Source organism: Moschus berezovskii, chromosome 21, assembly GCF_049115385.1.
Source record: "Moschus berezovskii isolate FMDL1 chromosome 21, NW_MosBer_1.0, whole genome shotgun sequence".
Classification (NCBI taxonomy): domain Eukaryota; kingdom Metazoa; phylum Chordata; class Mammalia; order Artiodactyla; family Moschidae; genus Moschus; species Moschus berezovskii.
In genome coordinates this window covers 70,553,512-70,625,600 of record NC_142480.1, presented here as the reverse complement: position 1 = coordinate 70,625,600, position 72,089 = coordinate 70,553,512, and the positions used below count along the sequence as shown (strand labels likewise).

The following is a 72,089-nucleotide window of genomic DNA, read 5'->3' as shown; positions in this document are numbered from 1 at the left end:
ATACAGTGGAAGTGAGAAATAGATTTAAGGGACTATATCTGATTGATAGAGTGCTTGATGAACTCTGGACGGAGGTTCGTGACATTATACAGGAGAAAGGGACCAAGACCATCCCCATGGAAAATAAATGCAAAAGAGCGAAATGGCTGTCTGAGGAGGCCTTACAAATAGCTGTGAAAAGAAGAGAGGCGAAAAGCAAAGGAGAAAAGGAAAGATATAAGCATCTGAATGCAGAGTTCCAAAGAATATCAAGGAGAGATAAGGAAGCCTTCCTCAGTGATCAATGCAAAGAAATAGAAGAAAAAAACAGAATAGGAAAAACAAGAGACCTCTTCAAGAAAATTAGAGACTCCAAAGGAACATTTCATGCAAAAATGGGGTCAATAAAGGACAGAAATGGTATGGACCTAACAGAAGCAGAAGATATTAAGAAGAGGTGGCAGGAATACACAGAAGAACTGTACAAAAAAGATCTTCACGACCAAGATAGTCACGAAAATGTGATCACTGACCTAGAGCCAGACATCTTGGAATGTGAAGTCAAGTGGGCCTTAGAAAGCATCACTATGAACAAAGCTAGTGGAGGTGATGGAATTCCAGTTGAGCTATTTCAAGTCTTGAAAGATGATGCTGTGAAAGTGCTGCACTCAATATGCCAGCAGATTTGGAAAACTCAGCAGTGGCCACAGGACTGGAAGAGGTCAGTCTTCATTCCCATCCCAAAGAAAGGCAATGCCAAAGAATGCTCAAACTACCCCACAATTGCACTCATCTCACACGCTAGTAAAGTCATTCTCAAAATTCTCCAAGCCAGGCTTCAGCAGTATGTAAACCGTGAACTCCCAGATGTTCAAGCAGGTTTTAGAAAAGGCAGAGGCACCAGAGATCAAATTGTCAACATCCGCTGGATCATGGAGAAAGCAAGAGAGTTTCAGAAAAACATCTATTTCTGCTTCATTGACTATGCCAAAGCCTTTGACTGTGTCGATCACAATAAACTGTGGAACATTCTGAAAGAGATGGGAATCCCAGACCACCTGACCTGCCTCTTGAGAAACCTGTATGCAAGTCAGGAAGCAACTGTTAGAACTGGACATGGAACAACAGACTGGTTCCAAATAGGAAAAGGTGTACGTCAAGGTTGTATATTGTCACCTTGCTTATTTAACTTATATGCAGAGTACATCATGAGGAATGCTGGGCTGGAAGAAGCACAAGCTGGAATCAACAATGCTGGGAGAAATATCAATAACCTCAGATATGCAGATGACACTACCCTTATGGCAGAAAGTGAAGAGGAACTCAAAAGCCTCTTGATGAAAGTGAAAGAGGAGAGTGAAAAAGTTGGCTTGAAGCTCAACATTCAGAAATCAAAGATCATGGCATCTGGTCCCACCACTTCATGGGAAATAGATGGGAAAACAGTGGAAACAGTGTCAGACTTTACTTTTTGGGGCTCCAAAATCACTGCAGATGCTGATTGCAGCCATGAAATTAAAAGACGCTTGCTCCTTGGAAGGAAAGTTATGACCAACCTTGATAGTATATTAAAAAGCAGAGACATTACTTTGCCAAACAAGGTCCGTCTAATCAAGGCAATGATTTTCCCCGTGGTCATGTATGGATGTGAGAGTTGGACTGTGAAGAAAGCTGATGGCCGAAGAATCGATGCTTTTGAACTGTGGTGTTGGAGAAGACTCTTGAGAGTCCCTTATACTGCAAGGAGATCCAACCAGTCCATTCTAAAGGAGATCAACCCTGGATGTTCATCGGAGGGACTGATGCTAAACCTGAAACTGCAATATTTTGGCCACCTCATGCGACGAGTTGACTCACTGGAAAAGACTCTGATGCTGGGAAAGGTTGGGGGTGGGAGGAGAAGGGGACGATGGAGAATGAGATGGCTGTATGGCATCACCGACTCTGTGGACATGAGTTTGAGTGTACTCCGGGAGCTGGTGATGGACAGGGAGGCCTGGCGTGCTGTGATTCATGGGGTCGCGGAGAGTCGGACATGACTGAGCGACTGAACTGAACTGAACTGAACTGATCATCGTATATGATGGTTTCATTGTGATGTTGAATTTGTTTCTCTCATATTTTGTGAAGAATATTCACATCTATATTCAACAGAAATATTGGCATTGAGTTTTCTTTTTTGGTGGTGTCTTAGTCTGGTTTTGGTGTTAGGAAAATAATAGTTTCATAAAAAATTTGGGAGTACTCCATTTTCTCAATTTTTTAAATAGTTTCGGAATGTTGGGTATAAGCTCTTCTGTATATATTTGTAAACCTTCTCCTGTGAAGCTGTGTTCCTGAACTTTATTTTACTAAGTGATTTTTTATTATAAATTCAATTTCACTAATAGTGTTTCAAATACTCAGATTATACATTCCTTCCTGATTCAATTTTGAAAGTTTGTACGGTCCTAGAGATTTGTCAGTTTCTTCTAGGTTGCCCAAATATTTGGCATATAACTATTTGTAGTATCCTCTTATGATTTTTCCCTATTGCTGTGATGTTGGCTCTTATGTCTCCTTTGCATTTGTTTATTTGGGTCATCCATCTTTTATTTTTGATGAACCTGGCTAAAGACTTAATTATTTTGTTTATCTTTTCAAAAAATAACTTTTCACTTAACTGACATTTTTTTTATTTTACTTTAGGAAAAGGGAAGTCTCAATTTTATTAATGTCCTCTCTGATCTTTATTATTGCATTCATTCTGATGATTTGGGGCTTTATTTATTCTTCTTTTTCTATTTCATTTATATAGTAAGTAAAGGTGTTTATTTCAGCTTCTCCCCCCACCTTGAGGGAAGCATCTGTCACTATTCAATTTCCCCTTAACTGCTTTTGCTAAATCAAATAAATTTTGGAAAGTTCGTGTTTTTATTAGTCTCAGAGCATTTACTGATTCCCTTTTTTATTTCTTCCTTAGCTCATTGTTATTTAGTAACATGTTGTTTCGTCTGCATATATTTGCATTTGTCCCATATTCCCCTCTTGTAATTGATTTCTTGTTTTGTACCATTGTGGTCAGAAAAAGTGCATGATATAATTTCTGTCTTCTTAAATGTGTTGAGTCTTATTTTGTGGCCCAGCATTTGATCATCCCTGAAAAAATGTCCTGTGCGCACTTGAAGGTGTGTATTCTGCTATTTTGGGATACAGTATGCCAGGTGGCTCAGAGGTAAAGAATCTGCTTGCAATGCAGAAGATGCAGATTTGATTCCTGTGGCAGCAAGTTCCCCTGGAAAATGAAATGCAATAAACTCCATTGTTCTTGCCTGCGAAATCCCATAGAAAGGGGAGCCTGGAGTGCTACAGCCCATGGGGTTTTAAAACAGTCAGACCATTTAGTAACTGAAGAACAACAGCATATTCTATAGGTATCTATTAAGTTCAACTAATCTAATCTGTAATTTAAGACTACAGAGAGGAGTATACGATGGCAGAGGAATAGGATGGGGCAACCATTTTCTCCTCCATAAAATCAACAAAAGAACACTTGAACGCTGAGTAAATCCCACAAAACAACTTCTGAATACCGGCAGAGAACATCATGCACCCAGAAAAGCAGCCCATAGTCTTCGAAAGGAGGTAGGAAATAATATCAAAGGTAAAAAGTGCGACAAAAGAGGGAGGGATGGAGCTCCAACCAGGGAAGGGAGGCCTGAAAACAAAGAGAAAGAGAGAAGTTTCAAAATACCTGGAAACACTCATGGGCAAGTCTGTGGCGAGCCTTGGAACCTCAGAGGGCCACATAACTGGAAGAAAAAAAAAAGAAATAAATAATTAAAATCCACAGACTAAGTGCCCAGAGGAAACTCTCAGCAGACGCCCGCACCATCCACTAGCAAGTGGGGGCTGGGCAGGGAGGTGCGGCGGCAGCGCTTAGAGAAAGGAACTGGCCTGAACGCCCCAAGGGATATCTGAGGGTGCAAATGGGAGATAGCTAAGCATACTGTGCAGCTAAAAGGCGAAAAGCCTGAGAAAAGGCGAAAAGGCCCGACCTAAGACTCCAACAGCCCTGCTCACAGAACAAAGGATTAAGCAGAGCGAGCTGGCTGCGGTCGGCCCATCCCCCATCCTCCACTGGGACAGGCATGGGAGGGCGGCACGAGCCGGAAAGGTCAAACACAGCCCCAGAGAGGATTCCCATACTAAGCTGCAGTCAGGCTTCCTTGCTAACCAAGACTTCTTGGGTTCAGGCCGGTCAATATTCGCCTGAGAAGGTGAGCTGGTTGTACACCCAGAAAACTGAGTGGCAGGGACCAGAGAGGCGATAAGTCACAGCGACCGCGTTCGCCAAAGGCCTGCTCACCTGAGCTGCTCGAACAGGGGAAGGCACAAAACACAGGCCCAACCAGCTCTGGGCCTTTGTGGAGTATCTGAGTACCTGAACTTGAGCCGCTCAAACCTGGGAAGTGCATGCAACCCAGCGCCAGCTGCAGAGAGCTCTTGGCAGAGCAACCTTGAGCCTGAGAAGCATAAACAAGGAAAGCACACACGACACGAGCAGAAGTAATCCCACTGTAGCCGATACACTGGGAGCACTCCCCACAGATGCCAGTGATATTTGTTAACAGCGTTCCTCCCTCCCCACAGCAGGACTGAACAGGTGAGCTGAAAAGAAAAGTGCCCATCACCGCCCCCTAGTGTCGGGATGGGAATTAGACACTGAAGAGAACAGCAAACAGAAGAGCTTTAACAGAAGGAACGGCCTTGGAAGTAGCAGATGGAGAAGTCTTGAGCTTACTGCAAGAATAAGGCTGAAAGCAGAGGCAGAGGCTTATGTCCAAATCCTGAGAACACCAGAGATCTCCTGTTCTAGGGAACATTAATTGATAGGTATTCATCAAATGCCTCCATACATACACTGAAACCAGGCACCACCGAAGAGTCAACAAGTTTCAGGGAAAGACATACAATGCAAATTCTCCAGCAACACAGGAAAATATCCATGAACTTCAATATACAGGCTACCCAAAGCCACTCCAAACCCACTGACATCTCAAACTCATTACTGGACACTTCATTGAACTCCAGAGAGAAGAAATCCAGCTCCACCCACCAGAACACTGACACAAGCTTCCCTAGCCAGGGAAACTTGACAAGTCACCCATCCAACCCCACAAACAATGAAGTAACTACATAATAAAGAGAACTCCACAAACTTCCAGAAGACAGAAAGGCCACCTCAAGCACAGCAATATAAGCAAGATGAAGAGGCAGAGAAATACCCGGCAAGTAAATGAACAGGATAAATGCCCACCAACACAAACAAAAGAGGAAGATATAGGGAACCTACCTGATAAAGAATTTCGAATTTTAATTGTAATAATGATTCAAAATCTGGAAAACAAAATGGAGTTACAGATAAATAAAATGGAGAAAAGGATGGACAAGATGCAAGAAATGTTTAATAAAGAATTAGAGGAAATAAAAGAGTCAATATACAATGAATAATGCAATAAATGAGATCAGAAACGCACTCGAGGGAACAAACACTAGAATAACGGAGGCAGAACACAGGATAAACTAGCTAGAAGATAGAATTGTAAAACAAATGAAACAGTGACGGAAAAAGAAAAACGAATTAAAAGAAATGAGGACAACATTAGAGACCTCTGGGACAATGTTAAAGGCCCCAACATTCGAATCATAAGAGTCCCAGAAGAAGAAGACAAAAAGAAAGACCGTGAGAGAACACTTGAGGAAATAATAGTTGAAAACTTCCCTAAAATGGGGAAGGAAATAATCACCCAAGTCCAAGAAACACAGAGAGTCTCCAACAGGATAGACCCAAGGCAAAGTACTCCAAGACACATATTAATCAAATTAACAAAGATCAAGCACAAACAACAAATATTAAAAGCAGCAAGGGAAAAGCAACAAATAACACACAAGGGGATTCCCATAAGGATAACAGCTGATCTTTCAACAGAAACTCTTCAGGCCAGGAGGGAATGGCAAGATATACTTAAAGTGATGAAAGAAAGTAAACCTACAGCCCAGATTACTATACCCAGCAAGGATCTCATTCAAATATGAAGGAGAAATCAAAAGCTTTACAGACAAGCAAAAGCTGAGAGAATTTAGCATCACCACACCAGCTCTCCAACAAATATTCATGAGATTCATGTGGTCGCAAAACATTGTACATGACTGCAAACTGAACTAAACTGAACTGATAGCTTTCTGTATATAGTATCAAGTCAACTGCAAGTAGTAAGAGTTTTATTTCTTTCTTCAAATTTGGATGACTTTAATTTATTTTCTTTGAATGATTGCTGTGCCTAGTACTTCCAGTGCTTTAGACGTGGCAAGAGTGGGCATCTGTGTCTTGTTCCTGATTGAGAGGGATAGCATTCAGCTTTCTGCCACTGAATATTATATCAACAGGCAGAACTGTACATGGAAAAACTGACTGGTTCCAAATAGGAAAAGGAGTATGTCAAGGCTGTATATTGTCACCTTGCTTATTTAACTTATATGCAGAGTACATCATGAGGAACACTGGGCCGGAAGAAGCACAAGCTCTAATCAAGAGTGCTGGGCGAAATATCAATAATCTCAGATATGCAGATGACACCACCCTTATGGCAGAAAGTGAAGAGGAACTCAAAAGCCTCTTGTTGAAAGTGAAAGAGGAGAGTGAAAAGGTTGGCTTGAAACTCAACATTCAGTAAACAAAGATCATGGCATCTGGTCCCATCACTTCATGGGAAATAGATGGAAAAACAGTGGAAACAGTGTCAGGCTTTATTTTTGGGGGCTCCAAAATCACTGCGGATGCTGACTGCAGCCATGAAATTAAAAGACGCTTACTTCTTGGAAGGAAAGTTATGACCAACCTTGATGATATATTAAAAAGCAAAGACATTACTTTGCCAACAAAGGTCCGTCTAGTCAAGACTATGGTTTTTCCTGTGGTCATGTATGGATGTGAGAGTTGGACTGTAAAGAAAGCTGATCGCCGAAGAATTGATGCTTTTGAACTGTGGTGTTAGAGAAGACTCTTGAGAATCCCTAGTACCGCAAGGAGATCCAACCAGTCCATTCTAAGGGAGATCAATCCTGGGTGTTCATTGGAAGGACTGAAGCTAAAGCTGAAACTGCAATACTTTGGCCACCTCATGCGACGAGTTGACTCACTGGAAAAGACTCTGATGCTGGGAAAGGTTGGGGGTTGGAGGAGAAGGGGACGACCGAGAATGAGTTGGCTGGATGGCATCACCGACTCTGTCGACATGAGTTTGAGTGAACTCCGGGAGTTGGTGACGGACAGGGAGGCCTGGCGTGCTGTGATTCATGGGGTCGCAGAGAGTCGGACACGAATGAGCGACTGAACTGAACTGATTATATCATGTCTGTTTGTTATAAATCACCTCCATTATGTACAGACGACCACATGGACTCTACAGTCCATGGAATTTTCTATGCCAGAGTACTAGGGTGGGCACAGTGCAACTTACACTTACCATTTCATTATGTTCAGATATATTCCCTCCATATCAAGTATGGTGAGAGTTTTTAAAATCAGATTTTGATTTCACATGCTCATTTAACTTTCGTACGTCATTTTTTTCATTGTATTCCCAGGCATGCCTGTCAACAGTGCTTATCTATATGCCCCTCCAACAGCTGACACATGATCCCATGTGCCGCATATAGTATAGCTAATATATCAAACCCAATAAGAATATGAAGGCCAGCCTACCTTAAGAACTACTTTGACAAACCATAACATCACAGCAATTTTTATTCTAAACACAGTATAACAGAGCAGTATGATGGAAATTCAAAAAGTGTAAAAATGAAATTAGAAGATACCATTAAGTATGTCAATAGAAATATATATACTGTTAATATGTTGTCTTTGTTATTTTACATCAATGTTTATAACATATATATTATATGTGTTATATAATGCTAGAATATATAATACACATATATTTCGAAGAGCATATATACATTGGTGATTTTTTTTTAATTTATAGAAATTGAATCTAACACTATGCACTATTGTAGCCTTCCTTTTCTATACAATATGCTGGAAAAATTTTTCCATTTCAACGAACATGTATCTGCCATTATTTCTAAGGATTACTATAGTGTTCAAATGCTTACTTCTGCCATACTCCATGAGAGTGCTTTGAAGAGAGGAACCATGTGTGCTTTGTTCACTGGTTGCTCCCATATGTTTTTTATTTTAAATAAGGCTGTAATACACATTGGAATTCATGTATCATTTCAAATTAGTGTTCAATGTCTTCTGATATATACCACGGAGTGGAATTGCTGGGTCAATTGGCAGTTCTCTTTTTGGCTTTTTGAGAAACTTTCATGATGTTTTTCATAGCGACTACAGAAATTTACATTCCCACCAATTAATTACAAGAGTCTCACTTTCTCCACATCCTGGTCAACGTTTGTTATTTTCAGACATTTTGATTTGATGATAGCCATTCTGATTAGTGTGAGGTGATATGTCCTTGAGATTTTGCTTTTAATTTCTCTGACATTTAGTGATGTTCAGCATTTTTTCATGTGCTTTCTGTATATCTTTTGGAGAAAATCAGATCTTCCCTTTTTTTTTTGTCGTTGTTGTTTTGTTTGTTTTTTAATATCGAGTTGAATAATCTGTTTAGGTAGTTTTGATATTAACCCCTTATAGTCATATCATTTGCAAATACTTACTACCATTCAGTAGGTTGTTTTTTCATTTTGTCAGTGTTTTCGTTTGCTGCGCAAAAACTTTTAAGTTTAATTAGATCTCATTTTTTTCCTTTTCTTCCTTTTCCTTAGGAGAGAGGTGAAAAAAATATTTCTATGAATTATGTCAGAGTGTTCTGCCTACATTTTTTTCTAAGAGTTTCATAGCTTCCAGTCTTTCAATTAGGGTTTTAATTCACCTTGATTTCATTTGTTTAATCATTTTTTTGTAAGCTGAAACTCCAATATTTTGGCCATCTCATGCATCGAGTTGACTCACCGGAAAACACTGTTATGCTGGGAGGGATTGGGGGCGGGAGGAGAAGGGGACGACAGATAATGACATGGCTGGATGGCATCATTGACTCGATGGACATGAGTCTGAGTGAACTCCAGGAGATGGTGTTGGACAGGGAGACCTGGCATGTTGTGATTAATGGGGGCACAAAGAGTCGGACACACCTGAGCGACTGAACTGAACTGAACTGAACTAAGAGCATTCTGTATATAGTATCATGTCAACTGCAAGTAGTGACAGTTTTACTTCTTCCTTCCAATTTAGATGACTTTTATTTATTTTCTTTGAATGAATGTTGTGCCTAGTACTTCTAGTGTTTTAGAAGTGGCAAGAGTGGGCATTTGTTTCTTGCTCCTGATTTAGAGGGATAGAATTCAGCTTTTTTCCACTGAATATGTTATCATCTCTGTTTGTTATAAATCACCTTTATTATGTTCAGACGACCACATCAACTCTACAGTCCAATGAATTCTCTAGGCAAATGGTCAACAAAGAAATCAGATTGATTATATTCTTTGCAGGCAAAGATGGAGAAGCTGTATACAGTTAGCAAAAACAAGACCAGGAGCTGACTGTGGCTCAGATCATGAACTCCTTATTGCGAAGTTCAGTCTTAAATTGAAGAAAGTAGGGAAATCCCTTGACCATTCATGTATGACCGAAATCATATCCCTTATGATTATACAGTGGAAGTGAGATATAGATTTAAGGGACTAGATCTGATAGATAGAGTGCCTGATGAACTCTGGACGGAGGTTCGTAACATTGTACAGGAGACATGGACCAAGATCATCCCCATGGAAAAGAAATGCGAAAAAGCGAAATGGCTGTGTGAGGAGGCCTTACAAATAGCTGTGAAAAGAAGAGAAGCGAAAAGCAAAGGAGAAAAGGAAAGATATAAATATCTGATTGCAGAGTTCCAAAGAATAGCAAGGAGAGATAAGGAAGCCTTCCTCAGTGATCAATGCAAAGAAATAGAGGAAAACAACAGAATAGGAAAAAACAAGAGACCTCTTCAAGAAAATTAGAGTTTCCAAGGGAACATTTCATGCAAAGATGGGCTTGATAAAGGACAGAAATGTTATGGGCCTAACAGAAGTAGAAGATACTAAGAAGAGTGGTGAGAATACACAGAAGAATTGTACAAAAAAATCTTCACGACCAAGATAGTCATGATAACGTTATCACTGACCTAGAGCCAGACATTTTTGAATGTGAAGTCAAGTGGGCCTTAGAAAGCATCACTACGAACAAAGCTAGTGGAGGTGATGGAATTAGAGTTGAGCTCTTTCAAGTCTTGAAAGGTGATGCTGTGAAAGTGCTGCACTCAATATGCCAGCAGATTTGGAAAACTCAGCAGTGACCACAGGACTGGAAGAGGTCACTCTTCATTCCAATCCCAAAGAAGGGCAATGCAAAGAATGCTTAAACTAACACACAATTGCACTCATCACACACGCTGGTAAAGTCATGCACAAAATTGTCCAAGCCAGGCTTCAGCAATATGTGATCCGTGAACTCCCAGATATTCAAGCAGGTTTTAGAAAAGGAAGAGGCACCAGAGATCAAGTAGCCAACATCCGCTGGATCATGGAGAAAGCAAGAGAGTTCCAGAAAACCATCTACTTCTGCTTCATTGACTATGCCAAAGCCTTTGACTGTATCGATCACAATAAAATGTGGAACATTTTGAAAGAGATGGGAATCCCAGACCACCTGACCTGCCTCTTGAGAAACCTGTATGCATGTCAGGAAGCAACAGTCAGAACTGTTACAGACTGGTTCCAAATAGGAAAACGAGTATGTCAAGGCTGTATATTGTCACCTTGCTTATTTAACTTACATGCAGAGTACATCATGAGGAAAGCTGGGCTGGAAGAAGCGCAAGCTGGAGTCAAGATTGCTGGGAGAAATATCAATAACCTCAGATATGCAGATGACACTACCCTTATGGCAGAAAGTGAAGAGGAACTAAAAGGCCTCTTGGTGAAAGTGAAAGAGGAGAGTGAAAATATTGGCTTGAAGCTCAACATTCAGAACACAAAGATCATGGCATCTGGTCCCATCACTTCATGGGAAATAGATGGAAAAACAGTGGAACCAGTGTCAGACTTTATTGTTTTGGGCTCCAAAATCACAGCAGATGCTGCTTGTAGCCATGAAATTAAAAGACACTTACTCCTTTGAAGAAAGTTATGACCAACCTTGATAATATATTAAAAAGCAGAGACATTACTTTGCCAAGAAAACTCCGTCTAGTCAAGGCTATGTTTTTTCCCGTGGTCATGTTTGGATGTGAGAGTTGGACTTTGAAGAAAGCTGATCACTGAAAAATTGATGCTTTTGAACTGTGGTGGTTGAGAAGCCTCTTGAGAGTCCCTTGTATTGCAAGGAGATCCAACCAGTCCATTCTAAAGATCAATCCTGGGTGTTCTTTGGAAGGACTGATGCTAAAGATGAAACTGCAATACTTTGGCCACCACATGTGACGAGTTGACTCACTGGAAAAGAGTCTGATGCTGGGAAAGGTTGGGGTTCGGAAGAGAAGGGGACGACAGAGAATGAGATGCCTGGATGGCATCACCGACTCTGTGGACATGAGTTTGAGTGAACTCCGGGAGTTGGTGATGAACAGGGAGGCCTGGTGTGCTGTGATTCATGGGGTCGCGGAGAGTCGGACACCACTGAGAAACTGAACTGAACTGAGAGTACTGGAGTGGGAACAGTGTGACTTCCACTTTTATTTTCATTATGTTCAGATATATTCCCTCCATATCAAGTATGGTGAGAGTTTTCGAAATGAACGAATATTGAATTTTGCCAAATGATTTTATAGCATCTGTTGAGATGATCATGAGATTTTTGTCCTTCTCTTTCCTAATGTTGTGTACAATAGTGAATAATTTGCAGATATATACCATCCTTGTGCTCCTGGAATAAGTCCATCTTGATCATGGTATGTGATGTTTTCAATGTGATGTTGAATTTGGTTCTCTCATATTTTGTTAAGAATATTCACATCTAAATTCAACAGAAATTGTGGCTTTAAGTTTTCTTTCTTTGTGGTGTCTTTGTTTGGTTTTGATGTTAGGAAAATAATAGCTTTTTAAAAAATTTGGGCGTACACCATTTTCTCAATTTTTTGGAATAGATTGAGAATGTTGGCTATTAGCTATTCTGTATATGTTTGTAAACATTCTGCTATGAATTGTGTGGTCCTGCACTTTATTTTCTAAAAGATTTTTTTTATTATCAATTGAATTTCACCACTAGTGTTTCAGCTATTCAGATTATACTTTCCTTCCTGATTCAGTTTTGAAAGGTTGTATGGTCCTAGAAATTTTTCAGTTTCTTCTAGGTTGTCTAGTTGTTTGGTATATAACGTGTCCTCTTATGATTTTTCCCTATTGCTGTGATGGCGGCTGCAATGTCTCCTTTGCATTATTTTGTTTCACTCATCTATGTTTTATTTTTCATGAACCCGGCTAAAGACTTAAATATTTTGTTTATCTTTTCAGAAAATATGTTTTTTCTTAACTGATTTTTTTTTTGTTTACTCTAGGGAAGGTGAAATCTCCATTTTATTCGTGTCCTCTCTGATCTTTATTATTGCCTCCATTCTGAGTTTTGGGGACTTTATTTATTCTTCCTTTTCTACTTCATTTTTATAGTAAGATAAGTTGTTTATTTCAGTTTTTCCCCCTGCCTTGAGGGAAGCATCTTTCATTACAATTTTCCCTAAAACTGCTTTTGCTAAATCCAATAGATTTTGGAAAGTTGGTGTCTTTATTAGTCTCAAAGAATTTTCTGATTCCCTTTTTCATTTCTTCATTAGCTCATTGGTATTTAGTAGCATGTTTAATGTCTCCATATGTTTGTGTTTGTCCCATATTCCCCTCGTGTCATTGATTTCTTCTTTTCTACCATTGTGGTCAGAAAAAGTGCTTGATATAATTTCTGTCTTCATAAATGTGTTGAGACTTGTTTTGTGGCCCAGCATTTGATCATCCCTGAAAAAATATCCTGTGCACACTTGAAGGTGTGTATTCTGCTATTTTGGATAGACTATGTCATGTAGCTCAGAGGTAAAGAATCTGCCTGCAACGCAGAAGATGCAGATTTGATCCCTGGGTCCGCAAGATCCCCTGGAAAAGGAAATTCAATAAACTCCAGTGTTCTGGCCTGGGAAATCCCATGGAGGGCTACAGCCCATGGGGTTTCAAAAGAGTCAGACAAGTTCATAACAACTACAAATTTTGTAGGTATCTATTAAGTTCAACTACTCTAATCTGTCATTTAAGACTACAGTTTTATTATTGCTTTTCTATCAGGATGCTCTGTCCATTGATGTAATAGGGCATTTTATATAGTTAGCATTTAATTTGCAATTCAATTTTATTTTAATTTTCATACTAGATTATCTACTTGGTTGATCCACAGCCTTGTCTATGTGTTTGTGTGTACTGGTGGGAGTTTTTCCCTTCTCTGTAGAGTTTTACTTCTTTTTCCACTTAGAAAAGACTCTTTAATATATCTTTCCGAGTTGGTGTAGTATGGATAAACTCTTAGTTTTTGCTTGTCTGAGAATTACTTCTCTTCAATTTTGGATGATAATCTTGCTGGGTAGAGTATTATAGGTTGCAATTTTTTCACTTTCAGCATGTTAAATATACATATTTGACCCCTTTCTCTCTTTTCCTTCTACGCCCCCAATAAAGTGAATGTTAGTATACTTGATGTTGTCTAGAAGTCTCTTAAACTGTTATCCTTTTTAACTTGTTTTCTGTTTTGTTTTTCCTATTGGGCATTTCCATAATTTTACGTACCAGATTAATTTTGCTTCTTGTGTATTGGCAACTCTCCATTGGTGAAAGGTGGGGCTGGAGAAAGAGGGGACAGAACCAGTGCCAGGTATAAACCTGGACTTATCCTGTGCTCACTTGCCACTTGGGGAGTTAGTTTGAGAATCCAGTTGATGGTACAGAAGCCCTGAGTTTCAAGTCAATGCTGATTCTATTTCATGTAAGTGTGTGCTGTATCCCCTTCCAGAATTGGACATTTTTCCCTAAAAGAACGAAGTGCTGGAGCAAGAAGGTGTGCCCATATGCGTTTGGGTGCATAATGGAGAGTCCGAACACACCAGTCAGAGTTACAGATACTCCCACTGTGCCACCTGGCATCAGTTCAGTACAGTTCAGTCCCTCAGTCGTTTCCGAATCTTTGCGAGCCCATGAATCACAGCACACCAGGCCTCCCTGTCCATCACCAACTCTGAGAGTTCACCGAAACTCATGTCCGTCGAGCTGGTGATGCCATTCAGCCAGCCATCTCATTCTCTGTCGTCTCCTTCTCCTCCTGCCCCCAATCCCTCCCAGCATCAGAGTCTTTTCCAGCGAGTCAACTCGTCGCATGAGGTGGCCAAAGTATTGGAGTTTCAGTTTTAGCATCAGTCCTTCCAATGAACACCCAGGATTGATCTCCTCCACGTCCAACAGGCGGTGGCTGCGCGGGCGCAGGAGGGCCGAGAGGAGCTACTCCGCATTCAAGGTCAGGAGGGCCGACCTTGAGGAGATACCCCTCGTCCAAGGTAAGGTACAGCGGCTGCACTTTCCTGGAGCGGCTGTGAAGAGATTTTCCACGACCAAGGTAAGAGAAACCCAAATAAGACGGTAGGTATTGTGAGGGGGCATCAGAGGGCAGACAAACTGAAATCATAATAACAGGAAACTAGCAGATCTGATCACATGGACCACAGACGAATGTGGTCCACTGGAAAAGGGAATGGCAAACCATTTCGATATACTTGCCTTGAAAACCCCATGCACAGTAACAAAGGGCAAAATGATAGGATACTGAATGAGGAATTCCCCAGGTCAGTAGGTGCCCAGTATGCTACTGGAGCTCAGTGGAGAAATAACTATAGAAGGAATAAAGGGATGGAGCAAAAGCAAAACCAATACCCAGTTGTGGATGAGACCAGTGATAGAAGCAAGGTCCGGTGCTGTAAAGAGCAATATTGCATAGGAACCTGTAATGTGAGGTCCATGAATCAAGGCAAATTGGAAGTGGTCAAACAGGAGATGGTAAGAGTGAACATAGGCATTCTAGGATTCAGTGAATTAAAACGGACTGGAATGGGTGAATTTAACTTGCTGCTGCTGCTGCTGCTAAGTCACTTCAGTCGTGTCCGACTCTGTGTGACCCCATAGACGGAAGCCCACCAGGCTCCCCCGTCCCTGGGATTCTCCAGGCAAGAACACTGGAGTGGGTTGCCATTTCCTTCTCCAATGTGTGAAAGTGGAAAGTGAAAAGTGAAAGTGAAGTCGCTCAGTCGTGTCCGACCCTTAGCGACCCCACGGACTGCAGCCTACCAGGCTCCTCCGTCCATGGGATTTTCTAGGCAATAGTACTGGAGTGGCTTGCCATTGCCTATCTACTACTGTGGGCAGGAATCTCTTAGAAGAAATGGAGTAGTCATCATAGTAAACAAAAGAGTCCGAAATGCAGTACTTGGATGCAATCCTAAAAACAACAAAATGATTTCTGTTCGTTTCCAAGGCAAAACAATCAATATTACAGTAATCCAGGCCTATGCCCCAACCAGTAATGCTGAAGAAGCCGAAGTTAATCGGTTCTATGAAGACCTACAAGACCTTTTAGAACTAACACCCCAAAAAGATGTCCTCTTCATTATAGGGGACTGGAATGCAAAAGTAGGAAGTCAAGAAACACCTGGAGTAACAGGCAAATGTGACCTTGGAGCACGGAATGAAGCAGGGCCAAGGCTAATAGAGTTTTGTCAAGAGAAAGCACTTGTCATAGCAAACACCCTCTTCCAACAACACAAGAGAAGACTCTACACATGGACATCACCAGATGGTCAACACCGAAATAAGATTGATTATATTTTTGCAACCAAAGATGGAGAAGCTGTATACAGTTAGCAAAAACAAGACCAGGAGCTGACTGTGGCTCAGATCATGAACTCCTTATTGCGAAATTCAGACTTAAATTGAAGAAAGTAGGGAAAACCACTAGACCATTGAGATATGACCTTAATCAAATCCTTTATGATTATACAGTAGAAGTGAAATATAGATTTAAGGGACTAGATCTGATTTATAGAGTGCCTGATGAACTCTGGAAGGAGGTTCGTGACACTGTACAGGAGACAGGGACCAAGACCATCGCCATGGAAAAGAAATGCAAAAGAGTGAAATGGCTGTCTGAGGAGGCCTTACAAATAGCTGTGAAAAGAAGAGAGGCGAAAAGCAAAAGAGAAAAGGAAAGATATAAGCATCTGAATGCAGAGTTCCAAAGAATAGCAAGGAGAGATAACGAAGCCTTCCTCAGTCATCAATGCAAAGAAATAGAAGAAAACTACAGAATAGGATAAACAAGAGACCTCTTCAAGAAAATTAGAGATTCCAAGGGAACATTTCATGCAAAGATGGGCTCGATAAAGGACAGAAATGGTATGGACTTAACAGAAGCAGAAGATATTAAGAAGAGGTGGCAAGAATACACAGAAGAACTGTACAAAAAAGATCTTCATGACCAAGATAGTCACGATAACGTGATCACTGACCCAGAGCCAGACATTTTGGAATGGGAAGTCAAGTGGGCCTTAGAAAGCATCACTACGGAAAAGCTAGTGGAGGTGATGGAATTCCAGTTGAGCTATTTCAAGTCTTGAAAGATGATGCTGTGAAAGTGCTGCACTCAATATGCCAGCAGATTTGGAAAACTCAGCAGTGGCCACAGGACTGGAAGAGGTCAGTCTTCATTCCCATCCCAAAGAAAGGCAATGCCAAAGAATGCTCAAACTACCCCACAGTTGCACTCATCTCACACGCTAATAAAGTCATGCTCAAAATCCTCCAAGCCAGGCTTCAGCAGTATGTAAAAAGGGAACTCCCAGATGTTCAAGCAGGTTTTAGAAAAGGCAGAGGCACCAGAGATCAAATTGCCAACATCCGCTGGATCATGGAGAAAGCAAGAGAGTTTCAGAAAAACATCTATTTCTGCTTCATTGACTATGCCAAAGCCTTTGACTGTGTCGATCACAATAAACTGTGGAACATTCTGAAAGTGATGGGAATCCCAGACCACCTGACCTGCCTCTTGAGAAACCTGTATGCAAGTCAGGAAGCAACAGTTAGAACTGTACATGGAACAACAGACTGATTCCAAATAGGAAAAGTTGTACGTCAAGGTTGTATATTGTCACCTTGCTTATTTAACTTCTATGCAGAGTACATCATGAGGAAGAAGAACATGCTGGAATCAAGATTGCTGGGAGAAATATCAATAACCTCATATATGCAGATGACACTACCCTTATGGCAGAAAGTGAAGAGGAACTCAAAAGCCTCTTGATGAAAGTGAAAGAGGAGAGTGAAAAAGTTGGCTTGAAGCTCAACATTCAGTAAACGAAGAGCAGTGCATCTGGTCCCATTACTTCATGGGAAATAGATGGAAAAACAATAGAAACAGTGTCAGACTTTATATTTTGGGGCTCCAAAATCACTGCAGATGATGATTGCAGCCATGAAATTAAAAGACGCTTACTCCTTTGAAGGAAAGTTTTGACCAACCTTGATAGTATAAAAATGTCTCTGAAAAGCAGAGACATTACTTTGCCAACCAAGGTCCGTCTAGTCAAGGCAATGGTTTTTCCCGTGGTCATGTATGGATGTGAGAGTTTGACTGTGAAGAAAACTGATGGCCGAAGAATCGATGCTTTTGAACTGTGGTGTTGGAGAAGACTCTTGAGAGTCCCTTATACTGCAAGGAGATCCAACCAGTCCATTCTAAAAGAGATCAACCCTGGATGTACATTGGAGGGACAGATGCTAAAGCTGAAACTGCAATACTTTGGCCACCTCATGCGATGAGTTGACTCACTGGAAAAGACTCTGATGCTGGGAGGGATTGGGGGCAGGAGGAGAAGGGGACGACGGAGAATGAGATGGCTGGATGGCATCACCGACTCTGTGGACATGAGTTTGAGTGAACTCCGGGAGTTGGTGATGGACAGGGAGACCTGGCGTGCTGTGATTCATGGGGTTGCGGAGAGTCGGACCCAACTGAGCGACTTAACTGAACCGAACTGAACTGAGAATGAACTGGTTGGATCTCCTTGCATTCCAAGGGACTCTCAGGAGTCTTCTCCAACACCACTGTTCAAAAGCATCTATTTTTCTGCGATCAGCTTTTTTCACATTCCAACTCTCACATCCATACATGACCACGGGAAAAACCATAGCCTTGACTAGACGGACCTTGGATGGCAAGATAATGTCTCTGCTTTTTAATATGCTGTCTATGTTGGTCATAACTTTCCTTCCAAGGAGTAGCGTCTTTTAACGTCATGGCTGCAATCAGCATCTGCAGTGATTTTGGAGCCCCCAAAAGTAAAGTCTGCCACTGCTTCCACTGTTTCCCCATCTCTTTCCCATGAAGTGATGGGACCAGATGCCATGATCTTTGTTTTCTGAATGTTGAGTTTCACGCCAACCTTTTCACTCTCCTCTTTCACTTTAATCAAGAGGCTTTTGAGTTCCTCTTCACTTTCTGCCATAAGGGTGGTGTCATCTGCATATCTAGGTTTATTGATATTTCTCTCAGCAATCTTGATTCCAGCTTGTGTTTCCTCCAGCCCAGCATTTCTCATGATGTACTCGGCATATAAATTAAATAAGCATGGTGACAATATACAACCTTGACGCACTCCTTTTCCTATTTGGAACCAGTCTGTTGTTCCATGTACAGTTCTAACTGTTGCTTCATGACTTGCATACAGGTTTCTCAAAAAGCAGTTCAGGTGGTCTGGTATCCCCATTTCTTTCAGAATTTTCCACAGTTTATTGTGATCCACACAGTCAAAGGCTTTGGCATAGTCAATTTAGAAGAAATAGATATTTTTCTGGAATTCTCTCTCTTTCTCCATGATCCAGCGGATGTTGGCCATTTGATCTCTGGTGCCTCTGCCTTTTTAAAATCTGCTTGAACATCTGGGAGTTCACGGTTCACATATTGCTGAAGCCTGGCTTGGAGAATTTTGAGCATGACTTTACTAGCGTGTGAGATGAGTGCAATTGTGTTTTAGTTTGAGCATTCTTTGGCATTCCCTTTCTTTGGGATTGGAATGAAGACTGACCTTTTCCAGTCCTGTGGCCACTTCTGAGTTTTCCAAATTTGCTTGCATATTGAGTGCAGCACTTTCACAGCATCATCTTTCAGGATTTAAAGTAGTTCAACTGGAATTCCGTCACCTCTACTAGCTTTGTTCGTAGTGATGCTTCCTAAGGCCCACTTGAGTTCACGTTCCGAGATGTCTGGCTCTAGGTCAGTGATCATGCCATCGTGATTATCTTGTTCATGAAGATCTTATTTGTACAGGTCTTCTGTGTATTCTTGCCACATCTTCTTAATATCTTCTGCTTCTCTTAGGTCCATACCATTCTGTCCTTTATCGAGCCCATCTTTGCGTTAAAGGTTCCCTTGAAAACTCTAATTTTCTTGAAAATATTTCTTGTTTTTCCTATTCTGTTGTTTTCCTTTATTTCTTTGTAGTCATCACTGAGAAAGTCTTTCTTATCTCTCCTAGCTATTCTTTGGAACTCTGCATTCAAATGCTTATATCTTTCCTTTTCTCCTTTCCTTTTCGCTTCTCTTCTTTTCACAGCTATTTGTAAGGCCTCCTCACACAGCCATTTTGCTTTTTTGCATTTCATTTCCATGGGGATGATCTTGTTCGCTGTCTCCTGTACAATGTCATGAACCTTCGTCTAGAGTTCATCAAGCACTCTATCTATCAGATCTAGTCCCTTAAATCTATTTCTTACTTCCATTGTATATTCATAAAGGATTTGATTGAGGTCATATCTGAATGGTCTAGTGGTTTTCCCTACTTTCTTCAATTTAAGTCTGAATTTGGCAATAAGGAGTTCATGATCTGAGCCACAGTCAGATCCTGGTCTTGTTTTTGCTAACTGTATAGTGCTTCTCCATCTTATGACTGCAAAGAATATAATCAATCTGATATAGATGTTGACCATCTGGTGATATCCATGTGTAGAGTCTTCTCTTGTGTTGTTGGAAGAGTGTATTTGCTATGATCAGTGCATTTTCTTGGCAAAACTCTATTAACCTTGGCCCTGCTTCATTCTCTGCTGCAAGGTCAAATTTGCCTGTTACTCCAGGTGTTTCTTGAGTTCCTATTTTTGCATTCCAGTCCCCTATAATAAAAAGGACAACTTTTTTGGGTGTTAGTCCTAAAAGGTCTTAGTAGGTCTTTATAGATCAGTTCAACTTCGGCTTTTTCAGAGTTACTGGTTGGGACATAAGCTTGCATTACTGTGATAATGATTGGTTTGCCTTGGAAACGAACAGAAATCATTTTGTCATTTTTAAGATTGCATCCAAGTACTGCATTTCGGGCTTTTTTGTTGAGCATGGTGGCTAATTCATTTCTTCAAAGGATTCCTGCCCACAGTAGTAGACACAATCATCATCGGAGTTAAATTCACCCATTCCAATCCATTTTAGTTCACTGATTCCTATAACATATACGATCAATCTTGCTGTCTCCTGTTTGATCACTCCATTTTGCCTTGATTCATGGACCTAACATTCCATGTTCCTATGCAATATTGCTCTTTACAGCATCAGACCTTGCTTCTATCACCAGTCACATCCACAACTGGGTATTGGTTTTTCTTTGGCTCCAAACCTTTATTCCTTCTGGAGTTAATTCTCCACTGATCTCCAGTAGCATACTGGGCACCTACCGAGCTAGGGAATTCCTCATTCAGTATCCTATTATTTTGCCTTCATACTGTTCATGGGGTTCTCAAGGCAAGTATACTGAAGTGGTTCACCATTCCCTTCTCCAGTGGACCACAATTGGCTGTGGTTCATGTGATCAGATCGACTAGGTTTCTCTGAAAATGATTTCATAGCAAATATGGTGAGAGAGTTTGAAATGAATGAATATTGAATTTTGCCAAATGCTTTTATAGCATCTGTTGAGATGACCACGTGACTTTTCTCCTTCTCTTTCTTAATGTGGTGTAGCACACTGACTCATGTGCATATATTGAACCATCCTTGTACCCCCGGAATAAGTCCATCTTGACCATGGTATGTGATGGTTTCAATGTGATGTTGAATTTGGTTCTCTCATATTTTTGAAGAATATTCACATGTATATTCAACAGAAATATTGACATTGAGTTTTCTTTCTTGGTGGTGTCTTTGTCTGGTTTAGGTGTTAGGAAAATAACAGCTTCATAAAATTTTGGGAGTACTCCATTTTCTCAATTTTTTTAGAATCGTTTGAGAATGTTGGGTATAAGCTCTTCTGTATATGTTTGTAAACATTCTGCTGTGAAGCTGTGTGGTCCTGAACTTTATTTTACTAAGAGAATTTCTATTTTAAATTAAATTTCACTGCTAGTGTTTCAACTATTCAGATTATACATTCCTTACTGATTCAGTTTTGTAAGCTTGTATAGTCCTAGAGATTTGTCATTTTCTTTTAGGTTGTCCAACTGTTTGGCCTATAACTATTTGTAGTATCCTCTTATGATTGTTCCCTATTGTGGTGATGTTGGCTGTAATGTCTCCTTTGCATATGTTTGTTTGAGTCATCTATCTTTTATTTTTGATGAACCTCGCAAAACACTTAATTATTTTTTCTATCTTTTAAAAAAATATCTTTTCACTTAACTGATATTCATTTACTTTAGGAAAGGGGATGACTCAATTTTATTAATGTCCTCTCTGATCTTTGTTATAGCCTTCATTCTGAGGATTTAGGGCTTTATTTATTCTTCTTTTTTTACTTCATTTATATAGTAAGTTAAGTTGTTTATTTCAGTTTTTCCCCCCGCCTTGAGGGAAGCATCTGTCACTATACAATTTCCCAAGTACTGCTTTTCTAAATCCAATAGATTTTGGAAAGTTGGTGTTTTTATTTGTCTCAAAGTATTTTCTGATTCCCCTTTTGATTTCTTCATTAGCTCACTGGTATTTATTAGCATGTCGTTTCGTCTCCATATATTTGTGTTTGTCCCATATTCCCCTCCTGTAATTGATTTCTTATTTTGTACCATTTTGGTCAGAAAAAGTGTTTTAGATAATATATGTCTTCTTAAATGTGTTGAGCCTTGTTTTGTGGCCCAGCATTTGATCTTCACTGAAAAAATGTCCTGTGCACCATTGAAGGTGTGTATTCTGCTATTTTGGGATAGACTCTGCCATGTGGCTCAGAAGTAAAGAATCTGTCTGAAATGCAGAAGATGCAGATTTGATCCCTCGGTCAGCACGATCCCCTGGAAAGGGAAATGCAATAAACTCCAGTGTTTTTCCTGGGAAATCCCATGGAGAGTGGAGCCTGGAGGGCTACAGCCCATGGGGTTTCAAAAGAGTCATACAACTTAGTAACTGAAGAACTACAACAAATGCTGTAGGTATTTTTCAGTTCAACAACTCTAATCTGTAATTTAGACTACAGATTTCTTATTGCTTTTCTATCAGGATGCTCTGTCCATTGATGTAAAAGGGTGTTTAATGCAATTAGCATTTAATTTGCAATTCAATTTTCTTTTAATTTTCATACTAGGTTATCTAGTTGGTGGATCCACAGCCTTTCCTATGTATTTGTGTATACTGGTGGGAGTTTTTCCCTTCTCTGTAGATTTTTTATTCTTTTTCCACTTCTTGAAGACTCTTTAATATGTCCTTCTGAGTTGGTTTTGTATGGATAAGCTGTTAGTTTTTACTTCACTGATAAGTTGTTCTCTCCAATTCTGGATGAAAATCTTGCTGGCTAGAGTGTTATAGGTTGCAAGTTTTTCCCCTTCAGCACGTTAAATATATATATTTTGACCACTGTCTCTCTCTTTTCCTCTAAGACCCCATTAAAGTGAATATTAGTATACTTGATGTTGTCTAGAAGTCTCTTAAACTGTTCTCCTTTTTAACTTGTTTTTCATTTTGTTTTTCCTAATGGGTTATTTCCATAATTTTATGTTCCAGATGAATTTTGCTTCTTGTGTATTGGCAACTCTCACTTTGGTGAGATGTGAGGCTAGATATAGAGGGGACAGAACCAGTGCCAGGTGTGAGCCCAGACTTCTCCTGTGCTCAGTAGCCTACCCTGCCTATTGGGGAGTTAGGTTAAAGATCCAGTTGATGGGACAGAAGCCCTGAGTTTCAGGTCCATGTTTATTCCATTTCATGTAAGAGTGTGCTGTATCCCCTTCAAGCATTCTATATTTTGCCTTCAAAGTACGAAGTGCTGAAGCAAGAAGGGTTGCTGAATATGTGGTTGGGTGCATACTGGGAGAGTCCCAGCACACCAATCAGAGTTCTGGATACTCCCACTGTGCCACCTCCATAAGCACTGGTAAATGCTGCTCTCAATTTGTTCAGATTTAGGTCAGATCTGAGTTGACTCCTCTCCTGGCACGTGTTCATTCTTCTCAGGCATGGAAACCTTTGCCATAGTTGTGGGAAGGGGTGTTGTATGAAATAAGAGGGGTTAGGTTAGGCATTCAGAGTGTGTTAGGTCATGACTGGCATTATTATGGGGAAACAGCCAGCATGCTGTGTAATTTCAACATGTTTCCTCTGCCTTGCTTTGTGAGTGGTTGCCTCCGTAAACTCTTCACAGAGATAAATAAATAAATGCCCACCAACACAAACAAAAGAGGAAGAGATAGCATATCTACCAGATAAAGAATTCCAAATAATGATAGGGAAAATGATCCAAAATCTTGAGAAAATAATGGAGTTACAGATAAAGAGCCTGGAGACAAGGATCGAGTGATGCAAGAAAGGTTTAACAAGCACCTAGAAGAAATAAAAAAGATTCAATTCATAGGGAATAATGCAGTAGATGAGATCCAAAACACTCTGGAGGGAACCAACAGTAGATAACAGATGCAGAAGTTAGGATAAGTGAGACAGAAGATAGACTGGTAGAAATAAATGAAACAGGAAAAAAAAAACGAATTAAAAGAAATGAGGACAATCTAAGAGACCTTTGGGAAAATGTTAAACACCCAAACATTCGAATCATAGGAGTCCCAGAAGAGGAAGACAAAAAGAAAAACCATGGTAAAATACTTGAGGAGATGATAGTTGAAAATTTCCCTAAATGGGGAAGGAAATAATCACCCAAGTCCAAGAAAACCAGAAAGTCCAAAACAGGAAAAATCCAAGGCAAAACACCCCATGACACATACTAGTAAAATTAAGAAAGGTCAAAGACAATAAAGAAATATTAAAAGCAGCAAGGGAAAAACAGCAAATAACACACAAGTTGATTGCCACAAGGATCACAGCTGATCTTTAAATAGAAACTCTTCAGGCCAGGAGGCAATGGCAGGGCATTCTTACAGTGATGAAAAAAAAAAAAATAGCCTTCAACCCAGGTTATGCATCCAGCAAGGATCTCATTCAAATATAAAGGAGAAATTAAAAGCTTTACCCACAAGCAAAAGCTGAGAAAATTCAGCATCAACAAACCAGCCCTCCAACAAATACTAAAGGACATTCTCTAGACAGGAAGCAGAGAAATGGGGTATAAACCCGAACCCAAAACAATAAAGTAAATGGCAACGGGATCATTCTTATCAATAATAACCTTAAATGTAAATGGGTTGAATTCCCCAACCAAAAGACAAAGCCTGGCTGAATGGATAAAAAAACAATACCCCCTCTATATATTTTCTACAAGAGACACACCTCAAAACGAGGGACACATACAGACTGAAAGGGAAGGGCTGGAAAAACATCTTCCACGCAAATTGTGACCAAGAGATACCAGGAGTTGCAATACTTATATCAGCTAAAATAAACTTTAAAACAAATGCTGTGAAAAGAGACAAAGAAGGACACTATATGATGAGCAAAGAATCAAAGAAAAAAGAAGAAAAAACAATTATAATTATATATGCACCCAACACAGGAGCACCGCAATATGTAAGACAAATGTCAATAATTATGAAAGGGGAAATTAACAATAACACAATAAGAGTGGGAGACTTTAGTACTCCACTCACACCTAAGGATAGATTGACTAAACAGAAAATTAACAAGGAAACACAATCGTTTTCAATCCCTGGTCAGGGAACTAAGATCCCATAAACTGCATGGTGCCCCCCACCCCAAAAAATTATCTGTCTGTGGTGATCCTGCTTGTCATATGCACAGGGATTGGGACACATCCACTTCCCTGCCCATGGGAACACTGCTCCCACCAATTTCTTAAGGTAACTGTGGTCTAATTGATATTTGGTCTGTTCACTCTAAACATTATTTTAATCTTTGGGAGTGATAGCTGTGGGTTTTAGTTGTATCAGCATTTTGTACCTCCTGAGCAACTTTAGCTGACAGCATAGGTGAGTGATGCAACAAAGCTCTTTATGTCATAGGTGGCCAGGAGGTGATTTCTGCCTGCGTTTCTCAGGGAATTATGATATTCACCATGCAAATGTTGAACCGTCTTCCCATCTGGGTTCTGGCAATCTACACCCAATGTCATTCCACACCCCAAACTAAGGCAGTAACACCACAGCACTAATATATCCGCTGAGATCAGCTGTTAAGTAGGGTTATCCAACTTCAATGCAGATTCCTGACCCAGTCCAGACCTCTATTCTCTTGGTAACTGGGGGCCTGAGGGTCTCTTCCCCAATATCCTGGGACTCCACACCCCTCCCCACTCAGATGTCCAACTCTTCTCTCCCTCCCCTCCCTTTCCATCAGAAAATTCACACACACACGCGCGCACAAACACACACACACACAAATATCATCTTTTCACAATTTGATGTTTACTTTAATGGTAGCCATCAGTTTACTCTGTCTCTGTGAGGGTCTGTCATTTCCTGGTTGGCCATTTGTAAGGAAGCAGACCTCTGGAGAAACAATTCTAAACTGTCTGACCTTTGGAATTCAGTTCCTGGCTGCTCAGGCTGTAGTTCCCCGCATCTCTCATTCTGGGGCGGCTGAGCTTATCTTCTCTTTCAATTCTGCCTCCATCTTGGACTCTGCCTCATATTTTGGTACCTTTTTCGGTGTTTGTTCAGTGTCTTACGTGCACAGGAACAGAAAAACAAGTTTGGTTTTCTTGTTTTCTTCACCTTCTTCGACTGAGTGGCATCTGATCGGATTTTCTTTCTCAAAGTCCCTTGTAGAGGTCTTCTGACCCTCATCATCATATTTCATGGCTGGAAAGAAAAGAGAAGTGTACTAGTTTTGAGGAAAGAGTATAACAGCTGAGTTGGAAGAGAGATTTCATGAAAAAAGGATGGGGGCTGATGAGGGCTTTTCTCCAGGTAAGGGCAGTGTAGAGGTCTTAGGCAGCAAAGTCCATGGAGAACATGGGGAGCATAGATGGAGTCGTCTTACCTTCACACTGTCTGTATCTCCGTTGACAACGGGTCATCTTTCTTCCTTTCATCCTTGAAGCAAACCGCGTTGCAACACTTCTTGGCTTCTGAGGTTTCCTGGTTCCCTTAGTCATGATGATCCCAAAAAGTGGCCTAACCCAGAATATCTGCCTCTGACCCCCCCCCATATATACCTTCTCAAGACATTGAGGAGCCACACATTTCAATTTGATTGGTCAGCTAGTCACTCCGCAGCCAATGGTGTCCTTGGGGTCTCAGACATCACAATGAACCACTTTGCCCATCAACATGGGCTAGTGGAGCCTGAGGGATTCTATGATACAACTTACCCACTACTGACACCTCTGTGTGTCTGATTCTGGGTAGTGGTGATTCAGGGGCATGGTGTTTCAGCTCTTGACCTTCAGACTTTCCTTCCATGCTGTAGAGCTTGGCGTAGATGCAGCTGAAAAAGGGACACGGACAGCCTTCTAGGAGACTGACAATTTGCTTTATGTTACAAGCGCTATTATATAGTTTTATGAGGGAGGAAGCCTTTAACAGCTATATCAGCATGACAAAAACCAGGACACCTGTGGAGTGTTGATAAACGTTGATTTACATAGCTTTACCAGACATGCTGGCTACACTTCTAAACATTAATCAGGTTCCTAAGTGCCAAGGCCTTTGACTGTGTGGATCACAATAAACTGTGGAAAGTTCTGAAAGAGATGGGAATACAAGACCACCTGACCTGCCTCTTGAGAAACCTGTATGCAGGTCAGGAAGCAACAGTTATAAATGTACCTGTAACAACAGAATGGTTCCAAATAGGAAAAGGAGTACGTCAACATTGTATATTGTCACCCTGCTTATTTAACTTCAATGCAGAGTACATCATGAAGAACGCTGGGCTGGAGGAAGCACAAGCTGGAATCAAGATTGCTGGGAGAAATATCAATAACCTCAGATATGCAGATGACACCACTCTTATGGCAGAAAGTGAAGAGGAACTCAAAGGCCTCTTGATGAAAGTGAAAGAGGAGAGTGAAAAGGTTGGCTTGAAACTCAACATTCAGAAAACGAAGATCATGGCATCTGGTCCCATCACTTCATGGGAAATAGATGGAAAAACAATAGAAACAGTGTCAGACTTTATTTTTTGGGCTCCAAAATCACTGCAGATGCTGATTGCAGACATGAAAAAAGACGCTTACTCCTTGGAAGGAAAGTTATGACCAACCTAGATAGCATATTAAAAATCAGAGACATTACTTTGCCAACCAAGGTCCATCTAGTCAAGGCTGTAGTTTTTCCCGTGGTCATGTATGGATGTGAGAGTTGGACTGTGAAGAAAGCTGATCGCCAAAGAATTGATGCTTTTGAAATGTGGTGCTGGAGAAGACTCTTGAGAGTCCTTTGGACTGCAAGGAGATCCAAACAGTCCATTCTAAAGGAGATCAATCCTGGGTGTTCATTGGAAGGACTTATGCTAAAGCTGAAACTCCAATATTTTGGCCACCTCATGCGACGAGTTGATTCACTGGAAAATAGTCTGATGCTGAGAGAGTTTGAGGGTAGGAGGAGATGAGGACGACAGAGAATGAGATGGCTGTATGGCATCACCGACTCAATGGACATGAGTTTGAGTGTACTCCGGGAGTTGGTGATGGACAGGGAGGCTTGGCGTTCTGTGGTTCATGGGGTCGCAAAGAGTCGGACACGACTTAGTGACTGAACTGAACTGAACTGATCTGAAGCTTCAAGTCAGCTATCAATCAAGTTTACTGGCATGGCTTCCAATTAACTCAAGGACTATGTGCGAAGGGAGTATTCCTAACAGTAAATAAAGAAGGACAAAGAAAGTGTTACTTGGGCTAGGGAGTGTTTATTGTGCTCCACGCCGAGGGTTGTTAAGGGCCAAATGAAACAGCTTCAATGGGCAAGATGTTTTTGAAAACGTTGAAGACGTGCTAAGCGAAGCCAGCCCTCCTCCAAGGCCTCTGGAGAGGACCTTCTCCTCAGGCACCTTTTCCCCAGTTTCTCAACACCGTGCCCTTTATTCTTTGACTTATATGTCTCCCTTCAACACGCCTGACTCCTCCATCCCTGTATGAACACTTTTCATCCCATTTCAGCACTTCAGGGTCGTCTAGTCACTTGATTTCTAGATCACCCTCTTCCTATTGGGGGTTCTTGAGGGGCTTAAGGAACGTAAGAGCAAGCACTTAACATGGAAAAAGGTAACTAAGAACATGTTGTATGTTTTTTCTACTCCAATGAGCTTTAGAGACCCCAAGATTTGGTGAATCCTCAGTCTGTTGCCCCAAGGTTAATACACTGTGTCAATAAGATTACACATCAGAGCAAATAAAGTGTTAAATGTCTCCTCCACTAATATTGTTGGGGACACTTCAACTCTCATATTGAGTAGGGAAATTCAAGTTGCCTCATCTACCAGAAATATAATCCTGATTTAAATAAAAGAAAAAACGTAAGGTACCCAAATTCAAGAGTCACATGACCACTGCACCACGGACTCTTGACTGAATCACTTTCCCAATGGTCCTTCATTGACAGTTATCATCAGGTAGGGCCCATTGTGTAGCTGACCAATAGCTGAGCAGGAAAGATACAAGTAGGTACCTCATTGATAGTTGGTTGCTTATGGGCAGGGCCCAGGGATGCACCGTCCAATTGCTGAGCAAGACCTTTTGCTTAGTAACAGGATGTGGAGTAGTAAGGCACAGCAATGGCTACCTGATAAGTGCTGTGCTCACGCTGCTCTGTTACATAAGGATACTTTGGGTCCAGTGTGCTGGAGTCTTTTTGACTGACTACTTTCCAACCTCAGATTTTTATTTCACTTGCTTGTTTAACTTTTGTACATCATTCTTTTCATTGTATTCCCAGGCATACCTGTCAGCAGTGCTTATCTCTATGCCGCTCCAACAGTTGCCACTTCATCCCATGTGCTGCATATAGTATAGCTAATATTTCAAACCCAACAAGAATGTGATGGCCAGCCCACTTTGAGAAGTACTTTGACAAACCTTAACATCACAGTGATTCTTATTCTATTCACAGTAAAACAGAGAAGGATGATAGAAATTCAAAAAGTATAAAAATGAAATTAGAGGACACCAATAAGTATGTCAATAGAAATATATGTACTGTTAATATTTTGTCTTTGTTGTTCTATCTAAATGTTTATAACATATATATTATATGTGTTTTATAATGCTAGAATATATAATAGACGTATCAGTGAATTTTTTAAAATTTTTATAAATTGAAAAAAAAAAGAAATTGAATCAAAGTATATGCACTATTGTAGCCTTCCTTTTCTATACAATATGCTGGAAGAATTTTTCCATAGTCGCGAACAAGTATCTGCCATTATTTCTAAGGATTACTATAATTTTCAAATGCTTGCTTCTGCCATCCTCCATGCGAATACTTGAAGTGAGGAACCATGTGTTCTTTATTCACTGGTTGCTTCCATATCTTTTCTTTGTTTTGATAAATTCTAGTATTTCTTAAATTATAAAGTCTGTGATCAAAAAATACATATATGGATCAAGAGAAACCACTCCCTACAAGGACTAGACAGCAAAGCCTATGAGAACGCCATGAAGTGTGTTACAAAGATTCTGAAACATAAGTTATAAGCTCTTTACATTTCCATTTCAGTAACTTTATTATTAAATAGTTGTTATTCTTCTATTTTAAAACCCAAAATTCACATTTTTTCTCATGTTAATTTAAGCTTTCTTTTCATACTGATACAAGACATCTTGTATATGCCAAATTTTTGTAATGGTTTTATGTCAATAAATGCAGAAAAATATGAACCAGTGCAGTAGGCAGATACCATTAATGCACAGATAATACACACACGCTGACCAAAAGAACTGAAGGTATTTTAAAATACTATAACATAAACAGACCTCAAGAAAATGGGTTATTAGTAAGCAGCTCTCAACTATTAACACCCAAGTTCCTTATATTAAATAAATTTCTCAATAGAAATGTGTTAGACATTTTAATTACAGGTCTATCCTTTCCATAACCCTTCCTACCCCACCTCCCAAAATGCATTACTAGGGATTAGTATAATGTTAGGTGCGCAGAAATTTACAGAAAACTATTTTCATCTTGAGCATGGATCTCAATTTTTTTTATTTAAACTTCCGTTACTGTGCACTGTCCATCAGACCTTCGAGATCTGACACTCACTGTTCCATCTGCTGCCACTTATCGATCAGTTCCTGATCGATCAGATACTGTCTGATTTGCATTAGGAACCAAAAGTCTCTGCTGGGTCAAGGAGCATTGTGCAACATGCGCAGATACATCCTCACTCTCACTGGTGGCATCAGATTTGGTTTCTTCAATCGAAGTGTGTGGTGCTGGTGCCCTGCCTGAAGATGGTGATCCATGCTTTTCTTCTCCTTCCCCTCTATGACTCCTTTGCGCTATGGTGTCTCCACCTAGTTGTAAATGTGCAAAAGAGTCTTCCAGAGAAGTGCTTGCATCAGGAGATGGTGTGGCGGGGCTTGTTAGCTGACCATCTACTGATGTCAGGGGCCTCACAGAAGACGACTGAACAGAAGCTCCGCTCTGAGCCAGTACAGTATCAGCTCCATCAGCAGAGCTCTCTCTCGCTAGGTTTACAGTATTAGAATCACAGGCCAGCCTAAGTCCGGCTACTCCCTTCTTTGGTATATCTATTATATCCCGCTTAATCTTCCCGCTACGTCCATGTTCGTTTCTCCTATACTGTACCATATTTTCAAGATCGGCAACATACAGAAAACCAGCAATTAACATTTCAGTGCTCTTTTTACCTCTGGAAAAAGCATCCTCCAGCTCTCTGCTAGTGTGCTTGTCATACTGCCACCACCTATTTCTTCCTTCATAATACCAGGCATATTCACCGTTTCCTCTACATGCTGCCTTGAGTTCCTCTGGTGAAAACAAGGTTGGCTTATCAAGGAAATCTTCGGGAATTTCTTGTCGACAGAGGGCACATCGCTTTCCAAGCCAGGAAGCTCCCTTCACACATTCAGTTCAGTTCAGTTCATTCCCTCAGTCGTGTCGACTCTCTGCGACCCCATGAATCACAGCAAGCCAGGTCTCCCTGTCCTTCACCAACTCCCGGAGTTCACTCAAACTCATATCCATCAAGTCGGTGATGCCATCCAGCCATCTCATTCTCTCTCGTCCCATTCTCCTCCCTCCCTCAACCTTTCCCAACATCAGAGTCTTTTCCAGTGAGTCAACTTGTCTCATGAGGTGGGCAAAGTTTTGCAGTTTCAGCTTTAGCATCAGTCCTTCCAATGAACACCCAGGATTGATCTCCTTTAAAATGGACTGGTTGGATCTCCCTGCAGTACAAGGGACTCTCAAGAGTATTCTCCAGCACCACAATTCAAAAGCATCAATTATTCAGTAATCAGCTTTCTTCACAGTCCAACTCTCACACCCATACATGACCATGGGAAAAAACATAGCCTTGACTAGACGGACATTGGTTGGCAAAGTAATGTCTCGGCTTTTTAATATACTATCTAGGTTGGTCATAACTTTCCTTCCAAGAAGTTCAGTTCAGTTCAGTTCAGTCGCTCAGTCTTATCCGACTCTCTGTGACCCCATGAATCACAGCACGCCAGGCCTCCCTGTCCATCACCAACTCCCGGAGTTCACTCAAACTCATGTCCACATAGTCGGTGATGCCATCCAGCCATCTCATTCTCCATTGTCCCCTTCTCCTCCCGCCCCCAACCTTTCCCAGCATCAGAGTCTTTTCCAGTGAGTCAACTCGTCACATGAGGTGGCCAAAGTATTGCAGTTTCAGCTTTAGCATCAGTCCTTCCAATGAACATCCAGGATTGATCTCCTTTAGAATGGACCGGTTGGATCTCCTTGCAGTATAAGGGACTCTCAAGAGTCTTCTCCAACACCACAGTTCCAAGAAGTAAGCGTCTTTTAATTTCCTGGCTGCAATCAGCATCTTCAGTGATTTTGGAGCCCAAAATAATAAAGTCTGACACTGTTTCCACTGTTTTTCCATCTCTTTCCCATGAAGTGATGGGACCAGATGCCATGATCTTTGTTTTCTGAATGTTGAGCTTCAAACCAACCTTTTCACTCTCCTATTCCACTTTCAACAAGAGGCTTTTTAGTTCCTCTTCACCTCCATTCATAGATAACAGAAAACATGCTTACAAGGCAGACTGACTGGGCAAACACATGTTTGAAGACAAATGGCACATTCAGGGACAGTTAGAGAAGGTGCAGTATTCGAACACGACTCATTTGCTTTCCTGTTTGTAGGAAGCATGTTTATAGAATGATAAATTTCTCCACAGACAGCAATCATTTCTATTACAGACCCCAAAGATGCCTGCCACAAAAATAAAATCTCATCTTCATCAGTAATTGGAGAGTTTGCAGAATTTTCTCCTCCATCGCTGGATCATCCTGTGCTCTGTGGCCACCGCCAAAGCCGCCTCGCAGTCTTTTCTCTTCAGCCTCCGAGCCCGCAGCCCATATATTTTCTATTGTAAAAACGGCTGTAATACACATTGGAATTCATGTATCTTTTCTAATTAGTGTTCATTGTCTTCTGATATATACCTCGGAGTGGAATTGCTGGGACAATTGGTAGTTCTTTTTTAGTTTTTTTGAGAAAATTTCATGATGTTTTCCATAGCAACTGCACAAATTTACATTCCCACCAATTAAGTACAAGGAGTTCCCTTTCTCCACATCCTTGTAAAAATTTGTTATTTTCAGATTTTTGAATTGATGATAGCCATTCTGATGAGTGTGAGGTGATATCTCCTTGTGATTTTGGTTTTAATATCTCTGACAGTGATGTTCAGCATTTCTTCATGTGCCATCTGTATATCTTCTTTGGAGAAAATCAGATCTTCCCTTTGTTTCTTGTTTGTTTTTTTAATATCGAGTTGAATAATCTATTTAGATAGTTTGGATATTAACCACTTATAGTCATATCATTTGCAAATTCTTACTCCCATTCGGTGGGTGGTCTTTTCATTTTGTCAGTGTTTACGTTTGCTGTTCAAAAGCTTTTAAATTTGATTAGATCTCATTTATTTCATTTCTTCCTTTGTATTAGGAGACAGGTGAAAAAATGTTGCTAAGAATTATGTTAAAGAGTGTTCTGCCTCCATTTTCTTCTAGGGGTTTCATAGATTCCAGTCTTTCATTTAGGGTTTTAAATCACCTTGATTTCATTTGTTTGATCATTTTTTTTGTAATCTGAAACTCCAATATTTTGGCCACCTCATGCGATGAGTTGACTCACTGGAAAAGACTCTGATGCTGGGAGGGATTGGGGGTGGGAGGGGAAGGGGATGACAGAGAATGAGATGGCTGGTTGGCATCACCAACTCGATGGGTATGAGTTTGAGTGAACTCCAGGAGTTGGTGTTGGACAGGGAGGCCTGGCGTGCTGTGATTCATGGGGTAACAAAGAATTGGACACGACTGAGTGCCTGAACTGAACTGAACTCAGCTCAACTGATAGCTTTCTGTATATAGTATCATGTCAACTGCAAGTAGTGACAGTTTTAGTTCTTTCTTCCAATTTGGATGACTTTTGTTTATTTTCTTTGAATGATTGCTGTGCCTCGTACTTCTAGTGTTTTATAGGTGGCAAGAGTGGGCATCTCTGTCTTGTTCATGATGTAGGGATAGCTTTCAGCTTTTTGCCACTGAATAGGATATCATCCCTGTTTGTTATAAATCACCTTTATTATGTTCTAAAGACCACATGGACTATACATTCCATGGAATTCTCTAGGCCAGAGTACTGGTGTGGGAACAGTGCGACTTCAAAATTCACTTTAATTATGATCAGATATATTCTCTCCATATCAAGTATGACTTATTTTCATTGAGTTAGACAGGGCTGTGGTCCATATGATCAGACCATCTAGTTTTATGGGATTATGATTTCAGTGTGTCTGCCCTCAAATGACCCCTCGCAATACCTACCGTCTTATTTGGGTTTATATTACCTTGGTCCTGGAATATCTCTTTACAGCTGCTCCAGCAAAGTGCAGCTGCTGTACCTTACCTTGGATGCGGGGTAGGTAGCTCCTCTAGGCCACGCTTCTGAGTGTGGTCGGTTGCACTGAGCCGGCGTCTCTCGCGTCTGTGCCGCCAAAAAAGATCTTGAAGAAAAAGATAATCACGATAGCGTGATCACTCACCTGTAGCCAGAATGTGAAGTCAAGTGGGCCTTAGAGAGCATCACTACAAGCAAAGCTAGTGGAGGTGATGGAATTTCAGTTGAGCTATTTCAAATCCTGAAAGATGATGCTGTGAAAGTGCTGCACTCAATAAGCCAGCAAATTTGGAAAAGTCAGCAGTGGCCACAGGAATGGAATAGGTCAGTCTTCATTCCAATCTCAAAGAAAGGCAATGCCAAAGAATGCTCAAACTACTGCACAATTTCATTCATCTCACACGCTAGTAAAGTCATGCTCAAAATTCTCCAAGCCAGGCTTCGGCAGTATGTGAACCGTTAACTTCCAAATGTTCAAGCAGGTTTTAGAATAGGAAGAGGAACCAGAGATAAAACTGCCAACATCGGCAGGATCATGGAGAAAGCAAAACAGTTCCAGAAAAAACATCTATTTCTGCTTCGTTGACTATGCCAAAGCCTTTGACAGTGTGGATCACAATAAACTGTGGAAAATTCTGAAAGAGATGGGAATCCCAGACCACCTGACCTGCTTCTTGAGAAACCTGTATGCAGGTCAGGAAGCAACAGTTAGAACTGGACATGGAACAACAGACTGTTTTCAAATAGGAAAAGGAGTACGTCAAGGTTGTATATTGTCACCCTGCTTATTTAACTTATATGCAGAGTACATTATGAAGAACTCTGGGCTGGAAGAAACACAAGCTGGAATCAAGATTGTTGAGAGAAATATCAATAATCTCAGATATTCAGATGACACCACCCTTATGGTAGAGAGTGAAGAGAAACTCAAAAGCCTCTTGATGAAAGTGAAAGAGGAGAGTGAAAAGGTTGGCTTGAAAGTAAACATTAAGAAAACGAAGATCATGGCATCTGGTCCCATCACTTCATGGGAAATAGATGGGGAAACAGTGGAAACAGTGTTAGACTTTATTTTGGGGGGCTCCAAAATCACTGCAGATGCTGATTGCAGCCAGGAAATTAAAAGACGCTTACTCCTTGGAAGGAAAGTTATGACCAACCTAGACAGCATATTAAAAAGCAGAGACATTACTTTGCCAACAAAGGTCCATATAGTCAAGGCTATGGTCTTTCCCATGGTCATGTATGGATGTGAGAGTTGGACTGTGAAGAAAGCTGATTGCCAAAGAATTGATGCTTTTGAACTATGGTGCTGGAGAAGACTCTTGAGAGTGCCTTGGACTGCAAGGAGATCCAACCAGTCCATTCTAGAGGAGATCAACCCTGGGTGTTCATTGGAAGTACTGATGCTAAAGCTGAAACTGCAATACTTTGGCCACCTTATGCGACGAGTTGACTCATTGGAAAGGAGTCTGATGCTAGGAAGAATTAGGGTTAGGAGGAGACGAGGACGACAGAAAATGAGATGACTGAATGGCATCACTGACTCAGTGGGCATGAGTTTGAGCAAACTCTGGGAGGTGGTGATGGACAGAGAGGCCTGGCGTGCTGTGATTCATGGGGTCGCAAAGAGTCGGACACGACTGAGCGACTGAACTGAACTGAACTGATATCAAGTATGATGAGAGTTTTTGAAATGAATGAATATTGAATTTTCCAAATGCTTTTACAGCATCTGTTGAGATGATTATGTGACTTTTGTCCTTCTCTTTCCTAATGTGGTGTACTACACTGACTAATTTGCATATATTGAACCATCCTTGTGTCCCTGGAATAAGTCCACCTTGATCATGGTATATGTTGGTTTCAATGTGATAATGAATTTGGCTCTCTCATATTTTGTGAATATATTCAACAGAAATATTGGCATTGAGTTTTCTTTTTTGGTGCTGTCTTTCTCGGAGAAGGTAATGTCAACCCACTCCAGTACTCTTGCCTGGAAAATCCCATGGACAGAGGAGCCTGGTAGGCTGCAGTCCATGGGGTCGCTAAGAGTCGGACATGACTGAGCGACTTCACTTCTTCTCTGGTTTTGGTGTTTGGAAAATAATCGCTTCATAAAAAATTTGGGAGTATTCCATTTTTTTCTATTTTTTGGAATCGTTTCAGAATGGTGGGTATAAGCTCTTCTTATATATTTGTAAACATTCTGCTGTGAAGCAGTGTGGTCCTGAACTTTATTTTACTAAGAGATTTTTAATTTTAAATTCAATTTCACTACTAGTGTTTCAACTATTCAGATTGTACATTCCTTCCTGATTCAGTTTTGAAAGGTTGTAACTTCTTAGAGATTTGTCAGTTTCTTCTAGGTTGTGCAATGTTTTTTGGCATATATTTACTTGTAGTATCCTTTTATGATTTTTCTCTATTTCTGTGATGTGCACTGTAATGTCTCATTTGCATTTGTTTATTTGCGTCATCTATCTTTTATTTTTGATGAACCTGGCTAAAGACTTAATTATTTTGTTTATCTTTTCAAAAAGTACCTTTTCACTTAAGTGATTTTTTTTTTTACTTTATGAAAGAGGAAGTCTCAATTTTATTAATGTCCTCTCTGGTCTTTAATATTGCCTTCATTCTGAGGATTTGGGGCTTTATTTATTCTTCTTTTTCTACTTCGTTTATATAGAAAGTTAAGTTGTATATTGCAGTTTTTCCCCACGCCTTGAGGGAAGCATCTGTCACTATACAATTTCCCCTAGAACTGCATTTGCTAAATCCAATAGATTTTGGAAAGTTCATGTTTTTATTAGTCTCAAAGTATTTTCTGATTCCCATTTTGATTTCTTCATTAGCTCATTGGTATTTAGTAACAAGTTGCTTCGTCTCCAAATGTTTCTGTTTGTCCCATTTCACCTCCTGTAATTGTTTTCTTATTTTGTACCCTTGTGGTCAGAAATAGTGCTTGATACAATTTCTGTCTTCTTAAATGTGTTGAGTCTTGTTTTGTGGCACAACATTTGATCATCCCTGAAAAAATATCCTGTGCACACATGAAGGTGTGTATTCTGCTGTTTTGGGATAGACTATGAAAGGAGTCTCAGAGGTAAATAATCTGCCTGCAACGCTGAAGATGCAGATTTGATCCCTGGGTCAGCAAGATCCCCTGGAAAATGAAATGCAATAAACTCCATTTTTTTTTTTTTTTGGGCCTGGGAAATCCCATGGGCATAGGAGCCTGGAGGGCTACAACCCATGGGGTTTCAAAAGAATCAGACAACTTAATAACTGAAAAACAGCAACAAATGCTGTAGGTATCCATTATGTTCAACTACTCTAAACTGTAATTTAAGACTATTGTTTTCTTATTGCTTTTCTATGTAATAGGTTATTTAATGTAGTTAGTATTTAATTTGCAATTCACTTGTCTTTTAATTTCATACTAGATTATCTACTTGGTTCATTCACAGCCTTTGCCATGTGTTTGTGTGTACTGGTGGGACATTTTCCCTTCTCTGTAGATTTTTCCTTCTTTTTCCACTTAGAGAAGTCTCTTTAATAATTTCCTTCCGAGTTGGTTTAGTATGGATAAGCTCTTAGCTGCTGTTTGTCTGAGAAGTTCTTCTCTCCAATTCTGGATAATAACTTTGCTGGATAGAGTATTATAGGTTGCAATTTTTCCCTATCAGCATGTTAAATACATATTTTTTACCCCTTTCACTCCCTCTTCTCCATCTACAACCCCATAAAGTGAATGTTAGTATTCTTGATGTTCTCTAGAAGTCTCTTAAACTCTTCTACTTTTTAACTTGTTTTTGGTTTTGTTTTTCCTATTGGGCAATTTCCATAATTTTATGTTCCAAATTAATTTTGCTCTTGTGTATTGGCAACTCTCAATTTGGTGTGAGTTGGGCTAGAGATAGAGGGGCCAGAACCAGTGTTATGTTGAGGCCGGACTTCTCCTGTGCTCAGTAGCCAACATTGCCTATTGGGGAGTTAGGTTGAGTATCCAGTTCATGGTACAGAAGTCCTGAGTTTTAGGTCCATGCTGATTCCATTTCATGTTAATGTGTGCTGTATCTCATTCAAGCATTGGAAATTTTTCCCAAGAGAAAGAAGTGTTGGAGCAGGAAGGGGTGTACAATATGGGCTTGGGTGCATAGTGGGACAGTCCCAGCACACCAGTCACAGTTCCAGATACTCCCACTGTGCCACCTCCATAAGCACTTGTAATGGCTGCTCTCAACTTGTTCAGATGTAGACCAGATCTGAGTTGGCTCCACTCCTGGCACCTGTACCTTCTTCTCAGCCATGGAAGCCTTTGCCATAGTTGTGGGAAGGGGTGTTCTATGAAATAAGATGGGCTGGAGTAGGCATTCAGATTGTGTTAGGTCATGACCTGGCATTGATATGGGGAAACAGCCAGCATCCTGTGTAATTTCAACATGTTTCCTCTTCCTTGCTTTGTGAGCAAGAAAACGTGTGGTTGCCTCCGCAAAGTCTTCACATAGGGATAAATAAATAAATGTCCAACAACCCATACAAAAGAGAAAGACATAGGGAATCTACCTGATAACATATTCCGAATAATGATAGTGAAAATGATCCAAAATCTTGTAAAGAAAATGCAGTTACCGAAAAATATCTTGGAGACAAGTATCGAAAAGATGCAAGAAAGGTTTAACAAGCAATTAGAAGAAATAAAAAAGAGTCAATGCATAAGAAATAATGCAATACATGAGATCCAAAACACTCTGGGGGGAACCAAGAGTAGAATAACAGAGGCAGAAAATAGGATATTTGAGATAGAAAATAGAACATTAGAACTAAATGAAAGCGAGAGGAAAACAGAAAAATGAATTAAAAGAAATGAGGACAATCTCAGAGACCTCTGGGACAATGTTAAACACCCCAAGAATCATAGGAGTCCCAGAAGAGGAAGACAAAAAGAAAGACCATGGGAAAAGTCCCTGAGGAGAAGATAGTTGAAAAGTTACCTTAAATGGGGAAGGAAATAATCACGCAAGTCCAAGAAACACAGAATCCCAAACAGGAAAACACAAGGCAAAACACCCCATAACACATATTAATAAAATTAAGAAAGATCAAAGACAAAGAACAAATATTAAAAGCAGCAAGGCATACAATGCAAATAACACCCAAGGGAATTCTTAAAAGTATCACAGCTGATCTTTCAATAGAAACTCTTCAGGCCAGGAGGGAAAGGCTGGGCATACTTACAGTAGTGAAAGAAAATAGCCTACAGCCCAGTTTACTGTACCCAGCAAGGATCTCATTCAAATATGAAGGAGAAGATATAAGCTTGACACACAAGCGAAAGCTGAGAGAATTCAGCATCACCAAACCAGCTCTGCAACAAATATTAAAGGATCTTCTCTAGACAGAAAGCAGAGAAAGGGGGTATAAACGCGAACACACAACAATAAAGTAAATGGCAACAGGATCATACTTATCAATAATTACCTTAAGTGTAAATGTGTTGAATGCCCCAACCAAAAGACAAAGACTGGATGAATGGATACAAAAATAAGACCCCTGTATATGTTGTCTACATGAGACCCACCTCAAAACGAGGGACATTCAGACTGAAAGGGAAGGGCTGGAAAAACATATTCCACACAAATTGAGACCAAAAGAAAGCAGGAGTAACAATACTCATCATACAAAATAGACTTTGAGACAAAGGCTGTGAAAAGAGACAAAGAAGGACAATACATGATGAGCAAAGGATTAATCCAAAAAGAGGATATAACAATTAAAAATATAATGCACGGAAAACAGGAGCACTACAATATGTAAGACAAATGTTAATAATTATTTAAGGGGTAAATAACAAAAACACAATAAGTGTTTAATACCCACGCACACCCATGGATAGATCGACTAAACAAAAAATTAACAAGGAAACACAAACGTTTTCAATTCCTGGTCAGGGAACTAAGAACCCACAAACAGCATGGTGCCCCACTCCCCACATCTGTCTGTGGTGATCCTTTTTGTCATATGCCCTGGGATTGGGCCAACTCCCCTGCCCTGCCCTTGGGAACACAAAAATTTCTTAGGATAACAGTGGCCTAATTGATATTAGGTCTGTTCCATCCAAACATTATTTTAAACTGTGGGAGTGCTAGCTGTGGGTTTTAGTTGTATCAGCATTTTGTGCCTCCTGACCACCTTTAGCTGACAGTGTAGGCGAGTGATGCAACAAAGCCCTATATCACGTAGGTGGCCAGGAGGTGATTTCTGCTTGCGTTTCTCATGGGAATTATGATATTCACCATCCCCATGTTGAACCCTCTTCCCATCTGGGTTCTGGCACTTTAGACCCTAATGTCATTCCATACCCCAAACAAAGGCAGTAACACCACACCACTAATCCTTGCCACTGAGATCAATTGTTAAGCAGGGTTATCCAACGTCAGTGCAGTCTCCGGACCCAGTCCAGACCTCTATTCTCTGGTTAACTGGGGGCCTGAGGGTCTGTTCCCCAATCTCCTGGTACTCCATATCCCTCCACACTCAGGTGCCCACCTCTTCTCTCCACCCCTTTCTTTCCATCAGAAAATTCACACACACACATACACACAAATATTATCTTTTCACCATTTGATGTTTATTTTAATGACAGCCACCAGTTTACTATGTTAGTGTGAGAGTCAGTCATACCCTGGTTGGCCATTTGTAGGAAAGCAGACCTCTGGAGAAACAATTCTAACCTGTCTGACCTTTGAGATTCAGTTACTGGCTGCCCAGCTTGTACTTCTCCAGCGTCTCTCATTCTGGGATGGCTGAATTTAACTTCTTTTTCGATTCTGCATCCTTCATGGACTCTGCCTCACATTTCGGTATATTTTTCAGCATTGATTCAGTGTCTTACATGCACAGGAACAAAAAACAGTTTGGTTTTCTTGTTTTCTTCACTTTCTTCGACTGAGTGGCATATGATCGGATTTTCTTTCTCAAAGTCCATTGTATATGTCTTCTGACTCTCAGGGTCATATTTCGTGCCTGGAAAGAAAATAGAAGGGTATTAGTTTTGAGGAAAGAGCATAACAACTGAGTTGGAAGGAAGATTTCATGAAAAAGGGATGTGGCCTGATGAGGGCTTTTGTGCCAGGCATGGGCAGTGTAGAGGTCTTAGGCAGAAAGTCAATGGAGAACTTGGGGAGCATAGATGGAGTCATCTTACCTTCACACTGCCTGTGTATCTCCATTGACAACGGGTCGTCTTTATTCCTTTCATCCTTGAAGCAAACCGCATTGCAACTCTTCTTGGCTTCTGTGGCTTCCTGTTTCCCTTAGTCATGATGATCCCACAAAGTGGCCTAACTCAGAATCTCTTCCTATGAATCCCCTACATATACCTTCTCAAGACAAGGAGGAGCCACACCCTTCAATCTGATTGGTCAGCTAGGCACTCCCCCAGCCAATAGTGGCCTTGGGGTCTTAGACATCACAATGTACCACTTTGCCCGTCAACATGGGCTAGTGGAGGCTGAGGGAGGCCATGATACAGATTACCCACTGTTGACACCTCTGTGTGTCTGATTCTGGAGAGTGGTGATTCAGGGGCATGGTGTTTCTGCTCATGACCTTCAGACTTTCCTTCAGTGCCCTTTATTCTTTGACTTATATGTCTCCCTTCAACACTCCTGCCTCCTCCATCCCTGTATGAACACTATTCATCCCATTTCAGCACTTCTGAGTCCTCTAGTCACTTCAGCTCTAGACCACCCTCTTCCTATTGGGAGATCTTAAGCGGTTTAGCGAACTTAACTGCAAGGACTTAACATGGAAAAAGGTAATTAACAACATGTTATATGTGTTTTCTAATCCAATGAGCCTTACAGACCCCATGATTTGGTGAATCCTCATTCTGTTGCCCCAAGGTCAATATACCATCTCCATAAGATTACACATCAGAGCAAAGAATTGGTTTAATGTTTCCTCCACTATATTGTTGGGGACACTTCAACTCTCATATTGAGTAGGGAAACTCAACTTGCCCCATCTACCAGAAACATATTACTGATTTTTAAATAAGAGAAACAAAATTATGGTGTCCAAAGGCAAGAGTCACATGATCACTGCACCAGGGACTCTTGACTGAATCACTTCCCCAATGGTCCCTCATTGACAGTTATCATCAGTTAGGGCCCATTCTGAAGCTGACCAATAGCTGAGCAGGAGACATACCAGTAGGTACCTCAATGACAGTTTGTTGGTTATGGGTGTGGCTCAGGGATGCACTGTCAAATTGATGAGCAAGACCTGCTACTTAGTAACAGGATGTGGAGTAGTAAGGCACAGCAATGGCTACCTGCTAAGGGCTGTGATCATGCTGCTTTGTTACATTTGGATACTTTGGGAAAAGTGTGCTGGTATCTTTTTGATTGACTCCTTTCCAACCTCAGATTTTGATTTCACAAGCTTGTTCAACTTTTGTACATCATTCTTTTCATTGTATTCCCAGGCATGCCTGTCAGCAGTGCTCCTCCAACAGCTGCCGCTTGATCCCATGTGCCGCATATAGTATAGCTAATATTTCAAACCCAAAAAGAATGTGAAGGCAAGCCCACCTTGAGAACTACTTTGACAAACTTTAGCATCAGAGTCATTCTTATTCTATTCACAGTATAACAGAGCAGAATGATGGAAATTCAAGAAGTATAGAAATGAAATTAGAAGACACCAATTATTATGTGAATAGAGATATATACTGTTAATATTTTGTCTTTGTTGTTCTACCTAAATGTTTAATACTTACATATTATATGTGTTATATAATGCTAAAATATATAATACACATATATTTGTTTGTGCATATATACATCTGTGAATTTTTGTTTATTTATAGAAATTGAATCAATCTCCCTGTTGTCTCAGAGGTTAAAGCGTCTGCCTACAGTGGGGGAGACCCAGGTTTGATCCCTGGGTCGGGAAGTTCCCCTGGAGAAGGAAACGGTAACCCACTCCAGTATTCTTGCCTGGGGAACCCCATGGTCGGAGAAGCCGGGTAGGCTACAGTCCACGGGGTCGCAAAGAGTCGGACATGACTGAGCGACGGAAGGGAACAGGATATGCACTATTGTAGACTTCATTTTCTATATAGTAGGCTGGAAGAATTTTTACATCTCAACGAACATGTATCTGCCATTATTTCTAAGGATTACTGTAGTGTTCAAATGCTTGCTTCTGCCATACTCCATGCGAGGGCTTTGAAGAGAGGAACCATGTGTGCTTTGTTCACTGGTTGCTACCATATCTTTTCTATTGTAAATAAGACTGTAATACACATTGGAATTCATGTATCATTTCAAATTAATGTTCATTGTCTTCTGATATATAACTCGGAGTGGAATTGCTGGGTCAATTGGTAGTTCATTTTCAATTTTTTGAGAAAATTTCATAATGTTTTCCATAGCGACTGCACAAATTTACATTCCCACCAATTAAGTACAAGGGCTTCCCTTTCTCCACATCCTTGTCAACATTTGTTATTTTCAGAGGTTTTGATTTGATGATAGCCATTCTGATGAGTGTGAGGTGATATCTCCTTGTGATTTTGGTTTTCATTTCTCTGACAGTTAGTGATGTTCAGCATTTTTTCATGCGCCATCTGTACATCTTCGTTGGAGAAAATCATATTTTCCCATTGCTATTTTTTTGTTTGTTTATTTGTTTTTTAGTATCAAGTTAAATAATCTGTTTAGATAGTTTGGATATTAATCCCTTGTATTCATATCATTTGCAAATACTCCCATTCAGTTCGTTTTCTTTTCATTTTGTCAGTATTTTCGTTTGCTGTGCAAAAGCTTTTAAGTTTAATTAGATCTCATTTTTTTCTTTGCTTCTTTTGCCTTAGGAGAGAGGTGAAAAAATTTGTGCTATTAAATATGTCAAAGAGTGTTCTGCCTATATTTTCTTCTAGCGGTTTCATAGTTTCAAGTATTTCATTTAGGGTTTTAATTCACCTTGATTTCATGTGTTTAATCAATTTTTTGGAAGCTGAAACTCCAATACTTTGGCCACCTCATGTGACGAGTTGACTCACTGGAAAAGACTTTGATGCTGGGAGGGATTGGGGGGGGGGGAGGAGAAGGGGATGACAGAGAATGAGATGGCTGGTTGGCATCACCAACTCGATGGACATGAGTTTGAGTTAACTCCGGGAGTTTTTGTTGGACAGGGAGGCCTGGCGTATTGTGACTCATGGGGTTGCAAAGAGTCAGACACGACTGAGCGACTGAACTGAACTGAACTGATAGCTTTCTGTATATAGTATCATATCAACTGTAAGTACTGACAGTTTTGCTTCTTCCTTCCAATTTGGATGACTTTTATTTATTTTCTTTGAATGATTGCTGTGCATAGTACTTCTAGTGGTTTAGAAGAGGCAAGAGTGCACATCGGTGACTTGTTCCTGATTTAGAGGGATAATTTCAGCTTTTGCCACTGAATATGGTATCATCTCTGTTTGTTATAAATCACCTTTATTATGCTCAGACGACCACATGGACTATACAGTGCATGGGATTTTCTAGGCCAGAGTACTGGAGTGGGCACTTCCACTTTCACTTTCCCTATGTTCAGATATATTCCCTCCATATCAAGTATGGTGAGAGTTTTTGAAATGAATGAATATTGAATTTTCCAAATGCTTTTAGAGCACCTGTTGAGATGATCATATGATTTTTGTCCTTCTCTTTCCTAATGTGCTGTACCACACTTACTAATTTGCAGACATTGAACTATCCTTCTACACCTGGAAAAAGTCCATCTTGATTATAGTATATGATGGTTTCAATGTGATTTTGAATTTTCTTCTCTCATATTTTGTTAAGAATGTTCACTTCTCTATTCAACAGTAATATTGGCATTGAGTTTTCTTTTTTGGTGGTGTCTTTGTCTGGAATTGGTGTTAGGAAAATAATAGCTTCATAAAAATTTTGGGAGTACTCCAATTTCTAAATTTTTTGAAATAGTTTGAGAATGTTGGGTATAAGCTCTTCTGTATATGTTTGTAAACATTCTGCTGTGAAGTTTTACAGTCCTGAACTTTATTTTACTAAGAGATTTTCTATTATAAATTAAATTTCACTACTAGTGTTTCAACTATTCAGATTATACATTCCTTTCTGATTCAGTTTTGACAGGTTTTATGGTCCTAGAGATTTGTCAGTTTCTTCCAGGTTGTCCAATTTTTGGCATGGAACTATTTGTAGTATCCTCTTATGATTTTTCCCTATTACTGTGATGTAGGCTGTAATGTCTCCTTTGTATTTGTTTATTTGAGTCCTCTATCTTATATTTTTGATGAACCTGGCTAAAGACTTAATTATCTTGTTTATCTTTTCAAAATATATATTTTCACTTAACTGACATCTTTTTACTTTAGGAAAGGGGAAGTTACAGTTTTATTAATGTCCTCTCTGAACTTTATTATTGCCTTCATTCTGAGGATTTGGGGTTTTATTTATTCTAATTTTTGTACCTCATTTATATAACAAGTTAAGTTGTTTATTTCAGTTTCTCCCGCCTCCTTGAGGGAAGAATCTGTCACTTTACTATTTCCCCAAGAACTGCTTTTGCTAAATCCAATAGAGTTTGGAAAGTTCGTGTTTTTATTATTCTCAAAGTATTTTCTGACTCCCTTTTTGATTTATTCATTAGCTCATTGGTATTTAGTAGCATGATGTATTTTCTCCATACGTTTGTATTGTCTCATATTTCCCTCCTGTAACTGATCTCTTATTTTGTACCACTGTTGTCAGAAAAAGTGCTTGAGATAATTTCTGTCTTCCTAAATGTGTTGAGACTTGTCTTGTGGACTAGCATTTGATCATCACTGAAAAAATATCCTGTGTGCACTTGAAGGTGTGTATTCTGTTATTTTGGGATAGACTATGCCAGGTGGCTCAGAAGTAAAGAATCTGCCTGCAACGCAGAAGATGAAGATTTGATCCCTGGGTCACCAAGATCCCCTGGAAAAGGAAATGCAATAAACCCCAGGGTTCTTGCCTGGGAAATACCATCAACAGAGGAGACGGGAGGGCCACAGCCCATGGGGTTTCAAAAGAGTCAGACAACTTAGTAACTGAAGAACAACAACAAATGCTGTCAGTTCAGTTCAGTTCAGTCGCTCAGTCGTGTCCGACTCTCTGTGACCCCATGAATCACAGCACGCCAGGCCTCCCTATCCATCACCAACTCCCGGAGTTCACTCAAACTCATGTCCACAGAGTCGGTGATGCCATCCAGCCATCTCATTCTCTGTCGTCCCCTTCTCCCGCCCCCAACCTTTCCCAGTATCAGAGTCTTTTCCAGTGAGTCAACTCGTCGAATGAGGTGGCCAAAGTATTGCAGTTTCAGCTTTAACGTCAGTCCTTCCAATGAACACCCAGGATCGATCTCCCTTAGAATGGACTGGTTGGATCTCCTTGTGATGCTGTAGGTGTCTATTAAGTTCGACTGCTCTAAAGTGTAATTAAAGATTACAGTTTTCTTATTGCTTTTTTATCAGGTGCTCTTTCCATTGATGCAATAGGGTGTTTAATGTAGTTAGCAATTAATTTGCAATTCACTTGTCTTTTAATTTTCATACTAGATTATCTACATGGTTGATCCACACCCTTTACCGTATGTTTGTTTCTACTGGTGGAAGTTTTTCCCTTTTTCTGTATATTTTTAATTCTTTTGCCACTTAGAGAAGACTCTAATATTTCTTTCCGAGTTGGTTTAGTATATATAAGCTCTTAGTTTTTGCTTGTCTGAGAAGTACTTCTCTCCAACTCTGGATGATAATCTTGCTGCATAGAGTACTATAGGTTGCAAGATTTTCCCTTTCAGCACGCTAAATACATATTTTTGACCCCTTTCTCTCTCTCTTTTCCTTCTACGTCACAATAAAGTGAATGTTAGTATACTTGATGTTGTCTAGAAGTTTCTTAAACTGTTCTCCTTTTTAACTTGTTTTTCATTTTGTTTCACCTATTGGGCATTTTCCTTAATTTTGCATTCTAGATTTATTTTGCTTCTTGTGTATTGCCAACTCTCACTTTGGTGAGTGGTGGGGCTAGAGATAGAGGGGCCAGAACCAGTGCTAGGTATGAGCCCGGACTTCTGTGCTCAGTCAACCCTGCCTCTTTGGGAGTTAGGTTGAGTATCCAGTTGATGGTACAGAAGCCCTGAGTTTCAGGCCCATGCTGATTCCATTTCATGCAATTGTGTGCTACGTCTCCTTCCAGCGTTGGAAATTTTGCCCCAAAAGAACTAAGTGCTACAGCAAGAATGGGTGCTTAGTATGGGCTTGGATGCATACTGGAACAGCAACAGCACACCAGTCAGAGTTCCAGATACTCTCACTGTGCCATCTCAATAAGCACTGGTAATGGCTGCTCTCAACTTGTTCAGATGTAGACCAGATCTGAGTTGGCTCCACTCCTGGCACCTGAACATTCTTTTCAGCCATGGAAGCCTTTGCCATAGTTGTGGGAAGGGGTGTTCTGTGAAATAAGAGGGTCTGGAGTAGGCATTCAGAGTGTGTTGGGTCATGACCTTGCACTGTTATTGGGAAACAGCCAGCATCCTGTGTAATTTCAACATGTTTCCTCTGCCTTGCTTGGTGAGTAAGCAAACCTGTGGTTGCCTCGCAAACTCTTCACATAGAGATAAATACATAAATGCCTAACAACCCAAACAAAAGAGGAAGAGAAAGAGAATCTACCAGATAAATAATTCCGAAAAATGATAGTGAAAATGATCCAAAATCTTGAAAAAAAAATGGAAGTACAGATAAATTGCCTGGAGACAAGAATGGAAAAGATGCAAGAAAGGTTTAACAAGCACCTAGAAGAAATAAAAAAGAGTCAATAATATATAAGGAATCATGTTATAAATGAGATCCAAAACACTCTGAATGAATCAACAGTAGAAAAACAGAGGCAGAAGGGAGGATAAGTGAGATAGAAGGTAAAATGTTAGAAATAAATGAAACAGAGAGGAAAAAAGAAAAAACTAATTAAAAGAAAAGAGGACAATATTAAAGACCTCTGGGACAATGTTAAACGCTCCAACATTCGAATCATAGGAGTCCCAGAAGAGGAAGACAAAAGGAAATACCATGGGAAAGTATTTGGAGAGATGATAGTTGTAAAGTTCTCATAAATGGGAAAAGAGATAATCACCCAATTTCAAGAATCCCAGAGAGTCATAAACAGGAAAAACCGAAAGCAAAACACCACAAGACACATATTAATAAAATTAAGAAAGATCAAAGACAAAGAACAAATATTAAAAGCAGCAAGGGAAAAAGAGCAAATAACACACAAGGGGATTCCAGAAAGGATCAGAGATGATCTTTCAATAGAAACTCTTCAGACCAGGAGGGAATGACAGGGCATACTTACAGTGATGAAAGAAATAGCCTACAGCCCAGAATACTGTACCCAGCAAGGATTTCATTCAAATATGAAGGAGAAATCCAAAGCTTTACAAACAAGCAAAAGCTGAGAGAATTCAGCATCACCAAACCAGCTCTCCAACAAATGCTAAAGGACCTTCTCTAGACAGGAAGCAGAGAGTGGGGGTATAAACCTGAACCCAAAACAATAAAGTAAATGGCAACGGGATCGTTCTAATCAATAATTACCTTAAATGTAAATGGTTTGAATGCCCCAACCAAAAGACAAAGACTGGCTGAATGGATACAAAAACCAGACCCCTGTATATGTTGTCTACAAGAGACCCACCTCGAAAGGAGGAACACATACAGACTGAAAGGGAAGGGCTGAAAAAACATATTCCACGCAATGAGAGACCAAAAAATAATAATAATAATAAAATAAAATAAAAGCAGGAGTAACAATACTCATATCAGATAAAATAGACTTTAAGACAAAGGGTATGAAGAGAGACAAAAAGGACACTACATGATGATCAAAGGATCAATCCAAAAAGAAGATATAACAATTATCAATATATATGAACCCAACACAGGAGCACTGCATTATGTAAGAAAAATGTTAATAATTGTGAACGGGGAAATTAACAATAACACAATAAGAGTGGGAGACATTAATGCCCCACTCACACCTATGGATAGATCAACTAAACAATAAATTAACAAGGAAATACAAACGTTTTCAATCCCTAGTCAGGGAACTAAGATCCCACAAACTGCATGGGGCCCCCCACCCCAAAATATTATCTGTCTTTGGTGATCCTGTTTGTCATATGCACTGGGATTGGGCCACCTCCCCTGCTCTGCCCTTGGGAACACACTGCTCCACCAATTTCTTAGGATAACAGTGGCCTAGTTGATATTTGGTCGGTTCCCTCCAAACATTATTTTAACCTTCGGGAGTGCTAGTTGTGGGTTTTAGATGTATCATTAGTTTTTGCCTCCTGAGCAACTTTAGCTGACAGCATAGGCGAGTGATGCAACAAAGCCTTTTATGACGTACATGGCCAGCAGGTGATTTCTGCCTGCTTTTCTCAGGGGAAGTATGACATTCACCATCCCCATGTTGAACCCTCTTCCCATCTGGGTTCTGGCAACCTAGACCCTAATGTCATTCCATACCCCAAACAAAGGCAGTAACACCACACCACTAGTCCTTGCTGCTGAGATCAATTTTTAAGCAGGGACATCCATCTTCACTGCAGACTCCTGACACAGTCCAGAATTCTACTCTCTGGTTAATTGGGGGCCTGAGGGTCTGTTCCCCAGTATCCCGGGACTCCACATCCCTCCTCACTCCGGTGCCTACCTCATTTCTCCATTCCATCCCTTCCCATCAGAAAATTTACACTTAGAACCAAGTATTATCTTTTCACCATTTGATGTATCTTTGAATGGCAGCCATCACTTTACTACGTTAGTGTGAGAGTCAGTCTTTTCCTGGTTGGCCATTTGTAAAAAAAGCAGACCTCTGGAAAAACAATTCTAAACTGTCTGACCTTTGGGATTCAGTTACTGGCTGCCCAGGTTGTACTTTTCTAGGGTCTCTCATTCTGGTGTGGCTGAGCTTACCTCTTCTTTCGATTCTGCCTCCTTCTTGGACTCTGTCTCATATTTTGGTACCTTTTTTGGCTTTGGCCCTTGTCTTACGTGCACAGAAAAAGAAAAACCAGTTTGGTTTTCTTGTTTTCTTCACCTTCTTCGACTGAGAGGCATATGATCAGATTTTCTTTCTCAAAATCATTTGTAGAGATCTTCTGAGCTTCAGGGTCATATTTCTTGCCTGGAAAGAAAAGAGAAGGGTATTAGTTTTGAGGAAAGAGTATAACAACTAAGTTGGAAGGGAGAATTCATGAAAAAGGGATGTGGGCTGATGATATCTTTTGTGCCTAGCAAGGGCCGTTTTGAGGGCTTGGGCAGCAAAGTCAATGGAGACCATAGGGTGCATAGATGGAGTCATCTTACCTTCACAATGCCTCTGTATCTCCGTTGACAATGGGTCGTATTTCTTCCTTTCACCCTTGAAGCAAACCACATTGCAACTCTTCTTGGCTTCTGTGAATTCCTGATTCCCTTAGTCATGATGATCCCATGAAGTGGCTTAACCCAGAATCTCTTCTCTGACGCCCCTATATATACCTTCTCAGGACAATGAGAAGACACACCTTTCAATCTGATTGTTCAGCTAGGCACTCCCACAGGCAATGTTTGCCTTAGGGTCTTAGACATCACAATGTACCACTTTGCCCATCAACATGGGCTAGTGGAGGCTGAGGGAGGCCATGATACAATTTGCCCACTGCTGACACTTCTGTGTGTCTGATTCTGGAGAGTGGTGATTCAGGGGCATGGTTTTTCTGCTCATGACCGTCAGACTTTCCTTCAGTGCCCTTTATTCTTTGACTTATATGTCTCCCTTCAACACTCCTGCCTCCTCCATCCATGTATGAACACTTTTCATCCCATTTCAGCACTTCTGAGTCCTCTAGTCACTTCAGCTCTAGACCACAATCTTTCTATTGGGGGTTATTCAGGGGCTTAAGGAACTTAAGAGCAAGCACTTAACATGGAAAAACGTAATTAAGAACATTTTGCATGTTTTTTCTACTCCAATGAGCTTTAGAGACCAAAAGATTTGTTGAATCCTCATCTTCTGCCCCAAGGTCAATACACCGTCTCCATAAGTTTACACATTAGAGCAAAGAAAGTTTTCAATGTCTCCTCCACTAATACTTTTGGGGACACTTCAACTCTCATATTGAGTAGGGAAACTCAACTTGCCCCATCTACCAGAAATATATTCCCATTAAAAAAAAAAAAAAAAAACAAAGGTGCCCAAAGGCAAGAGTCACATGACCACTGCACCACGGCCTCTTGACTGAATGACTTCCCCAATGGTCCCTCATTGACAGTTATCATCAGGTAGGGCTCACTGTGTAGCAGACCAATAGCAGACCAGGAGACGTACCAGTAGGTAGCTCATTGATAGTTTGTTGCTTATTGGCGGGACCCAGGGATGCACTGTCCTGTTGCTGAGCAAGACCTCTTGCTTAGTTACAGGATGTGGAGTAGTAAGGCACAGCAATGGCTACCTACTAAGGGCTGTGCTCATGCTGCTCTGTTACATAAGGATACTTTGGGTCCAGTGTGCTGGAGTCTTTTTGATTGACTCCTTTCCAACCTCAGATTTTCATTTCACATGCTTGTTTAACTTTTGTACATCATCCTTTTCATTGTATTCCCAGGCATGCCTGTCAACAGTGCTTATCTATATGCCCCTCCAATAGCTACCACTTGATCCCATGTGCCGCAAATAGTATAGCTATTATTTCAAACCCAACAAGAATGTGAAGGTCATGCCACCTTGGGAACTAAATTGACAAACCTTAACATCACAGTGATTCTTATTATATTCACATATAACAGAGTAGGATGATGGAAATTCAAAAAGTTTAAAAATGAAATTAGAGGACACCAGTAAGTATGTCAATAGAAATATATATACTGTTAATATTTTATCTTTGTTTTTTACCTAAATGTTTATAACGTATATATTATATGTGTTTTATAATGCTAGAATATATAATACACATATATTTGGTTGAGCATATATACATCAGTGAATTTTTTTTAATTTATAGAAATTGAATCAAACTCTATGCACTATTGTAGCCTTCCTTTTCTATACAATATGCGGGAAGAATTTTTACATCTCAACAAACATGTATTGGCCATTATTTCTAAGGATTACTGTAGTGTTCAAATGCTTGCTTATCCCATACTCCATGCGAGTGTTGTGAAGAGAGGAATCATTTGTGCTTTGTTCACTGGTTGCTTCCATATCTTTTCTATTTTAAATAAGTCTGTAATACACATTGGAATTCATGTGTCTTTTCAAATTAGTTTTCATTGTCTTCTGATATATACATCAGAGTTGAATTGCTGGGTCAATTTGTAATTCTTTTTTTAGTTTTTGAGAAACTTTCATGAATTTTTCCATAGTGACTGCAAAATTTACATTCCCACCAATTAAGTACAAGGGCTTCCCTTTCTCCACATCCATGTCAACATTTGTTATTTTCAGACTTTATGATTTGATGATAGCCATTCTGATGTGTGTGAGGTGATATATCCTTGTGATTTTGGTTTTCATTTCTCTGACAGTTAGTGATGTTCAGTATTTTTTCTTTTCTTTTCTATAATGCAGTCATTAATCATTATATTTTACATACATTAATTATATGTACTCTATGTACAAAAATTAGCACAGTTCTTAAATATACTCCTAAAGATATTTTGCCAAAAAAAAAAAAAAAACTCTGAAAATTTTGAAGTTTACAGAATGACTAGAGCCCAGATAATCTGGTATTTTATAAAATTCGTAATCGTTTCAAATTTAATAATATGGCTTTCCCACTTTTTTTCTGGATTTCATTGTTTCTTTTTTTTTATTGGAGGCTAATTACTTTACAATATTATATTCGTTGGGCTTGCCATACATTGACATGAATCTCCCTGGGTGTACATGTGTTCCCCATCTTGAACCCACCTCCCACCTCCCTCCCCTTCCCATCACTCTGGGTCATCCCAATGCAGCAGCCCTGAGCATCCTGTCTCATGCATGCAACCTGGACTGGCGATTCATTTCACATATGGTAATATACATATTTCAATGCCTTTCTCCCAAATCATTCCACCCTCGCCCTCTCCCACAGAGTCCGAAAGACTGTTCTATACACCTGTGTCTCTTTTGCTGTCTCATATACAGGGTTACCGTTATCATCTTTCTAAATTCCATATATATGCGTTAGTATACTGTATTGGTGTTTTTCTTTATGGCTTACTTCACTCTGTATAATAGGCTCCAGTTTCATCCACCTCATTAGAACTGATTCAAAAGTATTCTTTTTAATGACTCAATAATACTCCATTGTGTATATGTACCAAAGCTTTCTTATCTATTCATCTGCAGATGGACATCTAGGTTGCTTCCATGTCCTCGTTATTATAAACAGTGCTTTGGAGGACATGTGATTCTTTCAATTATGGTTTCTTCGGTGTGTATGCCCAGGAGTGAGATTGCTGGGTCGTATGGCAGTTCTATTTCCAGTTTTTTAATGAATCTCCACACTCTTCTCCATAGTGGCTGTACTAGTTTGTATTCCCACCAACAGTGTAAGAGGGTTCCCTTTTCCTGACACTCTCTCCGGTATTTATTGCATGTAGATTTTTGGATAGCAGCCATTCTGACAGGTGTGAAATGGTATCTCATTGTGGTTTTTGTAAGGTAGCGAAAATGGACATCTCAAGCTGTAAGGAAATAACCCAGACACAAACGGAAAGTAACAGGCTTTATTGGCAGTGCGCTCCCAGGCAGAACCCACTGACCTCAAGAATGGCCACGAGGAGTTCTGCCCTGAACAAAGGAAGAGTGCGGATTTTATGTCTTCAGGGCAAGAAGTGACATCATATAACCTGGACAGGCCTAAATAAGGCAAAGCTTGGGAATGCGAGATTGTGAATGGTCAGCTAGTCGAGGTGACGAGACTGGGTTGGTCGCTCTGGAGGTCAGGAAGGAGGGTAGATCTCGGCAGAGGGTTATTACATCAGAGATTCCTCAGCGGTTTGGCGGGACTTTTTACCTCTGGCGGGAGATGAAGAGAGGAAGGAGGAGCCAAGATTGCCACCGGGAAAGGGAAGCCAAGAAGACCACCAGGGTCCAACCTTACATTCTGACCCTTTTGATAGGATAAGGGATGTCATAGTCGTCTCTGACTGCTTCCTGCTGAACAGGGGCGTCATGGGAAGGGGTCATGGTCATACTCTAAGTTTTCTTGTCTCCATTTGAGGTCTTATGGTCTTGTTTGATCTTCAGCAGGGACTCTGGAATACGTGGCTAGCAACATCGTCTTTCCAGTGGCAGCCTGAACTATCGCCTGAATCCTTTTAGTGACGAAACTAACAAGCCTATTTTGAATGCAAGGGCCAAAGGTTAAAATAAGCACAAGCAAAATAAATGGGCTGACTAAGGTGGAAACTAGGGTTTTGGAGAGTAGAAGGCTGGCAATGTCTGTCTTAGGTGAAGAGGATATAGACAAGAATCAAAGTGAAGAAGTCTATTTGGGTATCAGTGTAAGGGAGGAAGGTGCCTTGTAACCAGAAATTGGTAATTGCTTGAGTAAAGGAAGTAAAGTCTGTGATGGGAGTTGCCAAGCAGAGGTCCTGGAGCAAGTCATCAGGAAAAGTTCAAGGCTGGCTAAGGTTAGAAACCTGAATTGGTAGGGAGGTAAGAATGAAGGAATAATAACAGCTAGATAGGAGTGTACAAGCCAGTAAATAGAAGAAGCCTAAAAGGAAACTTTGAAAGGGTGACCAGTCGTTGGGGGCAACAGAAATTAAACCGACAGCAAACAGTAGGGCCAGCAAGGATAAAAGAGCTATGTCCCTGCTAGTAAGATGAGTGAGCATTACTCAGTTTCAGCAATAGGAGGTAATGGAGTTCTGGAGATAACAAGTTTGGTGGTACCTAAACTTTTTGAAGTATAAGAATACGTCAGAGAAGAAGATGGTAGAGGCAACCCAAGTAAGGGTGCCGGCTTCAGTCAGGTCAAATGATACCAGGACTCGTGTCCCAAGAGTTTAGCTGCTGTGGGAGTTGTAAGGATAACAGTAAAGGGACCCGTCCACTTGGGCTTAAGAAGGGCTGGAGTTAAATCCTTTAAAAGTACTTGATCACCGGGGGCCACAGCACTTAAAGGGGGGTCCTGAGATTTATCATCCTCAGGCTGGGGCAGACATCGATCTGCGTGTTCACGTAAGAAAGATTGGAGCAATGTAAAATAAGGCAGGTAGTTTCTGAGAGGAGGCAAAGGAGGGTCTGGGAGGTTGGTGAGTAGATACGGCCTAACGTATAACAGCTCAAAGGGGGTTAAACCTGTCTTTGAGTGTGGAGTAGTCCGGATCCGAGTAAGTGCCGCCAGCAGAAGTTTGACCCAGGACAAGTGTAATTCGATGGAGAGTTTTGTCAAATGGTTCTTGAGAATGCCGTTGGCCTGTTCAACCTTGCCAGATGATTGAGGCCTGTAAGGAATATGTAAATGCCAATAGATATTTAGGACTTTAAACAATTTCTGGGTTACTTAAGTGACAAAGGCCAGACCGTTGTCAGACTGCATAGAAGTGGGCAGGCCAAACCTGGGAATTACATGATTTAGAAGTTTGTCTGTGACCATGCTGGCAGTTTCTGATGCTGTGGGGAATGCCTCTACCCAACCCTAGAAGGTATCAATGAAGACTAGAAGGTATCGAAAAGACCTTTGTCGAGGCATATGGATAAAGTCAACTTGCCAGTCCTGGCCAGGAAGATGGCCCCTTAGTTGATGAATCTTATGAGGTGGTCGGAAACATCGTTGAGGAGAGGTCTTTACACAGATCAGGCATTGGTCATATGCTGTTTGAATTGCCTGCTGGAGATGTAAAGGAGAGAAGAGAGGACTTAAGAAGGTCAGAAGGGCTTTTGGGCCGATGTGAAGAGAGTTATGAATTTAGGATCAGAGGACATCTGGTGTCCCTTACAATGTATGATGGCAACCTGGGCAGGTTGTTAGATGGCTTCTAGGAGCTTTGTAATAAGTGGAGTGTTGGTAATTGGAGAGCCTTTGGTGGTAAGGAAGCCTTTTTCTTTCCAAATAGCTGAGTGTGAATGTGCAATTAAAAAAGCATATTTAGAGTCTGTGTATATATTAACACGGTTTCTAGCAGATAAAAGTAAGGCTCGTGTTAGGGCTATTAATTCTGCTTTTTGGCAAGTAGTCCCATCTGGGAGTGTATTAGCCTCTAATATACCTGAGTCGTTTACAATGGCGTAAGCTGCTGTGCGGCGTCCTTTGGCATGTCGTTTGGAACTGCCGTCTACAAAAAGGGTATTATCAGGGCATTTTAGGGGTTCAGCATAAAGATTAGGAGAGGGCTGGGAAAGAGCTTCCATAATTTCTGAACAGACGTGTAAGTCAGGTGGGTCGGCAGAAGAGGTTGTAGGGAGAGCAGGGAGTGAAGTCGGGGGTGTAGCGGGATAGTGAAAAAGGTGTCTTTTAGATCAGTTACAGTGAAATGGGTTGTGTTGTGAGGGGTGTTTGATAATAGAGTGTAAGGGTTAGGGACTATTGGGTGTGCAGGAATTACAGCTTCATTGATTAAGCGAAGGTCCTGGACTAAACGGTAGCCTCCAGAAGCCGTGCGTATTGGGAGAATAGGCGTATTATAAGGAGAGGTGGTAGGTTTTAGAAGTCCTTGGCCCATAAGGCGGTCAATAATCGGTTTAAGACCTTGCAGGTGCGCTTGTGATATAGGGAATTGAGGACGGCTGGGGAAGTGGATAGGATCTTTGAGTTTGGAAAGTATTGGCATATGGTGAATAGACACTATAGGTATTTCTGTGTCCCAGATTATAGGATCTATCGAAACTGAATTAGAGGCACATAGGAGAAGTAGTTAAATAAGCAAGGTGACAATATACAACCTTGAGGTACACCTTTTCCTATTTGGAACCAGTCTGTTGTTCCATGTCCAGTTCTAACTGTTGCTTCCTGACCTGCATAAAGGTTTCTCAAGAGGCAGGTCAGGTGGTCTGGGATTCCCATCTCTTTCAGAATGTTCCACAGTTTATTGTGATCCACACAGTCAAAGGCTTTGGCATAGTCAATGAAGCAGAAATAGATGTTTTTCTGAAACTCTCTTGCTTTCTCCATGATCCAGCGGATGTAGGCAATTTGATCTCTGGTGCCTCTGCCTTTTCTAAAACCTGCTTGAACATCTGGGAGTTCACGGTTTACATATTGCTGAAGCCTGGCTTGGACAATTTTGAGCATGACTTTGCTAGCGTGTGAGATGAGGGCAATTGTCTGGTAGATTGAGCATTCTTTGGCATTGCCTTTCTTTGGGATTGGAATGAAGACTGACTTCTTCCAGTCCTGTGGCCACTGCTGAGTTTTCCAAATCTGCTGGCATATTGAGTGCAGCACTTTCACAGCATCATCTTTCAAGACTTGAAATAGCTCAACTGGAATTCCATCACCTCCACTAGCTTTGTTAGTAGTGATGCTCTCTAAGGCCCACTTGACTTCACATTCCAAGATGTCTGGCTCTAGGTCAATGATCACGTTATCGTGACTATCTTGGTCGTGAAGATCTTTTTTGTACAGTTCTTCTGTGTATTCTTGCCACCTCTTCTTAATATCTTCTGCTTCTGTTAGGTCCATACCATTTCTGTCCTTTATCGAGCCCATCTTTGCATGAAATGTTCCCTTGGAATCTCTAATTTTCTTGAAGAGGTCTCTTGTTTTTCCTATTCTGTTGTTTTCCTCTATTTCTTTGCATTGATCACTGAGGAAGTCTTTCTTATCTCTCCTTGCTATTCTTTGGAACTCTGCATTCAGACGCTTATATCTTTCCTTTTCTTCTTTGCTTTTCGCTTCTCTTCTTTTCACAGCTATTTGTAAGGCCTCCTCAGACAGCCATTTCGCTCTTTTGCATTTCTTTTCCATGGGGATGGTCTTGGTCCCTGTCTCCTGTATAATGTCACGAACCTCCGTCCAAAGTTCATCAGGCACTCTATCTATCAGATCTAGTCCCTTAAATCTATTTCTCACTTCCACTGTATAATCATAAGGGATTTGATTGAGGTCATATCTGAATGGTCTAGTGGTTTCCCTACTTTCTTCAATTTAAGTCTGAACTTCGCAATAAGGAGTTCATGATCTGAGCCACAGTCAGCTCCTGGTCTTTTTTTCGCTAACTGTATACAGCTTCTCCATCTTTGGTTACAAAGAATATAATCAATCTGATTTCGGTGTTGACCATCTGGTGATGTCCATGTGTAGAGTCTTCTCTTGTGTTGTTGGAAGAGGGTGTTTGCTATGACCAGTGAATTCTCTTGACAAAACTCTATTAGCCTTTGCCCTGCTTCATTCCGTGCTCCAAGGCCAAATTTGCCAGTTACTCCAGGTGTTTCTTGACTTCCTACTTTTGCATTCCAGTCCCCTAGAATGAAAAGGACATCTTTTTTGGGTGTTAGTTCTAAAAGGTCTTGTAGGTCTTCATAGAACCGATTAACTTCAGCTTCTTCAGCATTACTGGTTGGGGCATAGGCCTGGATTACTGTAATATTGAATGGTTTGCCTTGGAAACGAACAGAAATCATTCTGTCTTTTTTAAGATTGCATCCAAGTACTGCATTTCGGACTCTTTTGTTGACCATGATGGCTACTCCATTTCTTCTAAGGGATTCCTGCCCACAGTAGTAGATATAATGGTCGTCTGAGTTAAATTCACCCATTCCAGTCCGTTTTAATTCACTGATTCCTCGAATGTCGACGTTCACTCTTGCCATCTCCTGTTTGACCACTTCCAATTTGCCTTGATTCATGGACCTAACATTCCAGGTTCCTATGCAATATTGCTCTTTACAGCACCGGACCTTGCTTCTATCACTGGTCACATCCACAACTGGGTATTGGTTTTGCTTTTGCTCCATCCCTTTATTCCTTCTATAGTTATTTCTCCACTGAGCTCCAGTAGCATACTGGGCACCTACTTATATGCAGAGTACATCATGAGGAACACTGGGCTGGAAGAAACACAATCTGGAATCAAGATTGCTGGGAGAAATATCAATAACCTCAGATATGCAGATGACACTACCCTTATGGCAGAAAGTGAAGAGGAACTCAAAAGCCTCTTGATGAAAGTGAAAGAGGAGAGTGAAAAGGTTGGCTTGAAGCTCAACATTCAGAAAACAAAGATCATGGCATCTGGTCCCACCACTTCATGGGAAATAGATGGAAAAACAGTGGAAACAGTGTCAGACTTTGTTTTTTTGGGCTCCAAAATCACTGCAGATGCTGATTGCAGCCATGAAATTAAAAGACGCTTGCTCCTTGGAAGGAAAGTTATGACCAACCTTGATAGTATATTAAAAAGCAGAGACATTACTTTGCCAACCAAGGTCCGTCTAGTCAAAGCAATGGTTTTTCCCGTGGTCATGTATGGATGTGATAGTTGGACTGTGAAGAAGGCTGATCGCAGTAGAATCGATGCTTTTGAACTGTGGTGTTGGAAAAGACTCTTGAGAGTCCCTTATACTGCAAGGAGATCCAACCAGTCCATTCTAAAGGAGATAAATCCTGGATGTTCATCGGAGGGACTGATGCTAAAGCTGAAACTGCAATACTTTGGCCACCTCATGCGACGAGTTGACTCACTGGAAAAGACTCTGATGCTGGGAAAGTTTGGGGGCGGGAGGAGAAGGGGACGACGGAGAATGAGATGGCTGGATGGCATCACCGACTCTGTGGACATGAGTTTGAGTGTACTCCAGGAGTTGGTGATGGACCGGGAGGCCTGGCGTGCTGTGATTCATGGGGTCGCGGAGAGTCGGACACGACTGAGCGACTGAACTGAACTGAGGAGAAGTAGTGGTATGGAAGAAGATGAGTTATTGCCTGAATTTGAGGTAGGCAGCTTTACAGTTGCCTTTAGTTTGTTAAAACATCCCGACCCAACAGAGGAGTTGGGCAGGAAGGGAATACCAGGAATGAATATGTGAATAAATGATCATCAATTTGTCATAACTGAGGTCCTGTCTGAAGTGGGTGGGAAGGCTTGTGGTCAACACCCACCACCGAGACCTGGGAAGAAATTAAAAGTCCTCCATAAGAAGGAAACACGGAATAAGTAGCCCCCATATCTATCAAAAAGTTGATAGACTTACCCGCCACTTGAAGCATTATCCTAGGGTCAGCTTGAGTGATGGGGATCCCTGAGTCTGGGCGTCATCAGTCTTCATCGAGAGAGAGAAGTTCTAGAGCAGGGGACAAGAGTTGAACCACCTTTTTGGGGTTTGGACTTGGCCTGGAGGGGCCGTAGTCCGAGACCCCTGCAGTCACTCGACCAGTTTCCCTGTTTCCCACAACATGGGCATGGCTTTGTCGGAGGCCTAGGATTATGACAGAAGCATGACCAATGCCCTTCCTGGCCACATTTAAAACATTTTCCTGGTGGTATCTTCTGGGGCCCCCCTGAGGCCATGTAGCTGGCATTAGAGCTGCTACTAGTGACTGGGTATGTTTTTCTAGGAGACTAGCCTGAAGTTCGGCCTTTTGTTTAAGCCTTGCCTTGCGGCTGGCTTCGGCTACTTCTTCCCGTGTTTTATATACCTTAAAGGCCATTTTTACCAGATCTCGGATGGGGGTTTGTGGTCCATCCTCTGCTTTGGATAGCTTTTTTAAATATCCAGAGCTGACCGAGAAATGAAATGATTAGCCAAAGTGGCGACTCCCATCGGGGAATCAGGGGCAATCAGAGTATAAGTAAGTAGGGCCTCCATTAGCCTATTAAGGAAAGATGCTTGATTTTCACCAGGCCCCTGAGTTACCTCATCCAGTTTTAACATATTAACAACTTTAAGAGAGGTGTTTTTCCATTCCCTCTAATAAACATTCTATCAGGTGCCGAATATTTGCCTTTCCCCGCCTTCCATCCTGATAGTACCAATCTGGATCCCTATCTGGAATAGTGGCAGCTGCTGGGGGCCGATCAGGAATAGCTGGATTTGCTAGATGGCACGGGTCAGCTACCATCCTGGCTGCCACCCAAATGGCCTGCCATTCTTCAGGAGTGGTTGTGGAGCCTAGAATTACATAGACATCCTGCCAAGTGAGAGCATAAGAGCGAGACAATGAGTGAAATTTTTTATGTAGTTAGAAGGATTTGCCAAGTAGGAGCCCAGTTTTTGTTCAATATGTGGCAGATCTTGCAGCGAAAAAGGACAATGGACATAGGCTAGCCCTTCAGGTCCGACGAGCTGCCTAAGAGGAAACATGGAGGCGGGCGGTGTGGGCGGTATAGGAGCAGATATGGCAGATAGAGTTTGAGACCTAGTATGGGAACCAGCAGGCGAATCCATGGGAGGAGGTGTTTTTGGAAGAGGCGGATAGAGGGAGGGAACGGACGGGGGTCTCTGATCTGCTTTTTCGGGAGAGGGAGATCGAGGAACGGGAGCAACAATTGTAGGAGGACCTGGTGGAACTGGAGAGGTAGGAGGTGATAGAGGAGGAGGAGTTGGGGCCGCCGCAGCGGGGGCGGCCTCAGCATATGGAGAGGAGGGGCCACCAAGTCTTCCGGAGGGACTGTGAAAGCAGAATTTTTGTCCATGGGTTGTGGCGTTTGACCTCGGATGTTATCAGCAGAGAGAGAGTTTGGAGCTGTAGGAGAGATGGTTACCGAGGGGGAGGCAGTGGGCGGAGGCACAGGTGGAGGCATTATTAGTTGGATCTGAGAAGGAGAACAGTTAGTACAGAGGGCGGGATGGGAGCGCAACAGCCAAAGAGCCTGCATATTTGGTACCTCAGACCATTTTCCCGTTCATCGACAGTAATTATCTAAATAACGGAGGATATCAAAATCGAAAGTTCCCACGGAGGGACATTTTGAGCCATTGTCAAGAGAATATTGGGGCCAGGCCTCAGAACAGAGAAAAATCAATTGTTTGTGTCGTATATCGTTTGAAAGAAACAGAGTTTTAAGGTTGGCCACAAGGCAATCTAAAGGAGTTGACCAAACCTGGTCCCCATTGGCGAGTGACGGAGTATAGGCTTAGGGGATGCAGTGGTCCCCATTGGCGAGCGACGGAGTATAGGCTTAGGGGTAGATCAACCAGGTGTCCCCAGGAGATCTAACACCCCAGAGGAGGAGGCTAACCGCAGCTGAAATGGACGTCTCTGAGATCGACTGGTGCCCAGGAAGCAGGACCTGGCCTGAGGAGGGGACTATCGCAGCTGAGGCAGACATTTCCAACTCAACTGGTGCCGGAGGAGGGAACCAGACACAGCGCTGTGAATTTCGTGATGGGCCTGGCCCTCAAGGACTGGACTTCCGTGGATTACTCGACAAGGGGGAGAGCTACTCCAGGACCTAACCCAGGGAACTTACTCCGTATCCTGTCGGATGGTTGAACAGTCTCAGTGAGGCAGTGGAACAAACCAGGGTGCGGGCCTGGCCGGAGGGAGCCACAAGCCCCGTGGCTAGCAGGGAGGGCTCTCTCCTCGAGCCCCACGTTGGGCGCCAAATGTAAGGTCGCGAAAATGGGCGTCTCAAACTGTAAGGAAATAACCCAGACACCAACGGGAAGTAACAGGCTTTATTGGCAGTGCGCTCCCAGGCAGAACCCACTGACCTCAAGAATGGCCACGAGGAGTTCTGCCCTGAACAAAGGAAGAGTGCGGATTTTATGTTTTTAGGGCAAGAAGTGACATCATATAACCTGGACAGGCCTAAATAAGGCAAAGCTTGGGAATGCGAGATTGTGAATGGTCAGCTAGTTGAGGTGGCGAGACCGGGTTGGTCGCTCTGGAGGTCAGGAAGGAGGGTAGATCTCGGCAGAGGGTTATTACAACAGAGATACCTCAGCGGTTTGTTGGGACTTTTTACCTCAGGCGGGAGATGAAGAGGGGAAGGAGGAGCCAAGATGGCCACCGGGAAGGGGAAGCCAAGAAGACCACCAGGGTCCGACCTTACAGTTTTGATTTGCATTTCTCTGATTCTGAGGGATGTTGAGCATTTTTTCATGTGTTTGTTAGCCATCTGTATGTCTTCTTTGGAGAAATGTATGTTTAGTTCTTTGGCCCATTTCTTGATTGGGTCTTTTATTTTTCTGGAATTGAGCTACAGGAGCTGCTTGTATATTTTTGAGATTAATTCTTTGTCAGTTATTTCATTTGCTATTATTTCCCCCCACTCTGAAGGCTGTATTTTCACCTTGCTTATAGTTTCCTTTGCTGTGCATAAGCTTTTAATTTTAATTTGGTCCCATTTGTTTAGTTTTGCTTTTATTTCTAATATTCTTGGAGGTGGGTCTTGAAGGATCCTGCTCTGAATTATGTTGGAGAGTGTTTTGCCTATGTTCTCCTCTAGGAGTTTTATAATTTCTGGTTTTACATTTTTATCTTTAATCCATTTTCAGTTTATTTTTGTGTATGGTGTTAGGAAGTGTTCTAGTTTCATTATTTTATAAGTGGCTAACCAGTTTTCCCAGCACCACTTATTAAAGAGACTGTCTTTTCTCCATTTTATATTCTTGCCTCCTTTGTCAATGATAAGGTGTCCATAGGTGCGTGGATTTATCTCTGGGCTTTCTATTTTGTTTCATTGATCTATATTTCTGTCTTTATGCCAGTACCATACGGTCTTGATGACTGTGACTTTGTAGTAGAGTCTGAGGTCCGGTAGGTTGATTCCCCCAGTTCCATTCTTCTTCCTCAAGATTGCTTTGGCTATTCGAGGTTTATTGTATTTCCATACAAATTGTGAGATGATTTGCTCTAGCTCTGTAAATATATCGTTGGTAGATTGATAGGGATTGCATTGAATGTATAAATTACTTTGTATAGTATACTCATTTTCACAATATTTATTCTTCCAATCCACGAACTCAGTATATTTCTCCATCTATCAATGTCCTCTTTGATTACTTTCAGCAGTGTTTCATAGTTTTCTATGTACAGGTCTTTTGTTTCCTTAGGTAGATATATTCCTAAGTATTTAATTCTTTTTGTTGCAACAGTGAATACTATAGTTTCCTTAATTTCTCTTTCTATTTTCTCATTATTAGTGAATAGGAATGCAAGGGATTTCTGTGTGTTGATTTTATATCCTGCAACTTTACTATATTCATTGATTAGCTCTAGTAGAAAATTGCTGAGGAAGGTAAACTTCCTAACTCATTCTATGAGCCCACCATCACCCTAAACCCAAAACCTGGTAAAGATCCCACAAAAAAAGAAAACTACAGGCCAATATCACTGATGAACATAGATACTAAAATCCTTAACAAAATTCTAGCAATCAGAATCCAACAACACATTAAGAAGATCATACATCATGATCAAGTGGGCTTTATCCCAAGAATGCAAGGATTCCTCAATATCCTCAAATCAATCAATGTAATACACCACATTAACAAACTGAAAAATAAAAATCATATGATTATCACAATAGATGCAGAGAAAGCCTTCGACAAAATTCAACATCCATTTATGATTAAAATCCTCTAAAAGATTGGAACAGAAGGGACATACCTCAACATAATAAAAGCTATATATGACAAACACCGAGGAAACATTATCCTCAACGGTGAAAAACTGAAAGCATTTCCCCAAAGGTCAGGAACAAGACAAGGGTGACCACTCTTACCACTGATGTTCAACAGAGTTCTGGAAGCTTTGGGCACAGGAATCAGAGCAGAAAAAGACATAAAAGAAATACACATTGGAAAAGAAGAAGTAAAATTTTCACTGTTCACTGATGACATGATCCTATACACAGAAAACCCTAAAGACTCTACCAGCATTTTTTCAGGTGCCATCTGTTTATCTTCTTTGGAGAAATTCAGATCTTCCCATTGTTTTATTTTGTTTATTTGTTTTTTAATATCGGGTTGAATAATCTGTTTAGATCGTTTGGATATTAACCCCTTCTAGTCATATCATTTGCAAATACTTACTCAGAGTCAGTAGGTTTTCTTTTCATTTTGTCAGTGTTTTCGTTTGCTGTGCAAAAGCTTTTAAGTTTAATTAGATCTCATTTTTTCTGTTGCTTCCTTTACCTTAGGAGACAGGTGGAAAAAATGTTGTTATGAATTATGTCAAAGAGTGTTCTGCCTCCATTTTCTTCTAGGGCTTTCATACATTCCCAAATTTCATTTAGGGTTTTAATTCACCTTGATTTCATTTGTTTAATTATTTTTTGGTAAGCTGAATCTCCAATACTTAGGCAGCTCATGCGATGAGTTGACTCACTAGAAAACACTCTGATGCTGGGAAGGATTGGGGGTGGAAAGAGAACAGGATGACAGAGAATGAGATGGCTGGATGGTATCACTGACTCAATGGACATGAGTTTGAGTGAACTCCGGGAGTTGGTGTTGGACAGGGAGGCCTGGCGTGCTGTGATTCACGGGGTCACAAGTAGTCGGACACGACTGAGCGACTGAACTGAACTGAACTGAATTGTTAGCTTTCTATATATAGTATCATGTCAACTACAAGTAGTGACAGTTTTACTTCTTCCTTCCAGTTTGGATGACTTTTATTTATTTTCTTTGAATGATTGCTATGCCTATTACTTCTAGTGGTTTTTATTTTATTTTTTTTAACTTTTATTGGAGGCTAATTATTTAGCAATATTATATTGGTTGGTTTTGCCACACATTGACATGAATCCGCCCTGGGTGTACATGAGTTCCCCCTCCCGAACTGCCCTCCCACCTCCCTCCTCCCCGAGCATCCTGTAACATGCATCAACCCTGAACTGGCAATTCATTTCACATATAATAATATACATGTTTCAATGCCATTCTCCCAAACCATCCCATCCTCACCCTCTCCCACAGAGTCCCAAAGACTGTTTTATTCATCTCTGTTTCTTTTCCTGTCTCGTATATAGGGTTGCCATTTCCATGATTCTAAATTCCATATATATGCGTTAGTATATTGTATTGGTGTTTTTCTTTCTGGCTTACTTCACTCTGTATAATAGGCTCTAGTTTCATCCACCTCATTAGAACTGGTTCAAATGCATTCTTTTTAATGTCTGAGTAAAACTCCATTGTGCATATGTACCAAAGCTTTCTTATCCATTCATCTGCAGATGGACATCAGCTCAATTCCAGAAAAATAAACGACCCAATCAAAAAATGGGCCAAAGAACTAAACAGACGTTTCTTCAAAGAAGACAAAAAGATGGCTAACAAACACATGAAAAAGTGCTCAGTTCAGTTCAGTTCAGTCGCTCAGTCGTGTCTGACTCTCCGCGACCCCATGAATCACAGCACGCCAGGCCTCCCTATCCATCACAAACTCCGGGAGTTCACTCAAACTCATGTCCACAGAGTCGGTGATGCCATCCAGCCATCTCATTCTCGGTCGTCCCCTTCTCCTCCCTCCCCCAAACTTTCCCAGCATCAGAGTCTTTTCCAGTGAGTCAACTCGTCGCATGAAGTGGACAAAATATTGCAGTTTCAGCTTTAACATCAGTCCTTCCAATGAACACCCAGGATCGATCTCGCTTAGAATGGAGTGGTTGGATCTCCTTGCGGTACAAGGGACTCTCAAGAGTCTTCTCCAACCCCACAGTTCAGAAGCATCAATTCTTCGGTGATCAGCTTTCAACATCCCTCATAATCAGAGAAATGCAAATCAAAACCACAATAAGATACCATTTCACACCAGTCAGAATAGCTACTATCCAAAAGTCTACATGTAATAAATTTTGGAGATGGCGTGGAGAGAAGGGAACCCTCTTACACTGTTGGTGGGAATGGAAACTAGTACAGCCACTATGGAGAACAGTGTGGAGATTCCTCAAAAAACTGGAAGTAGAACTCTCATATGATCCAGCAATCACACTCCTGGGCATACACACCGAAGAAACAAGAATTGAAAGAGACACATGTACTCCAATGTTCATTGCAGCATTGTTTATAATAGCCAGGACTTCTAGTGTTTTAGAAGTGGCAAGAGTGCGTATCTGTTTCTTATTCCTGATTTAGAGGGATAGCTTTCAGCTTTTTGCCACTGAATAGGATATCATCTCTCTTTGTTATAAATCTCCTTTATTATGTTCAGAAGACGACATGGACTCTATAGTCCACGGAATTCTCTAGGCCAGAGTACTGGAGTGGGCACAGTGCGACTTCCACTTTCACTTTCATTATGTTCAGATATATTCCCTCCATATCAAGTATGCTGAGAGTTTTTGAAATGAATGAATATTGGATTTTGAAAAATGCTTTTACAGCATCTGTTGGGATGATCATGTGATTTTTCTCCTTAATGTGCAGATTTTGAACCATCCTGTACCCTTGGAATAAGTCCATCTTGATCATGGCATATGATGGTTTCAATGTGATGTTGAATTTGGCTCTCTTATTTTTTGTGAAGAATATTCACATCTATATTCAACAGAAATATTGGCATTGAGTTTTCTTTTCTGATGGTGTCTTTGTTTTCGGTGTTAGGAAAAAAATAGTTTCATAAAAAATTTGGGAATAAACCATTTTCTCAATTTTTTGGGATTATTTGAGAATGTTGGTTATAAGCTCTTCTGTTTATGCTTCTAAACATTTTGCTGTGAAACTGTGTGGTCCTGAACTTCATTATTCTACGAGATTTTGCATTATAAATTCAATTTCACTATTAGTGTTTCAACTACTTAGATTATACATTCCTTCCTGATTTAGTTTTGAAAGGTTGTATGGTCCTAGAGATTTGTCAGTTTCTTCCAGGTTGTCCAATTTTTTGCCATATAACTATTTGTAGTATCCTCTGATGATTTTTCCCTATTGCTGTGATGTTGGCTGTAATGTCTCATTTGCATTAGTTTATTTGAATCTTCTTTTATTTTTGATGAAAATGGCTAAAGACTTAATTATTTTGTTTAACTTTTCAAAAAGTATCTTTTCACTTAACTGATATTTTTTCTCTTTAGGAAAGGGGATGTCTCAGTTTTATTAATGTCCTCTCTGATCTTTAATATTGCCTTCATTCTGAGGATTTGGGGCTTTATTTATTCTTCTTTTCCTACTTCATTTATATAGTAATTGAAGTTGTTTATTTCAGTTTCTCCCCCCACCTTAAGGGAAGCATCTGTCACTATACAATTTCCCCTAGAATTGCTTATGCTAAATCCAATAGATTTTGTACATTTTGTGTTTTTATTAGTCTCAAATTATTTCTGATTCCCTTTTGATTTCTTCATTAGCTCATTGTTATTTAGTAGCATGTTGTTTCGTCTCCTTATGTTTGTGTTTGTCCCATATTCCCCTCCTGTAATTGATTTCTTATTTTGTACCATTGTGGTCAGAAAAAGTGTTTGATATAATTGCTCTCTTCTTAAATGTGTTGAGACATGTTTTGGGGCCTAGCATTTGATCATCCCTAAAAAAAATATCCTGTGCCCACTTGAAAGTGTGTATTCTGCTATTTTGTGATAGGCAGGAGTTGGTGATGGACAGGGAGGCCTGGCGTGCTGTGATTCATGGGGTCGCGGAGAGTCGGACACGACTGAGCGACTGAACTGAACTGAACTGAACTGATGCCAGGTGGCTCAGAGGTAACGAATCTCCTGGCAACTCAGAAGATGCAGATTTGATCCCTGGGTTAGCAAAATCCCCTGGAAAAGAAAATGCAATAAACTCCAGTGTTCTTGCCTGGGAATACCATGGACAGAGAAGCCTGGAGGGCTATATCCCATGAGGTTTCAAAAGAGTCAGACAACTTAGTAACTTAAGAACAACAACAAAAGCTGTAGGTATCTATTAAGTTCAACTACTCTAATCTGTAATTTAAGACTAGAGTTTTCTTATTGCTTTTCTATCAGGATGCTCTGTCCATTGATGTAATAGGGTGTTCAATGTAGTTAGCATTTAATTTGCAATTCACTTTCTTTTAATTTTCATACTAGATTATCTACTTGGTTTATTCATATCCTTTCCTATGTGTTTGTGTGTACTGGTGGGAGTTTTTCCCTTCTCTGTAGATTTTTACTTCTTTTTCCGCTTAGAGAAGACTCTTTAATATTTACTTCCAAGTTGGTATAGTATGGATAAGCTCTTATTTTTTGCTTTTCTGAGAAGTTCTCCTCTCCAATTCTGGATGATAATCTTGCTGGGTAGATTATTTCAGGTTGCAAGTTTTTCCCCTTTAAACACGTTAAATATATATTTTTGATCCCTTTCTCTCTCTCTCTTTTCCTTTTATGATTCCATAAAGTGAATGTTAGTATACTTGATGTTGTCTAGAAGTCTCTTAAACGCTTCTCCTTTTTAACTTGTTTTTCCTTTTGTTTTTCCTATTGGGCGATTTCCATAATTTTACCTTCCAGGTTAATTTTGCTTCTTGTGTAGTGGCAACTCTCACTATCGTGAGAGATGGGGCTAGAGATAGAGGGGCCAGAACTAGTGTCAGGTATGAGCCCGGCCTTCTCCTGGGCTCAGTAACCAACACAGCCTTTTGGGGAGTAAGGTTGAGTATCCAGTTGATGATACAGAATCCCTGAGTTTCAGGTCCATGCTGATTCCATTTCATGTAAGGGTGTGCTGTATCCCCTTCCAGCTTTGGAAATTTTTCCCCAAAAGAACGAAGTGCTGGAGCAAGAAGGGGTGCCCAATATGGACTTGGCTGTATGCTAGGACAATCCCAGCACACCTGTCAGAGTTCCAGATACTCCCACTATTCCACCTCCATAAGCACTGGTAATGGCTTCTCACATCTTGTTCAGATGTAGGCCAAATGTGAGTTGGCTAGACTCCTGGCCCCAGTAAATTTCCCTCAGCAATGGAAGCCTTTGCCATAGTTTTGGGAAGGGGTGTTCTATGAAATAAGAGGGGTTGGAGTAGGCATTCAGAGTGGGTTAAGTCATGACCTGGCACTGTTATCGGGAAACAGCCAGCATCCTGTGTAATTTCAACATGTTTCCTCTGCCTTGCCTGGTGAGTAAGCAAACGTGACGTTGCCTCCGCAAACTCTTCATGTAGAGATAAATACATAAATGCCCACCAACCCAAACGAAAGGGGAAGAACTAGGGAATCTACCTGATAAAGAATTCCGAATAATGATAGTGAAAATGATCCAAAATGTTGAAAACAAAATGGAGTTACAGATAAATAGCCTAGAGACAAGGATTGAGAAGATGCAAGAAAGTTTTATCAAGCACCTAGAAGAAATAAAAAAGAATCAATACATAAGGAATAATGCAATAGATGAGATCCAAAACACTCTGGAGGGAACCAACAGTAGAATAAGAGTGGCAGAAAATAGGATAAGTGAGAATGAAGATAGAATGGTAGAAATAAATGAAAGAGAGAGGGAAAAAGTAAAACGAATTAAAATAAATGAGTGAAGTAAACCAGAACGGAAAATATCAATACAGTATCCATTCCGTTCCATTCCATTCTGTCACTCAGTCATTTCCAACTCTTTGTGACCCCGTGGACTGTAGCTTACCAGGCTTCTCCGTCCATGGGATTCTCCAGGCAAGAATACTAGAGTGGGTTACCGTTTCCTTCTCCAGGGGATCTTCCGGACCCAGGGATCGAACCCAGGTCTCCCGCATTGGAGGCAGACGCTTTAACCTCTGAGCCACCAGGGAAGCCCTCAATACAGTATACTAACGCATATATATGGAATTTAGAAAGATGATAACCTTAACCCTGTATACGAGACTGCAAGTGACATAGTGCATAGAACAGTCTTTGGGACTCTGTGGGAGAAGGTGAAGGTGGGATGATTTGGGAGAATGGCATGGCAGCATGTATATTATCATATGTGAAATGAATCACCAGTCCAGTTTCGACACAATATATTATTGTAAGGTAATTTGCCTCCAATAAAACAAAAATAAATAAATAAATATGGGTGAATAAAAAAAAAGAAATGAGGACAAACTCAGAGACCTCTGGGATAATGTTAAACACCCAATATTCGAATCATAGGAGTTCCAGAAGAGGAAGACAAAATGGAAAGACCATGGGGAAATACTTGAGAAGATGATAGTTGAAAATTTCCCTAAAATGGGGAAGGAAATAATCACCCAGGTCCAAGAAACCCAGAGAGTCACAAATAGGTAAAACTCAAGGCAAAACACCCCATGGCACGTATTAATAAAATTAAGAATGATCAAAGAGAAATAACAAATATTAAAAGCACCAAGGGTAAAACAGCAAATAACACACAAGGGGATTCCTACAAGGATCACAGCTGATCTTTCAATAGAAAATCTTCAGACCAGGAGGGAATGGCAGGGCATACTTACAGTGATGAAAGAAAATAACCTACAGCCCAGATTACTGTACCCAGCAATGATCTCATTCAAATAAGAAGGTGAAATCCAAAGCTTTACACATAAGCACTAGCTGAGAGAATTCAGCATCACTAAACCAGCTCTCCAACAAATGCTAAAGGAACTTCTCTAGACAGGAAACAGAGAATGGGGGTATAAAGCCGAACCCAAAACAATAAAGTAAATGG

General features: G+C 40.8%; 1 pseudogene; it reads right to left on the bottom strand.

Moving 5' to 3' along the window:
* Positions 1-30,612: 30,612 nt before the first annotated feature.
* LOC129550005 (E3 ubiquitin-protein ligase RNF146-B-like) lies at positions 30,613-32,812 on the bottom strand (annotated as a pseudogene).
* Positions 32,813-72,089: the final 39,277 nt, after the last annotated feature.